The 72089-nt window shown below is 37.8% G+C and overlaps 2 protein-coding genes, 2 non-coding genes and 2 pseudogenes across 5 annotated transcripts; 5 read left to right on the top strand and 1 right to left on the bottom strand.

The window, feature by feature from the left end:
• Positions 1-30569: 30569 nt before the first annotated feature.
• LOC131356986 (U5 spliceosomal RNA) lies at positions 30570-30684 on the top strand. Its single transcript, XR_009205188.1, has one exon. It is a non-coding gene; the product is annotated as a U5 spliceosomal RNA (small nuclear RNA).
• Positions 30685-31036: 352 nt separating this feature from the next.
• Positions 31037-31206, top strand: LOC131357018 (U2 spliceosomal RNA; annotated as a pseudogene).
• Positions 31207-31458: 252 nt separating this feature from the next.
• Positions 31459-31574, top strand: LOC131356988 (U5 spliceosomal RNA). Its single transcript, XR_009205190.1, has one exon. It is a non-coding gene; the product is annotated as a U5 spliceosomal RNA (small nuclear RNA).
• A 352-nt stretch (positions 31575-31926) lies between these two features.
• On the top strand, positions 31927-32096 carry LOC131357016 (U2 spliceosomal RNA; annotated as a pseudogene).
• A 6466-nt stretch (positions 32097-38562) lies between these two features.
• On the bottom strand, positions 38563-47085 carry lg07h14orf119 (linkage group 07 C14orf119 homolog). 2 transcript variants are annotated; one of them, XM_058395492.1, is made up of 3 exons: positions 46923-47085; positions 39074-39493; positions 38563-38863 (listed from the first exon to the last, which is right to left on the bottom strand). In XM_058395492.1, the coding sequence occupies exons 2-3, from the start codon at positions 39488-39490 to the stop codon at positions 38690-38692; spliced, it is 591 nt and encodes a 196-aa protein (XP_058251475.1). In that variant the 5' UTR covers positions 39491-39493; positions 46923-47085; the 3' UTR covers positions 38563-38689. The 2 variants fall into 2 exon arrangements, with proteins under 2 accessions (XP_058251475.1, XP_058251476.1); XM_058395493.1 differs by lacking the exon at positions 46923-47085 and adding an exon at positions 39762-43863.
• Positions 47086-51965: 4880 nt separating this feature from the next.
• mmp14b (matrix metallopeptidase 14b (membrane-inserted)) lies at positions 51966-65833 on the top strand. Its single transcript, XM_058394530.1, has 10 exons — positions 51966-52414; positions 56305-56453; positions 56709-56831; positions 57145-57452; positions 60174-60335; positions 60436-60608; positions 60688-60826; positions 60946-61096; positions 61166-61281; positions 61663-65833. Exons 1-10 carry the CDS (start codon positions 52322-52324, stop codon positions 62064-62066), a joined length of 1818 nt encoding a protein of 605 aa, XP_058250513.1. The 5' UTR covers positions 51966-52321; the 3' UTR covers positions 62067-65833.
• The last annotated feature ends 6256 nt before the right edge of the window (positions 65834-72089 follow it).

Here is a 72089-nt window from a genome sequence, read left to right as displayed (position 1 = left end):
ACCGCTTTCCCTTGCTCGTAGAGCGCTGAGACTTGCGGAATCGCATTTTCAGCGCCAGAGAAGCACAATGCAGAGAGCACTCCGCACTATGGCAGGAAACATGTCTGTTCGATGAAAAATGATGAAAGTTGACTTTGTTAAGTGAATTTTCATGGATTATCACTGTTTCAATGTTTCTTTTGAATTTTTGCACTTTGATGAAAAAAATCATATTTCATATCAAAATTAATCTTTTTTATAACTTTCCTTTGTTTCTCTTGAATTTTGGCATTTTAATGTAAACAATCACATTTCATATCATAGTTTACTCCAAACATATGAAAAAAGTCCACGAAAACTGCTTCATTCAGCTGCAAACAAGCGTTTGCCTGAAAAACCGCTTTCCCTTGCTCGTAGAGCGCTGAGACTTGCGGAATCGCATTTTCAGCGCCAGAGAAGCACAATGCAGAGAGCACTCGGCGCTGTGACAGGAAACATGCCTGTTCGATGAAAAATGATGAAAGTTGACTTTGTTAAGTGAATTTTCATGGAATATCACTGTTTCAATGTTTCTTTTGAATTTTTGCACTTTGATGAAAAAAATCATATTTCATATCAAAATTAATCTTTTTTATAACTTTCCTTTGTTTCTCTTGAATTTTGGCATTTTAATGTAAACAATCACATTTCATATCATAGTTGACTCCAAACATATGAAAAAAGTCCACGAAAACTGCTTCATTCAGCTGCAAACAAGCGTTTGCCTGAAAAACCGCTTTCCCTTGCTCGTAGAGCGCTGAGACTTGCGGAATCGCATTTTCAGCGCCAGAGAAGCACAATGCAGAGAGCACTCCGCACTATGGCAGGAAACATGTCTGTTCGATGAAAAATGATGAAAGTTGACTTTGTTAAGTGAATTTTCATGGATTATCACTGTTTCAATGTTTCTTTTGAATTTTTGCACTTTGATGAAAAAAATCATATTTCATATCAAAATTCATATTTTTTATAACTTTCCTTTGTTTGTCTTGAATTTTGGCAGTTTAATGTAAACAATCACATTTCATATCATAGTTGACACCAAACATGTGAAAAAAGTCCACGAAAACTGCTTCATTCAGCTGCAAACAAGCGTTTGCCTGAAAAACCGCTTTCCCTTGCTCGTAGAGCGCTGAGACTTGCGGAATCGCATTTTCAGCGCCAGAGAAGCACAATGCAGAGAGCACTCGGCGCTGTGACAGGAAACATGCCTGTTCGATGAAAAATGATGAAAGTTGACTTTGTTAAGTGAATTTTCATGGAATATCACTGTTTCAATGTTTCTTTTGAATTTTTGCACTTTGATGAAAAAAATCATATTTCATATCAAAATTAATCTTTTTTATAACTTTCCTTTGTTTCTCTTGAATTTTGGCATTTTAATGTAAACAATCACATTTCATATCATAGTTTACTCCAAACATATGAAAAAAGTCCACGAAAACTGCTTCATTCAGCTGCAAACAAGCGTTTGCCTGAAAAACCGCTTTCCCTTGCTCGTAGAGCGCTGAGACTTGCGGAATCGCATTTTCAGCGCCAGAGAAGCACAATGCAGAGAGCACTCCGCACTATGGCAGGAAACATGTCTGTTCGATGAAAAATGATGAAAGTTGACTTTGTTAAGTGAATTTTCATGGATTATCACTGTTTCAATGTTTCTTTTGAATTTTTGCACTTTGATGAAAAAAATCATATTTCATATCAAAATTCATATTTTTTATAACTTTCCTTTGTTTGTGTTAAATTTTGGCATTTTAATGTAAACAATCACATTTCATATCATAGTTGACTCCAAACATGTGAAAAAAGTCCACGAAAACTGCTTCATTCAGCTGCAAACAAGCGTTTGCCTGAAAAACCGCTTTCCCTTGCTCGTAGAGCGCTGAGACTTGCGGAATCGCATTTTCAGCGCCAGAGAAGCACAATGCAGAGAGCACTCGGCGCTGTGACAGGAAACATGCCTGTTCGATGAAAAATGATGAAAGTTGACTTTGTTAAGTGAATTTTCATGGAATATCACTGTTTCAATGTTTCTTTTGAATTTTTGCACTTTGATGAAAAAAATCATATTTCATATCAAAATTCATATTTTTTATAACTTTCCTTTGTTTCTCTTGAATTTTGGCATTTTAATGTAAACAATCACATTTCATATCATAGTTTACTCCAAACATATGAAAAAAGTCCACGAAAACTGCTTCATTCAGCTGCAAACAAGCGTTTGCCTGAAAAACCGCTTTCCCTTGCTCGTAGAGCGCTGAGACTTGCGGAATCGCATTTTCAGCGCCAGAGAAGCACAATGCAGAGAGCACTCGGCGCTGTGACAGGAAACATGCCTGTTCGAAAAAAATGATGAAAGTTGACTTTGTTAAGTTAATTTTCATGGAATATCACTGTTTCAATGTTTCTTTTGAATTTGTGCACTTTGATGAAAAAAATCATATTTCATATCAAAAATAATCTTTTTTATAACTTTCCTTTGTTTCTCATGAATTTTGGCATTTTAATGTAAACAATCACATTTCATATCATAGTTGACTCCAAACATGTGAAAAAAGTCCACGAAAACTGCTTCATTCAGCTGCAAACAAGCGTTTGCCTGAAAAACCGCTTTCCCTTGCTCGTAGAGCGCTGAGACTTGCGGAATCGCATTTTCAGCGCCAGAGAAGCACAATGCAGAGAGCACTCGGCGCTGTGACAGGAAACATGCCTGTTCGATGAAAAATGATGAAAGTTGACTTTGTTAAGTGAATTTTCATGGAATATCACTGTTTCAATGTTTCTTTTGAATTTTTGCACTTTGATGAAAAAAATCATATTTCATATCAAAATTAATCTTTTTTATAACTTTCCTTTGTTTCTCTTGAATTTTGGCATTTTAATGTAAACAATCACATTTCATATCATAGTTTACTCCAAACATATGAAAAAAGTCCACGAAAACTGCTTCATTCAGCTGCAAACAAGCGTTTGCCTGAAAAACCGCTTTCCCTTGCTCGTTGAGCGCTGAGACTTGCGGAATCGCATTTTCAGCGCCAGAGAAGCACAATGCAGAGAGCACTCCGCACTATGGCAGGAAACATGTCTGTTCGATGAAAAATGATGAAAGTTGACTTTGTTAAGTGAATTTTCATGGATTATCACTGTTTCAATGTTTCTTTTGAATTTTTGCACTTTGATGAAAAAAATCATATTTCATATCAAAATTAATCTTTTTTATAACTTTCCTTTGTTTCTCTTGAATTTTGGCATTTTAATGTAAACAATCACATTTCATATCATAGTTGACTCCAAACATGTGAAAAAAGTCCACGAAAACTGCTTCATTCAGCTGCAAACAAGCGTTTGCCTGAAAAACCGCTTTCCCTTGCTCGTAGAGCGCTGAGACTTGCGGAATCGCATTTTCAGCGCCAGAGAAGCACAATGCAGAGAGCACTCGGCGCTGTGACAGGAAACATGCCTGTTCGATGAAAAATGATGAAAGTTGACTTTGTTAAGTGAATTTTCATGGAATATCACTGTTTCAATGTTTCTTTTGAATTTTTGCACTTTGATGAAAAAAATCATATTTCATATCAAAATTAATCTTTTTTATAACTTTCCTTTGTTTCTCTTGAATTTTGGCATTTTAATGTAAACAATCACATTTCATATCATAGTTGACTCCAAACATATGAAAAAAGTCCACGAAAACTGCTTCATTCAGCTGCAAACAAGCGTTTGCCTGAAAAACCGCTTTCCCTTGCTCGTAGAGCGCTGAGACTTGCGGAATCGCATTTTCAGCGCCAGAGAAGCACAATGCAGAGAGCACTCCGCACTATGGCAGGAAACATGTCTGTTCGATGAAAAATGATGAAAGTTGACTTTGTTAAGTGAATTTTCATGGATTATCACTGTTTCAATGTTTCTTTTGAATTTTTGCACTTTGATGAAAAAAATCATATTTCATATCAAAATTCATATTTTTTATAACTTTCCTTTGTTTCTCTTGAATTTTGGCATTTTAATGTAAACAATCACATTTCATATCATAGTTGACACCAAACATATGAAAAAAGTCCACGAAAACTGCTTCATTCAGCTGCAAACAAGCGTTTGCCTGAAAAACCGCTTTCCCTTGCTCGTAGAGCGCTGAGACTTGCGGAATCGCATTTTCAGCGCCAGAGAAGCACAATGCAGAGAGCACTCGGCGCTGTGACAGGAAACATGCCTGTTCGATGAAAAATGATGAAAGTTGACTTTGTTAAGTGAATTTTCATGGAATATCACTGTTTCAATGTTTCTTTTGAATTTTTGCACTTTGATGAAAAAAATCATATTTCATATCAAAATTAATCTTTTTTATAACTTTCCTTTGTTTCTCTTGAATTTTGGCATTTTAATGTAAACAATCACATTTCATATCATAGTTTACTCCAAACATATGAAAAAAGTCCACGAAAACTGCTTCATTCAGCTGCAAACAAGCGTTTGCCTGAAAAACCGCTTTCCCTTGCTCGTAGAGCGCTGAGACTTGCGGAATCGCATTTTCAGCGCCAGAGAAGCACAATGCAGAGAGCACTCCGCACTATGGCAGGAAACATGCCTGTTCGATGAAAAATGATGAAAGTTGACTTTGTTAAGTGAATTTTCATGGAATATCACTGTTTCAATGTTTCTTTTGAATTTTTGCACTTTGATGAAAAAAATCATATTTCATATCAAAATTAATCTTTTTTATAACTTTCCTTTGTTTCTCTTGAATTTTGGCATTTTAATGTAAACAATCACATTTCATATCATAGTTTACTCCAAACATATGAAAAAAGTCCACGAAAACTGCTTCATTCAGCTGCAAACAAGCGTTTGCCTGAAAAACCGCTTTCCCTTGCTCGTAGAGCGCTGAGACTTGCGGAATCGCATTTTCAGCGCCAGAGAAGCACAATGCAGAGAGCACTCGGCGCTGTGACAGGAAACATGCCTGTTCGATGAAAAATGATGAAAGTTGACTTTGTTAAGTGAATTTTCATGGATTATCACTGTTTCAATGTTTCTTTTGAATTTTTGCACTTTGATGAAAAAAATCATATTTCATATCAAAATTCATATTTTTTATAACTTTCCTTTGTTTCTCTTGAATTTTGGCATTTTAATGTAAACAATCACATTTCATATCATAGTTGACTCCAAACATGTGAAAAAAGTCCACGAAAACTGCTTCATTCAGCTGCAAACAAGCGTTTGCCTGAAAAACCGCTTTCCCTTGCTCGTAGAGCGCTGAGACTTGCGGAATCGCATTTTCAGCGCCAGAGAAGCACAATGCAGAGAGCACTCGGCGCTGTGACAGGAAACATGCCTGTTCGATGAAAAATGATGAAAGTTGACTTTGTTAAGTGAATTTTCATGGAATATCACTGTTTCAATGTTTCTTTTGAATTTTTGCACTTTGATGAAAAAAATCATATTTCATATCAAAATTCATATTTTTTATAACTTTCCTTTGTTTCTCTTGAATTTTGGCATTTTAATGTAAACAATCACATTTCATATCATAGTTTACTCCAAACATATGAAAAAAGTCCACGAAAACTGCTTCATTCAGCTGCAAACAAGCGTTTGCCTGAAAAACCGCTTTCCCTTGCTCGTTGAGCGCTGAGACTTGCGGAATCGCATTTTCAGCGCCAGAGAAGCACAATGCAGAGAGCACTCCGCACTATGGCAGGAAACATGTCTGTTCGATGAAAAATGATGAAAGTTGACTTTGTTAAGTGAATTTTCATGGATTATCACTGTTTCAATGTTTCTTTTGAATTTGTGCACTTTGATGAAAGAAATCATATTTCATATCAAAAATAATCTTTTTTATAACTTTCCTTTGTTTCTCATGAATTTTGGCATTTTAATGTAAACAATCACATTTCATATCATAGTTGACTCCAAACATGTGAAAAATGTCCACGAAAACTGCTTCATTCAGCTGCAAACAAGCGTTTGCCTGAAAAACCGCTTTCCCTTGCTCGTAGAGCGCTGAGACTTGCGGAATCGCATTTTCAGCGCCAGAGAAGCACAATGCAGAGAGCACTCGGCGCTGTGACAGGAAACATGCCTGTTCGATGAAAAATGATGAAAGTTGACTTTGTTAAGTGAATTTTCATGGAATATCACTGTTTCAATGTTTCTTTTGAATTTTTTCACTTTGATGAAAAAAATCATATCAAAATTAATCTTTTTTATAACTTTCCTTTGTTTCTCCGAATTTTGGCATTTTAATGTAAACAATCACATTTCATATCATAGTTTACTCCAAACATATGAAAAAAGTCCACGAAAACTGCTTCATTCAGCTGCAAACAAGCGTTTGCCTGAAAAACCGCTTTCCCTTGCTCGTAGAGCGCTGAGACTTGCGGAATCGCATTTTCAGCGCCAGAGAAGCACAATGCAGAGAGCACTCCGCACTATGGCAGGAAACATGTCTGTTCGATGAAAAATGATGAAAGTTGACTTTGTTAAGTGAATTTTCATGGATTATCACTGTTTCAATGTTTCTTTTGAATTTTTGCACTTTGATGAAAAAAATCATATTTCATATCAAAATTCATATTTTTTATAACTTTCCTTTGTTTGTGTTAAATTTTGGCATTTTAATGTAAACAATCACATTTCATATCATAGTTGACTCCAAACATGTGAAAAAAGTCCACGAAAACTGCTTCATTCAGCTGCAAACAAGCGTTTGCCTGAAAAACCGCTTTCCCTTGCTCGTAGAGCGCTGAGACTTGCGGAATCGCATTTTCAGCGCCAGAGAAGCACAATGCAGAGAGCACTCGGCGCTGTAACAGGAAACATGCCTGTTCGATGAAAAATGATGAAAGTTGACTTTGTTAAGTGAATTTTCATGGAATATCACTGTTTCAATGTTTCTTTTGAATTTTTGCACTTTGATGAAAAAAATCATATTTCATATCAAAATTCATATTTTTTATAACTTTCCTTTGTTTCTCTTGAATTTTGGCATTTTAATGTAAACAATCACATTTCATATCATAGTTTACTCCAAACATATGAAAAAAGTCCACGAAAACTGCTTCATTCAGCTGCAAACAAGCGTTTGCCTGAAAAACCGCTTTCCCTTGCTCGTAGAGCGCTGAGACTTGCGGAATCGCATTTTCAGCGCCAGAGAAGCACAATGCAGAGAGCACTCGGCGCTGTGACAGGAAACATGCCTGTTCGATGAAAAATGATGAAAGTTGACTTTGTTAAGTGAATTTTCATGGAATATCACTGTTTCAATGTTTCTTTTGAATTTTTGCACTTTGATGAAAAAAATCATATCAAAATTAATCTTTTTTATAACTTTCCTTTGTTTCTCTTGAATTTTGGCATTTTAATGTAAACAATCACATTTCATATCATAGTTTACTCCAAACATATGAAAAAAGTCCACGAAAACTGCTTCATTCAGCTGCAAACAAGCGTTTGCCTGAAAAACCGCTTTCCCTTGCTCGTAGAGCGCTGAGACTTGCGGAATCGCATTTTCAGCGCCAGAGAAGCACAATGCAGAGAGCACTCCGCACTATGGCAGGAAACATGTCTGTTCGATGAAAAATGATGAAAGTTGACTTTGTTAAGTGAATTTTCATGGATTATCACTGTTTCAATGTTTCTTTTGAATTTTTGCACTTTGATGAAAAAAATCATATTTCATATCAAAATTCATATTTTTTATAACTTTCCTTTGTTTGTGTTAAATTTTGGCATTTTAATGTAAACAATCACATTTCATATCATAGTTGACTCCAAACATGTGAAAAAAGTCCACGAAAACTGCTTCATTCAGCTGCAAACAAGCGTTTGCCTGAAAAACCGCTTTCCCTTGCTCGTAGAGCGCTGAGACTTGCGGAATCGCATTTTCAGCGCCAGAGAAGCACAATGCAGAGAGCACTCGGCGCTGTGACAGGAAACATGCCTGTTCGATGAAAAATGATGAAAGTTGACTTTGTTAAGTGAATTTTCATGGAATATCACTGTTTCAATGTTTCTTTTGAATTTTTGCACTTTGATGAAAAAAATCATATTTCATATCAAAATTAATCTTTTTTATAACTTTCCTTTGTTTCTCTTGAATTTTGGCATTTTAATGTAAACAATCACATTTCATATCATAGTTTACTCCAAACATATGAAAAAAGTCCACGAAAACTGCTTCATTCAGCTGCAAACAAGCGTTTGCCTGAAAAACCGCTTTCCCTTGCTCGTAGAGCGCTGAGACTTGCGGAATCGCATTTTCAGCGCCAGAGAAGCACAATGCAGAGAGCACTCCGCACTATGGCAGGAAACATGTCTGTTCGATGAAAAATGATGAAAGTTGACTTTGTTAAGTGAATTTTCATGGATTATCACTGTTTCAATGTTTCTTTTGAATTTTTGCACTTTGATGAAAAAAATCATATTTCATATCAAAATTCATATTTTTTATAACTTTCCTTTGTTTCTCTTGAATTTTGGCATTTTAATGTAAACAATCACATTTCATATCATAGTTGACTCCAAACATATGAAAAAAGTCCACGAAAACTGCTTCATTCAGCTGCAAACAAGCGTTTGCCTGAAAAACCGCTTTCCCTTGCTCGTAGAGCGCTGAGACTTGCGGAATCGCATTTTCAGCGCCAGAGAAGCACAATGCAGAGAGCACTCGGCGCTGTGACAGGAAACATGCCTGTTCGATGAAAAATGATGAAAGTTGACTTTGTTAAGTGAATTTTCATGGAATATCACTGTTTCAATGTTTCTTTTGAATTTTTGCACTTTGATGAAAAAAATCATATTTCATATCAAAATTCATATTTTTTATAACTTTCCTTTGTTTCTCTTGAATTTTGGCATTTTAATGTAAACAATCACATTTCATATCATAGTTTACTCCAAACATATGAAAAAAGTCCACGAAAACTGCTTCATTCAGCTGCAAACAAGCGTTTGCCTGAAAAACCGCTTTCCCTTGCTCGTAGAGCGCTGAGACTTGCGGAATCGCATTTTCAGCGCCAGAGAAGCACAATGCAGAGAGCACTCGGCGCTGTGACAGGAAACATGCCTGTTCGATGAAAAATGATGAAAGTTGACTTTGTTAAGTGAATTTTCATGGAATATCACTGTTTCAATGTTTCTTTTGAATTTTTTCACTTTGATGAAAAAAATCATATCAAAATTAATCTTTTTTATAACTTTCCTTTGTTTCTCTTGAATTTTGGCATTTTAATGTAAACAATCACATTTCATATCATAGTTTACTCCAAACATATGAAAAAAGTCCACGAAAACTGCTTCATTCAGCTGCAAACAAGCGTTTGCCTGAAAAACCGCTTTCCCTTGCTCGTAGAGCGCTGAGACTTGCGGAATCGCATTTTCAGCGCCAGAGAAGCACAATGCAGAGAGCACTCCGCACTATGGCAGGAAACATGTCTGTTCGATGAAAAAAGATGAAAGTTTACTTTGTTAAGTGAATTTTCATGGATTATCACTGTTTCAATGTTTCTTTTGAATTTTTGCACTTTGATGAAAAAAATCATATTTCATATCAAAATTAATCTTTTTTATAACTTTCCTTTGTTTCTCTTGAATTTTGGCATTTTAATGTAAACAATCACATTTCATATCATAGTTTACTCCAAACATATGAAAAAAGTCCACGAAAACTGCTTCATTCAGCTGCAAACAAGCGTTTGCCTGAAAAACCGCTTTCCCTTGCTCGTAGAGCGCTGAGACTTGCGGAATCGCATTTTCAGCGCCAGAGAAGCACAATGCAGAGAGCACTCCGCACTATGGCAGGAAACATGTCTGTTCGATGAAAAAAGATGAAAGTTTACTTTGTTAAGTGAATTTTCATGGATTATCACTGTTTCAATGTTTCTTTTGAATTTTTGCACTTTGATGAAAAAAATCATATTTCATATCAAAATTAATCTTTTTTATAACTTTCCTTTGTTTCTCTTGAATTTTGGCATTTTAATGTAAACAATCACATTTCATATCATAGTTTACTCCAAACATATGAAAAAAGTCCACGAAAACTGCTTCATTCAGCTGCAAACAAGCGTTTGCCTGAAAAACCGCTTTCCCTTGCTCGTAGAGCGCTGAGACTTGCGGAATCGCATTTTCAGCGCCAGAGAAGCACAATGCAGAGAGCACTCCGCACTATGGCAGGAAACATGTCTGTTCGATGAAAAAAGATGAAAGTTTACTTTGTTAAGTGAATTTTCATGGATTATCACTGTTTCAATGTTTCTTTTGAATTTTTGCACTTTGATGAAAAAAATCATATTTCATGTCAAAATTCATATTTTTTATAACTTTCCTTTGTTTGTCTTGAATTTTGGCATTTTAATGTAAACAATCACATTTCATATCATAGTTGACTCCAAACATGTGAAAAAAGTCCACGAAAACTGCTTCATTCAGCTGCAAACAAGCGTTTGCCTGAAAAACCGCTTTCCCTTGCTCGTATAGCGCTGAGACTTGCGGAATCGCATTTTCAGCGCCAGAGAAGCACAATGCAGAGAGCACTCCGCACCATGGCAGGAAACATGCCTGTTCGATGAAAAATGATGAAAGTTGACTTTGTTAAGTGAATTTTCATGGAATATCACTGTTTCAATGTTTCTTTTGAATTTTTGCACTTTGATGAAAAAAATCATATTTCATATCAAAATTCATATTTTTTATAACTTTCCTTTGTTTCTCTTGAATTTTGGCATTTTAATGTAAACAATCACATTTCATATCATAGTTTACTCCAAACATATGAAAAAAGTCCACGAAAACTGCTTCATTCAGCTGCAAACAAGCGTTTGCCTGAAAAACCGCTTTCCCTTGCTCGTTGAGCGCTGAGACTTGCGGAATCGCATTTTCAGCGCCAGAGAAGCACAATGCAGAGAGCACTCCGCACTATGGCAGGAAACATGTCTGTTCGATGAAAAATGATGAAAGTTGACTTTGTTAAGTGAATTTTCATGGATTATCACTGTTTCAATGTTTCTTTTGAATTTGTGCACTTTGATGAAAGAAATCATATTTCATATCAAAAATAATCTTTTTTATAACTTTCCTTTGTTTCTCATGAATTTTGGCATTTTAATGTAAACAATCACATTTCATATCATAGTTGACTCCAAACATGTGAAAAATGTCCACGAAAACTGCTTCATTCAGCTGCAAACAAGCGTTTGCCTGAAAAACCGCTTTCCCTTGCTCGTAGAGCGCTGAGACTTGCGGAATCGCATTTTCAGCGCCAGAGAAGCACAATGCAGAGAGCACTCGGCGCTGTGACAGGAAACATGCCTGTTCGATGAAAAATGATGAAAGTTGACTTTGTTAAGTGAATTTTCATGGAATATCACTGTTTCAATGTTTCTTTTGAATTTTTTCACTTTGATGAAAAAAATCATATCAAAATTAATCTTTTTTATAACTTTCCTTTGTTTCTCCGAATTTTGGCATTTTAATGTAAACAATCACATTTCATATCATAGTTTACTCCAAACATATGAAAAAAGTCCACGAAAACTGCTTCATTCAGCTGCAAACAAGCGTTTGCCTGAAAAACCGCTTTCCCTTGCTCGTAGAGCGCTGAGACTTGCGGAATCGCATTTTCAGCGCCAGAGAAGCACAATGCAGAGAGCACTCCGCACTATGGCAGGAAACATGTCTGTTCGATGAAAAATGATGAAAGTTGACTTTGTTAAGTGAATTTTCATGGATTATCACTGTTTCAATGTTTCTTTTGAATTTTTGCACTTTGATGAAAAAAATCATATTTCATATCAAAATTCATATTTTTTATAACTTTCCTTTGTTTGTCTTGAATTTTCGCAGTTTAATGGAAACAATCACATTTCATATCATAGTTGACTCCAAACATGTGAAAAAAGTCCACGAAAACTGCTTCATTCAGCTGCAAACAAGCGTTTGCCTGAAAAACCGCTTTCCCTTGCTCGTAGAGCGCTGAGACTTGCGGAATCGCATTTTCAGCGCCAGAGAAGCACAATGCAGAGAGCACTCGGCGCTGTAACAGGAAACATGCCTGTTCGATGAAAAATGATGAAAGTTGTCTTTGTTAAGTGAATTTTCATGGAATATCACTGTTTCAATGTTTCTTTTGAATTTTTGCACTTTGATGAAAAAAATCATATTTCATATCAAAATTCATATTTTTTATAACTTTCCTTTGTTTCTCTTGAATTTTGGCATTTTAATGTAAACAATCACATTTCATATCATAGTTTACTCCAAACATATGAAAAAAGTCCACGAAAACTGCTTCATTCAGCTGCAAACAAGCGTTTGCCTGAAAAACCGCTATCCCTTGCTCGTAGAGCGCTGAGACTTGCGGAATCGCATTTTCAGCGCCAGAGAAGCACAATGCAGAGAGCACTCGGCGCTGTGACAGGAAACATGCCTGTTCGATGAAAAATGATGAAAGTTGACTTTGTTAAGTGAATTTTCATGGAATATCACTGTTTCAATGTTTCTTTTGAATTTTTTCACTTTGATGAAAAAAATCATATCAAAATTAATCTTTTTTATAACTTTCCTTTGTTTCTCCGAATTTTGGCATTTTAATGTAAACAATCACATTTCATATCATAGTTTACTCCAAACATATGAAAAAAGTCCACGAAAACTGCTTCATTCAGCTGCAAACAAGCGTTTGCCTGAAAAACCGCTTTCCCTTGCTCGTAGAGCGCTGAGACTTGCGGAATCGCATTTTCAGCGCCAGAGAAGCACAATGCAGAGAGCACTCCGCACTATGGCAGGAAACATGTCTGTTCGATGAAAAAAGATGAAAGTTTACTTTGTTAAGTGAATTTTCATGGATTATCACTGTTTCAATGTTTCTTTTGAATTTTTGCACTTTGATGAAAAAAATCATATTTCATATCAAAATTAATCTTTTTTATAACTTTCCTTTGTTTCTCTTGAATTTTGGCATTTTAATGTAAACAATCACATTTCATATCATAGTTTACTCCAAACATATGAAAAAAGTCCACGAAAACTGCTTCATTCAGCTGCAAACAAGCGTTTGCCTGAAAAACCGCTTTCCCTTGCTCGTAGAGCGCTGAGACTTGCGGAATCGCATTTTCAGCGCCAGAGAAGCACAATGCAGAGAGCACTCCGCACTATGGCAGGAAACATGTCTGTTCGATGAAAAAAGATGAAAGTTTACTTTGTTAAGTGAATTTTCATGGATTATCACTGTTTCAATGTTTCTTTTGAATTTTTGCACTTTGATGAAAAAAATCATATTTCATATCAAAATTAATCTTTTTTATAACTTTCCTTTGTTTCTCTTGAATTTTGGCATTTTAATGTAAACAATCACATTTCATATCATAGTTTACTCCAAACATATGAAAAAAGTCCACGAAAACTGCTTCATTCAGCTGCAAACAAGCGTTTGCCTGAAAAACCGCTTTCCCTTGCTCGTAGAGCGCTGAGACTTGCGGAATCGCATTTTCAGCGCCAGAGAAGCACAATGCAGAGAGCACTCCGCACTATGGCAGGAAACATGTCTGTTCGATGAAAAAAGATGAAAGTTTACTTTGTTAAGTGAATTTTCATGGATTATCACTGTTTCAATGTTTCTTTTGAATTTTTGCACTTTGATGAAAAAAATCATATTTCATGTCAAAATTCATATTTTTTATAACTTTCCTTTGTTTGTCTTGAATTTTGGCATTTTAATGTAAACAATCACATTTCATATCATAGTTGACTCCAAACATGTGAAAAAAGTCCACGAAAACTGCTTCATTCAGCTGCAAACAAGCGTTTGCCTGAAAAACCGCTTTCCCTTGCTCGTATAGCGCTGAGACTTGCGGAATCGCATTTTCAGCGCCAGAGAAGCACAATGCAGAGAGCACTCCGCACCATGGCAGGAAACATGCCTGTTCGATGAAAAATGATGAAAGTTGACTTTGTTAAGTGAATTTTCATGGAATATCACTGTTTCAATGTTTCTTTTGAATTTTTGCACTTTGATGAAAAAAATCATATTTCATATCAAAATTCATATTTTTTATAACTTTCCTTTGTTTCTCTTGAATTTTGGCATTTTAATGTAAACAATCACATTTCATATCATAGTTTACTCCAAACATATGAAAAAAGTCCACGAAAACTGCTTCATTCAGCTGCAAACAAGCGTTTGCCTGAAAAACCGCTTTCCCTTGCTCGTTGAGCGCTGAGACTTGCGGAATCGCATTTTCAGCGCCAGAGAAGCACAATGCAGAGAGCACTCCGCACTATGGCAGGAAACATGTCTGTTCGATGAAAAATGATGAAAGTTGACTTTGTTAAGTGAATTTTCATGGATTATCACTGTTTCAATGTTTCTTTTGAATTTGTGCACTTTGATGAAAGAAATCATATTTCATATCAAAAATAATCTTTTTTATAACTTTCCTTTGTTTCTCATGAATTTTGGCATTTTAATGTAAACAATCACATTTCATATCATAGTTGACTCCAAACATGTGAAAAATGTCCACGAAAACTGCTTCATTCAGCTGCAAACAAGCGTTTGCCTGAAAAACCGCTTTCCCTTGCTCGTAGAGCGCTGAGACTTGCGGAATCGCATTTTCAGCGCCAGAGAAGCACAATGCAGAGAGCACTCGGCGCTGTGACAGGAAACATGCCTGTTCGATGAAAAATGATGAAAGTTGACTTTGTTAAGTGAATTTTCATGGAATATCACTGTTTCAATGTTTCTTTTGAATTTTTTCACTTTGATGAAAAAAATCATATCAAAATTAATCTTTTTTATAACTTTCCTTTGTTTCTCCGAATTTTGGCATTTTAATGTAAACAATCACATTTCATATCATAGTTTACTCCAAACATATGAAAAAAGTCCACGAAAACTGCTTCATTCAGCTGCAAACAAGCGTTTGCCTGAAAAACCGCTTTCCCTTGCTCGTAGAGCGCTGAGACTTGCGGAATCGCATTTTCAGCGCCAGAGAAGCACAATGCAGAGAGCACTCCGCACTATGGCAGGAAACATGTCTGTTCGATGAAAAATGATGAAAGTTGACTTTGTTAAGTGAATTTTCATGGATTATCACTGTTTCAATGTTTCTTTTGAATTTTTGCACTTTGATGAAAAAAATCATATTTCATATCAAAATTCATATTTTTTATAACTTTCCTTTGTTTGTCTTGAATTTTCGCAGTTTAATGGAAACAATCACATTTCATATCATAGTTGACTCCAAACATGTGAAAAAAGTCCACGAAAACTGCTTCATTCAGCTGCAAACAAGCGTTTGCCTGAAAAACCGCTTTCCCTTGCTCGTAGAGCGCTGAGACTTGCGGAATCGCATTTTCAGCGCCAGAGAAGCACAATGCAGAGAGCACTCGGCGCTGTGACAGGAAACATGCCTGTTCGATGAAAAATGATGAAAGTTGTCTTTGTTAAGTGAATTTTCATGGAATATCACTGTTTCAATGTTTCTTTTGAATTTTTGCACTTTGATGAAAAAAATCATATTTCATATCAAAATTCATATTTTTTATAACTTTCCTTTGTTTCTCTTGAATTTTGGCATTTTAATGTAAACAATCACATTTCATATCATAGTTTACTCCAAACATATGAAAAAAGTCCACGAAAACTGCTTCATTCAGCTGCAAACAAGCGTTTGCCTGAAAAACCGCTTTCCCTTGCTCGTAGAGCGCTGAGACTTGCGGAATCGCATTTTCAGCGCCAGAGAAGCACAATGCAGAGAGCACTCGGCGCTGTGACAGGAAACATGCCTGTTCGATGAAAAATGATGAAAGTTGACTTTGTTAAGTGAATTTTCATGGAATATCACTGTTTCAATGTTTCTTTTGAATTTTTGCACTTTGATGAAAAAAATCATATCAAAATTAATCTTTTTTATAACTTTCCTTTGTTTCTCTTGAATTTTGGCATTTTAATGTAAACAATCACATTTCATATCATAGTTTACTCCAAACATATGAAAAAAGTCCACGAAAACTGCTTCATTCAGCTGCAAACAAGCGTTTGCCTGAAAAACCGCTTTCCCTTGCTCGTAGAGCGCTGAGACTTGCGGAATCGCATTTTCAGCGCCAGAGAAGCACAATGCAGAGAGCACTCCGCACTATGGCAGGAAACATGTCTGTTCGATGAAAAATGATGAAAGTTGACTTTGTTAAGTGAATTTTCATGGATTATCACTGTTTCAATGTTTCTTTTGAATTTTTGCACTTTGATGAAAGAAATCATATTTCATATCAAAAATAATCTTTTTTATAACTTTCCTTTGTTTCTCATGAATTTTGGCATTTTAATGTAAACAATCACATTTCATATCATAGTTGACTCCAAACATGTGAAAAATGTCCACGAAAACTGCTTCATTCAGCTGCAAACAAGCGTTTGCCTGAAAAACCGCTTTCCCTTGCTCGTAGAGCGCTGAGACTTGCGGAATCGCATTTTCAGCGCCAGAGAAGCACAATGCAGAGAGCACTCGGCGCTGTGACAGGAAACATGCCTGTTCGATGAAAAATGATGAAAGTTGACTTTGTTAAGTGAATTTTCATGGAATATCACTGTTTCAATGTTTCTTTTGAATTTTTGCACTTTGATGAAAAAAATCATATTTCATATCAAAATTAATCTTTTTTATAACTTTCCTTTGTTTCTCTTGAATTTTGGCATTTTAATGTAAACAATCACATTTCATATCATAGTTTACTCCAAACATATGAAAAAAGTCCACGAAAACTGCTTCATTCAGCTGCAAACAAGCGTTTGCCTGAAAAACCGCTTTCCCTTGCTCGTAGAGCGCTGAGACTTGCGGAATCGCATTTTCAGCGCCAGAGAAGCACAATGCAGAGAGCACTCGGCGCTGTGACAGGAAACATGCCTGTTCGATGAAAAATGATGAAAGTTGACTTTGTTAAGTGAATTTTCATGGAATATCACTGTTTCAATGTTTCTTTTGAATTTTTGCACTTTGATGAAAAAAATCATATCAAAATTAATCTTTTTTATAACTTTCCTTTGTTTCTCTTGAATTTTGGCATTTTAATGTAAACAATCACATTTCATATCATAGTTTACTCCAAACATATGAAAAAAGTCCACGAAAACTGCTTCATTCAGCTGCAAACAAGCGTTTGCCTGAAAAACCGCTTTCCCTTGCTCGTAGAGCGCTGAGACTTGCGGAATCGCATTTTCAGCGCCAGAGAAGCACAATGCAGAGAGCACTCCGCACTATGGCAGGAAACATGTCTGTTCGATGAAAAATGATGAAAGTTGACTTTGTTAAGTGAATTTTCATGGAATATCACTGTTTCAATGTTTCTTTTGAATTTTTGCACTTTGATGAAAAAAATCATATTTCATATCAAAATTCATATTTTTTATAACTTTCCTTTGTTTCTCTTGAATTTTGGCATTTTAATGTAAACAATCACATTTCATATCATAGTTTACTCCAAACATATGAAAAAAGTCCACGAAAACTGCTTCATTCAGCTGCAAACAAGCGTTTGCCTGAAAAACCGCTTTCCCTTGCTCGTAGAGCGCTGAGACTTGCGGAATCGCATTTTCAGCGCCAGAGAAGCACAATGCAGAGAGCACTCCGCACTATGGCAGGAAACATGTCTGTTCGATGAAAAATGATGAAAGTTGACTTTGTTAAGTGAATTTTCATGGATTATCACTGTTTCAATGTTTCTTTTGAATTTGTGCACTTTGATGAAAGAAATCATATTTCATATCAAAAATAATCTTTTTTATAACTTTCCTTTGTTTCTCTTGAATTTTGGCATTTTAATGTAAACAATCACATTTCATATCATAGTTGACTCCAAACATGTGAAAAATGTCCACGAAAACTGCTTCATTCAGCTGCAAACAAGCGTTTGCCTGAAAAACCGCTTTCCCTTGCTCGTAGAGCGCTGAGACTTGCGGAATCGCATTTTCAGCGCCAGAGAAGCACAATGCAGAGAGCACTCGGCGCTGTGACAGGAAACATGCCTGTTCGATGAAAAATGATGAAAGTTGACTTTGTTAAGTGAATTTTCATGGAATATCACTGTTTCAATGTTTCTTTTGAATTTTTGCACTTTGATGAAAAAAATCATATCAAAATTAATCTTTTTTATAACTTTCCTTTGTTAATCTTGAATTTTGGCATTTTAATGTAAACAATCACATTTCATATCATAGTTTACTCCAAACATATGAAAAAAGTCCACGAAAACTGCTTCATTCAGCTGCAAACAAGCGTTTGCCTGAAAAACCGCTTTCCCTTGCTCGTAGAGCGCTGAGACTTGCGGAATCGCATTTTCAGCGCCAGAGAAGCACAATGCAGAGAGCACTCGGCGCTGTGACAGGAAACATGCCTGTTCGATGAAAAATGATGAAAGTTGACTTTGTTAAGTGAATTTTCATGGAATATCACTGTTTCAATGTTTCTTTTGAATTTTTGCACTTTGATGAAAAAAATCATATCAAAATTAATCTTTTTTATAACTTTCCTTTGTTTCTCTTGAATTTTGGCATTTTAATGTAAACAATCACATTTCATATCATAGTTGACTCCAAACATATGAAAAAAGTCCACGAAAACTGCTTCATTCAGCTGCAAACAAGCGTTTGCCTGAAAAACCGCTTTCCCTTGCTCGTAGAGCGCTGAGACTTGCGGAATCGCATTTTCAGCGCCAGAGAAGCACAATGCAGAGAGCACTCCGCACTATGGCAGGAAACATGTCTGTTCGATGAAAAATGATGAAAGTTGACTTTGTTAAGTGAATTTTCATGGATTATCACTGTTTCAATGTTTCTTTTGAATTTTTGCACTTTGATGAAAAAAATCATATTTCATATCAAAATTCATATTTTTTATAACTTTCCTTTGTTTGTCTTGAATTTTGGCAGTTTAATGTAAACAATCACATTTCATATCATAGTTGACTCCAAACATGTGAAAAAAGTCCACGAAAACTGCTTCATTCAGCTGCAAACAAGCGTTTGCCTGAAAAACCGCTTTCCCTTGCTCGTAGGGCGCTGAGACTTGCGGAATCGCATTTTTCAGCGCCAGAGAAGCACAATGCAGAGAGCACTCCGCACTATGGCAGGAAACATGTCTGTTCGATGAAAAATGATGAAAGTTGACTTTGTTAAGTGAATTTTCATGGATTATCACTGTTTCAATGTTTCTTTTGAATTTGTGCACTTTGATGAAAGAAATCATATTTCATATCAAAAATAATCTTTTTTATAACTTTCCTTTGTTTCTCATGAATTTTGGCATTTTAATGTAAACAATCACATTTCATATCATAGTTGACTCCAAACATGTGAAAAATGTCCACGAAAACTGCTTCATTCAGCTGCAAACAAGCGTTTGCCTGAAAAACCGCTTTCCCTTGCTCGTAGAGCGCTGAGACTTGCGGAATCGCATTTTCAGCGCCAGAGAAGCACAATGCAGAGAGCACTCCGCACTATGGCAGGAAACATGTCTGTTCGATGAAAAATGATGAAAGTTGACTTTGTTAAGTGAATTTTCATGGATTATCACTGTTTCAATGTTTCTTTTGAATTTGTGCACTTTGATGAAAGAAATCATATTTCATATCAAAAATAATCTTTTTTATAACTTTCCTTTGTTTCTCATGAATTTTGGCATTTTAATGTAAACAATCACATTTCATATCATAGTTGACTCCAAACATGTGAAAAATGTCCACGAAAACTGCTTCATTCAGCTGCAAACAAGCGTTTGCCTGAAAAACCGCTTTCCCTTGCTCGTAGAGCGCTGAGACTTGCGGAATCGCATTTTCAGCGCCAGAGAAGCACAATGCAGAGAGCACTCGGCGCTGTGACAGGAAACATGCCTGTTCGATGAAAAATGATGAAAGTTGACTTTGTTAAGTGAATTTTCATGGAATATCACTGTTTCAATGTTTCTTTTGAATTTTTGCACTTTGATGAAAAAAATCATATCAAAATTAATCTTTTTTATAACTTTCCTTTGTTTCTCTTGAATTTTGGCATTTTAATGTAAACAATCACATTTCATATCATAGTTTACTCCAAACATATGAAAAAAGTCCACGAAAACGGCTTCATTCAGCTGCAAACAAGCGTTTGCCTGAAAAACCGCTTTCCCTTGCTCGTAGAGCGCTGAGACTTGCGGAATCGCATTTTCAGCGCCAGAGAAGCACAATGCAGAGAGCACTCGGCGCTGTGACAGGAAACATGCCTGTTCGATGAAAAATGATGAAAGTTGACTTTGTTAAGTGAATTTTCATGGAATATCACTGTTTCAATGTTTCTTTTGAATTTTTGCACTTTGATGAAAAAAATCATATCAAAATTAATCTTTTTTATAACTTTCCTTTGTTTCTCTTGAATTTTGGCATTTTAATGTAAACAATCACATTTCATATCATAGTTTACTCCAAACATATGAAAAAAGTCCACGAAAACTGCTTCATTCAGCTGCAAACAAGCGTTTGCCTGAAAAACCGCTTTCCCTTGCTCGTAGAGCGCTGAGACTTGCGGAATCGCATTTTCAGCGCCAGAGAAGCACAATGCAGAGAGCACTCCGCACTATGGCAGGAAACATGTCTGTTCGATGAAAAATGATGAAAGTTGACTTTGTTAAGTGAATTTTCATGGATTATCACTGTTTCAATGTTTCTTTTGAATTTGTGCACTTTGATGAAAGAAATCATATTTCATATCAAAAATAATCTTTTTTATAACTTTCCTTTGTTTCTCATGAATTTTGGCATTTTAATGTAAACAATCACATTTCATATCATAGTTGACTCCAAACATGTGAAAAATGTCCACGAAAACTGCTTCATTCAGCTGCAAACAAGCGTTTGCCTGAAAAACCGCTTTCCCTTGCTCGTAGAGCGCTGAGACTTGCGGAATCGCATTTTCAGCGCCAGAGAAGCACAATGCAGAGAGCACTCGGCGCTGTGACAGGAAACATGCCTGTTCGATGAAAAATGATGAAAGTTGACTTTGTTAAGTGAATTTTCATGGAATATCACTGTTTCAATGTTTCTTTTGAATTTTTTCACTTTGATGAAAAAAATCATATCAAAATTAATCTTTTTTATAACTTTCCTTTGTTTCTCTTGAATTTTGGCATTTTAATGTAAACAATCACATTTCATATCATAGTTTACTCCAAACATATGAAAAAAGTCCACGAAAACTGCTTCATTCAGCTGCAAACAAGCGTTTGCCTGAAAAACCGCTTTCCCTTGCTCGTAGAGCGCTGAGACTTGCGGAATCGCATTTTCAGCGCCAGAGAAGCACAATGCAGAGAGCACTCCGCACTATGGCAGGAAACATGTCTGTTCGATGAAAAATGATGAAAGTTGACTTTGTTAAGTGAATTTTCATGGATTATCACTGTTTCAATGTTTCTTTTGAATTTTTGCACTTTGATGAAAAAAATCATATTTCATATCAAAATTCATATTTTTTATAACTTTCCTTTGTTTCTCTTGAATTTTGGCATTTTAATGTAAACAATCACATTTCATATCATAGTTTACTCCAAACATATGAAAAAAGTCCACGAAAACTGCTTCATTCAGCTGCAAACAAGCGTTTGCCTGAAAAACCGCTTTCCCTTGCTCGTAGAGCGCTGAGACTTGCGGAATCGCATTTTCAGCGCCAGAGAAGCACAATGCAGAGAGCACTCCGCACTATGGCAGGAAACATGTCTGTTCGATGAAAAATGATGAAAGTTGACTTTGTTAAGTGAATTTTCATGGATTATCACTGTTTCAATGTTTCTTTTGAATTTGTGCACTTTGATGAAAGAAATCATATTTCATATCAAAAATAATCTTTTTTATAACTTTCCTTTGTTTCTCATGAATTTTGGCATTTTAATGTAAACAATCACATTTCATATCATAGTTGACTCCAAACATGTGAAAAAAGTCCACGAAAACTGCTTCATTCAGCTGCAAACAAGCGTTTGCCTGAAAAACCGCTTTCCCTTGCTCGTAGAGCGCTGAGACTTGCGGAATCGCATTTTCAGCGCCAGAGAAGCACAATGCAGAGAGCACTCGGCGCTGTGACAGGAAACATGCCTGTTCGATGAAAAATGATGAAAGTTGACTTTGTTAAGTGAATTTTCATGGAATATCACTGTTTCAATGTTTCTTTTGAATTTTTTCACTTTGATGAAAAAAATCATATCAAAATTAATCTTTTTTATAACTTTCCTTTGTTTCTCTTGAATTTTGGCATTTTAATGTAAACAATCACATTTCATATCATAGTTTACTCCAAACATATGAAAAAAGTCCACGAAAACTGATTCATTCAGCTGCAAACAAGCGTTTGCCTGAAAAACCGCTTTCCCTTGCTCGTAGAGCGCTGAGACTTGCGGAATCGCATTTTCAGCGCCAGAGAAGCACAATGCAGAGAGCACTCCGCACTATGGCAGGAAACATGTCTGTTCGATGAAAAAAGATGAAAGTTTACTTTGTTAAGTGAATTTTCATGGATTATCACTGTTTCAATGTTTCTTTTGAATTTTTGCACTTTGATGAAAAAAATCATATTTCATATCAAAATTAATCTTTTTTATAACTTTCCTTTGTTTCTCTTGAATTTTGGCATTTTAATGTAAACAATCACATTTCATATCATAGTTTACTCCAAACATATGAAAAAAGTCCACGAAAACTGCTTCATTCAGCTGCAAACAAGCGTTTGCCTGAAAAACCGCTTTCCCTTGCTCGTAGAGCGCTGAGACTTGCGGAATCGCATTTTCAGCGCCAGAGAAGCACAATGCAGAGAGCACTCGGCGCTGTGACAGGAAACATGCCTGTTCGATGAAAAATGATGAAAGTTGATTTTGTTAAGTGAATTTTCATGGAATATCACTGTTTCAATGTTTCTTTTGAATTTTTTCACTTTGATGAAAAAAATCATATCAAAATTAATCTTTTTTATAACTTTCCTTTGTTTCTCCGAATTTTGGCATTTTAATGTAAACAATCACATTTCATATCATAGTTTACTCCAAACATATGAAAAAAGTCCACGAAAACTGCTTCATTCAGCTGCAAACAAGCGTTTGCCTGAAAAACCGCTTTCCCTTGCTCGTAGAGCGCTGAGACTTGCGGAATCGCATTTTCAGCGCCAGAGAAGCACAATGCAGAGAGCACTCCGCACTATGGCAGGAAACATGTCTGTTCGATGAAAAATGATGAAAGTTGACTTTGTTAAGTGAATTTTCATGGATTATCACTGTTTCAATGTTTCTTTTGAATTTTTGCACTTTGATGAAAAAAATCATATTTCATATCAAAATTCATATTTTTTATAACTTTCCTTTGTTTCTCTTGAATTTTGGCATTTTAATGTAAACAATCACATTTCATATCATAGTTTACTCCAAACATATGAAAAAAGTCCACGAAAACTGCTTCATTCAGCTGCAAACAAGCGTTTGCCTGAAAAACCGCTATCCCTTGCTCGTAGAGCGCTGAGACTTGCGGAATCGCATTTTCAGCGCCAGAGAAGCACAATGCAGAGAGCACTCGGCGCTGTGACAGGAAACATGCCTGTTCGATGAAAAATGATGAAAGTTGACTTTGTTAAGTGAATTTTCATGGAATATCACTGTTTCAATGTTTCTTTTGAATTTTTTCACTTTGATGAAAAAAATCATATTTCAAATCAAAATTCATATTTTTTATAACTTTCCTTTGTTTCTCCGAATTTTGGCATTTTAATGTAAACAATCACATTTCATATCATAGTTTACTCCAAACATATGAAAAAAGTCCACGAAAACTGCTTCATTCAGCTGCAAACAAGCGTTTGCCTGAAAAACCGCTTTCCCTTGCTCGTAGAGCGCTGAGACTTGCGGAATCGCATTTTCAGCGCCAGAGAAGCACAATGCAGAGAGCACTCCGCACTATGGCAGGAAACATGTCTGTTCGATGAAAAAAGATGAAAGTTTACTTTGTTAAGTGAATTTTCATGGATTATCACTGTTTCAATGTTTCTTTTGAATTTTTGCACTTTGATGAAAAAAATCATATTTCATATCAAAATTAATCTTTTTTATAACTTTCCTTTGTTTCTCTTGAATTTTGGCATTTTAATGTAAACAATCACATTTCATATCATAGTTGACTCCAAACATATGAAAAAAGTCCACGAAAACTGCTTCATTCAGCTGCAAACAAGCGTTTGCCTGAAAAACCGCTTTCCCTTGCTCGTAGAGCGCTGAGACTTGCGGAATCGCATTTTCAGCGCCAGAGAAGCACAATGCAGAGAGCACTCCGCACTATGGCAGGAAACATGTCTGTTCGATGAAAAATGATGAAAGTTGACTTTGTTAAGTGAATTTTCATGGATTATCACTGTTTCAATGTTTCTTTTGAATTTTTGCACTTTGATGAAAAAAATCATATTTCATATCAAAATTCATATTTTTTATAACTTTCCTTTGTTTGTCTTGAATTTTGGCAGTTTAATGTAAACAATCACATTTCATATCATAGTTGACTCCAAACATGTGAAAAAAGTCCACGAAAACTGCTTCATTCAGCTGCAAACAAGCGTTTGCCTGAAAAACCGCTTTCCCTTGCTCGTAGAGCGCTGAGACTTGCGGAATCGCATTTTCAGCGCCAGAGAAGCACAATGCAGAGAGCACTCGGCGCTGTGACAGGAAACATGCCTGTTCGATGAAAAATGATGAAAGTTGACTTTGTTAAGTGAATTTTCATGGAATATCACTGTTTCAATGTTTCTTTTGAATTTTTGCACTTTGATGAAAAAAATCATATTTCATGTCAAAATTCATATTTTTTATAACTTTCCTTTGTTTGTCTTGAATTTTGGCATTTTAATGTAAACAATCACATTTCATATCATAGTTGACTCCAAACATGTGAAAAAAGTCCACGAAAACTGCTTCATTCAGCTGCAAACAAGCGTTTGCCTGAAAAACCGCTTTCCCTTGCTCGTAGAGCGCTGAGACTTGCGGAATCGCATTTTCAGCGCCAGAGAAGCACAATGCAGAGAGCACTCCGCACTATGGCAGGAAACATGCCTGTTCGATGAAAAATGATGAAAGTTGACTTTGTTAAGTGAATTTTCATGGAATATCACTGTTTCAATGTTTCTTTTGAATTTTTGCACTTTGATGAAAAAAATCATATTTCATATCAAAATTCATATTTTTTATAACTTTCCTTTGTTTCTCTTGAATTTTGGCATTTTAATGTAAACAATCACATTTCATATCATAGTTGACTCCAAACATGTGAAAAAAGTCCACGAAAACTGCTTCATTCAGCTGCAAACAAGCGTTTGCCTGAAAAACCGCTTTCCCTTGCTCGTAGAGCGCTGAGACTTGCGGAATCGCATTTTCAGCGCCAGAGAAGCACAATGCAGAGAGCACTCCGCACCATGGCAGGAAACATGCCTGTTCGATGAAAAATGATGAAAGTTGACTTTGTTAAGTGAATTTTCATGGAATATCACTGTTTCAATGTTTCTTTTGAATTTTTGCACTTTGATGAAAAAAATCATATTTCATATCAAAACTCATATTTTTTATAACTTTCCTTTGTTTGTCTTGAATTTTGGCAGTTTAATGTAAACAATCACATTTCATATCATAGTTGACTCCAAACATGTGAAAAAAGTCCACGAAAACTGCTTCATTCAGCTGCAAACAAGCGTTTGCCTGAAAAACCGCTTTCCCTTGCTCGTAGAGCGCTGAGACTTGCGGAATCGCATTTTCAGCGCCAGAGAAGCACAATGCAGAGAGCACTCGGCGCTGTGACAGGAAACATGCCTGTTCGATGAAAAATGATGAAAGTTGACTTTGTTAAGTGAATTTTCATGGAATATCACTGTTTCAATGTTTCTTTTGAATTTTTGCACTTTGATGAAAAAAATCATATTTCATATCAAAATTCATATTTTTTATAACTTTCCTTTGTTTGTCTTGAATTTTGGCAGTTTAATGTAAACAATCACATTTCATATCATAGTTGACTCCAAACATGTGAAAAAAGTCCACGAAAACTGCTTCATTCAGCTGCAAACAAGCGTTTGCCTGAAAAACCGCTTTCCCTTGCTCGTAGAGCGCTGAGACTTGCGGAATCGCATTTTCAGCGCCAGAGAAGCACAATGCAGAGAGCACTCCGCACCATGGCAGGAAACATGTCTGTTCGATGAAAAATGATGAAAGTTGACTTTGTTAAGTGAATTTTCATGGAATATCACTGTTTCAATGTTTCTTTTGAATTTTTGCACTTTGATGAAAAAAATCATATTTCATATCAAAATTCATATTTTTTATAACTTTCCTTTGTTTGTCTTGAATTTTGGCAGTTTAATGTAAACAATCACATTTCATATCATAGTTGACTCCAAACATGTGAAAAAAGTCCACGAAAACTGCTTCATTCAGCTGCAAACAAGCGTTTGCCTGAAAAACCGCTTTCCCTTGCTCGTAGAGCGCTGAGACTTGCGGAATCGCATTTTCAGCGCCAGAGAAGCACAATGCAGAGAGCACTCGGCGATGTGACAGGAAACATGCCTGTTCGATGAAAAATGATGAAAGTTGACTTTGTTAAGTGAATTTTCATGGAATATCACTGTTTCAATGTTTCTTTTGAATTTTTGCACTTTGATGAAAAAAATCATATTTCATATCAAAATTCATATTTTTTATAACTTTCCTTTGTTTCTCTTGAATTTTGGCATTTTAATGTGAACAATCACATTTCATATCATAGTTGACTCCAAACATATGAAAAAAGTCCACGAAAACTGCTTCATTCAGCTGCAAACAAGCGTTTGCCTGAAAAACCGCTTTCCCTTGCTCGTAGAGCGCTGAGACTTGCGGAATCGCATTTTCAGCGCCAGAGAAGCACAATGCAGAGAGCACTCGGCACTGTGGCAGGAAACATGCCTGTTCGATGAAAAATGATGAAAATTGACTTTGTTAAGTGAATTTTCATGGAATATCACTGTTTCAATGTTTCTTTTGAATTTGTGCACTTTGATGAAAAAAATCATATTTCATATCAAAATTAATCTTTTTTATAGCTTTCCTTTGTTTCGCTTGAATTTTGGCATTTTAATGTAAACAATCACATTTCATATCATAGTTGACTCCAAACATGTGAAAAAAGTCCACGAAAACTGCTTCATTCAGCTGCAAACAAGCGTTTGCCTGAAAAACCGCTTTCCCTTGCTCGTAGAGCGCTGAGACTTGCGGAATCGCATTTTCAGCGCCAGAGAAGCACAATGCAGAGAGCACTCGGCGCTGTGACAGGAAACATGTCTGTTCGATGAAAAATGATGAAAGTTGACTTTGTTAAGTGAATTTTCATGGAATATCACTGTTTCAATGTTTCTTTTGAATTTTTGCACTTTGATGAAAAAAATCATATTTCATATCAAAATTCATATTTTTTATAACTTTCCTTTGTTTGTCTTGAATTTTGGCATTTTAATGTAAACAATCACATTTCATATCATAGTTGACTCCAAACATGTGAAAAAAGTCCACGAAAACTGCTTCATTCAGCTGCAAACAAGCGTTTGCCTGAAAAACCGCTTTCCCTTGCTCGTAGAGCGCTGAGACTTGCGGAATCGCATTTTCAGCGCCAGAGAAGCACAATGCAGAGAGCACTCGGCACTGTGGCAGGAAACATGCCTGTTCGATGAAAAATGATGAAAGTTGACTTTGTTAAGTGAATTTTCATGGAATATCACTGTTTCAATGTTTCTTTTGAATTTGTGCACTTTGATGAAAAAAATCATATTTCATATCAAAATTAATCTTTTTTATAGCTTTCCTTTGTTTCGCTTGAATTTTGGCATTTTAATGTAAACAATCACATTTCATATCATAGTTGACTCCAAACATGTGAAAAAAGTCCACGAAAACTGCTTCATTCAGCTGCAAACAAGCGTTTGCCTGAAAAACCGCTTTCCCTTGCTCGTAGAGCGCTGAGACTTGCGGAATCGCATTTTCAGCGCCAGAGAAGCACAATGCAGAGAGCACTCCGCACCATGGCAGGAAACATGTCTGTTCGATGAAAAATGATGAAAGTTGACTTTGTTAAGTGAATTTTCATGGAATATCACTGTTTCAATGTTTCTTTTGAATTTTTGCACTTTGATGAAAAAAATCATATTTCATATCAGAATTCATATTTTTTATAACTTTCCTTTGTTTGTCTTGAATTTTGGCAGTTTAATGTAAACAATCACATTTCATATCATAGTTGACTCCAAACATGTGAAAAAAATCCACGAAAACTGCTTCATTCAGCTGCAAACAAGCGTTTGCCTGAAAAACCGCTTTCCCTTGCTCGTAGAGCGCTGAGACTTGCGGAATCGCATTTTCAGCGGCAGAGAAGCACAATGCAGAGAGCACTCGGCACTGTGGCAGGAAACATGCCTGTTCGTTGAAAAATGATGAAAGTTGACTTTGTTAAGTGAATTTTCATGGAATATCACTGTTTCAATGTTTCTTTTGAATTTGTGCACTTTGATGAAAAAAATCATATTTCATATCAAAAATAATCTTTTTTATAACTTTCCTTTGTTTGTCTTGAATTTTGGCAGTTTAATGTAAACAATCACATTTCATATCATAGTTGACTCCAAACATGTGAAAAAAGTCCACGAAAACTGCTTCATTCAGCTGCAAACAAGCGTTTGCCTGAAAAACCGCTTTCCCTTGCTCGTAGAGCGCTGAGACTTGCGGAATCGCATTTTCAGCGCCAGAGAAGCACAATGCAGAGAGCACTCGGCGCTGTGACAGGAAACATGCCTGTTCGATGAAAAATGATGAAAGTTGACTTTGTTAAGTGAATTTTCATGGAATATCACTGTTTCAATGTTTCTTTTGAATTTTTGCACTTTGATGAAAAAAATCATATTTCATATCAAAATTCATATTTTTTATAACTTTCCTTTGTTTCTCTTGAATTTTGGCATTTTAATGTAAACAATCACATTTCATATCATAGTTGACTCCAAACATGTGAAAAAAGTCCACGAAAACTGCTTCATTCAGCTGCAATCAAGCGTTTGCCTGAAAAACCGCTTTCCCTTGCTCGTAGAGCGCTGAGACTTGCGGAATCGCATTTTCAGCGCCAGAGAAGCACAATGCAGAGAGCACTCCGCACCATGGCAGGAAACATGTCTGTTCGATGAAAAATGATGAAAGTTGACTTTGTTAAGTGAATTTTCATGGAATATCACTGTTTCAATGTTTCTTTTGAATTTTTGCACTTTGATGAAAAAAATCATATTTCATATCAGAATTCATATTTTTTATAACTTTCCTTTGTTTGTCTTGAATTTTGGCAGTTTAATGTAAACAATCACATTTCATATCATAGTTGACTCCAAACATGTGAAAAAAATCCACGAAAACTGCTTCATTCAGCTGCAAACAAGCGTTTGCCTGAAAAACCGCTTTCCCTTGCTCGTAGAGCGCTGAGACTTGCGGAATCGCATTTTCAGCGGCAGAGAAGCACAATGCAGAGAGCACTCCGCACCATGGCAGGAAACATGCCTGTTCGATGAAAAATGATGAAAGTTGACTTTGTTAAGTGAATTTTCATGGAATATCACTGTTTCAATGTTTCTTTTGAATTTTTGCACTTTGATGAAAAAAATTATATTTCTTATGAAAATTTATATTTTTCATCACATTCACATGTTTCTTATGAATTTTAACATTTTAAAGTGAACAATCACATTTCATAACATAGTTGACCCAAAACGTGTGAAAAAAGTCAAAGAAATCTTTGACTCTTTGATCTTTATTTGGTCATGTGATTTTCTGCATGCATGAATAGGTGTGACCAGAGGAGATAAATGGTTGCTGCTTCTTGGCCTTTTGGCTAATATAAAGTGTTCTCTGGTCTGGTTTTGGGCTTTGACTTGGTTTGAGAAGGAGAATAGATGGAATGGGGTTTGTGTAGGCTCGCTTCTCAGGCTTTTTTGCTAGGATCTATTGTGTTTCCTGGTCTGGCTTTTTGGCCTTGGTCTGGGTTCATGTTACAATCCTTAGTCTGGCCTTGAGAAGACGAATGGTTAGGTATGGATATGGGTAGGATTTGGATTGAAAAAAAAAATCTGTTCTGATCATGTTAATATCTGATACGTCCTCTATATTAAACATCTTTTTATAGCTGGGAGCCGGAAATGGGCCATGCTATGTCCGCTCTGCAGATCGGCATCTTATTGCAGTAGTTCCAGGCTTGGTGCACCGTTGTTTGATGTAAAATGAAGGAGAAAAATTTACTGACTTACTTACTTATCAAATTATGTCTGCATTCAACCCGCCCTGTTCCCTAGCCTATCTTCGCCTCTTTCTGCTCACCACTGTCAGTTGTTGCTCGTCAACCTTTCCCCACCCTTTTTCCACTCAACCAAAGCAAAGGGGCCGGCCTTACCCTCATCGAGCATGGCGTTTCTCCGACAAGGGTTTCCCGGTGCTGCTCAGCTTTTTTTTCTTTATAGCCTTGGTTTCTCTTCAGTCATGCTTAAATGTTTCGCCTTTTACTAAAAATTTCCATGGAGAGGAATATCAGTGAGTTTGATATATTTTTTGTGAGCTTTGCTCTGGCAAAGCTGAGTATGCTTCAATGTAAAATGGATAGTTTCCAGGAGTTGGGTCTTATTTGTTCATGTGACTTTATGCATGCCTGTATAGGTGTGGCCAGAGGCTGTCCATTAAGCAGAGGAGATAAAAGGTTATTGCTTCTTGGCCTTTTGGCTAATATCAAGTGTTCTCTGGTCTGGTTTTGGGCTTTGACTGGGTTTGAGAAGGAGAATAGATGGAATGGGGTTTGTGTAGGCTCGCTTCTCAGGCTTTATAGCTAGGATCTATTGTGTTCACTGGTCTGGCTTTTCGGCCTTGGTCTGGGATCATGTTACAATCCTTAGTCTGGCCTTGAGAAGGCGAAGGGTTACGTATGGATATGGGTAGGATTTGGATTGAAAAAAAAAAAAAAATCTGTTCTTATCAGTTTAATATCTGATATGTCCTCTATATTAAACATATTTCTGGAGCTGGGAGCCGGAAAAGGGCCTTGCTACGTCCCCTCTGCAGATCAGCCTGGAATTGCAGTAGTTCCAGACTTGGTGCACCGTTTTCTGATGTAAAATGAAGGAGAAAAATTTACTGACTTTCTGACTTACTTACTTATCAAATTATGTCTGCCTTCAACCCGCCCTGTTCCCTAGCCTATATTCACCTCTTTCTGCTCACCACTGTCAGTTGTTGCTCGTCAACCTTTCCTCACCCTTTTTCCACTCAACCAAAGCAAAGGGGCCGGCCTTACCCTCATCGAGCATTGTGTTTCTCCGACAAGGGTTTCCAGGTGCTGCTCGGCTTTTTTTCTTTATAGCCCTGGTTTCTCTTCAGTCATGCTTAAATGTTTCACCTTTTACTAAAAATTTCCATGGAGAGGAATATCAGTGAGTTTGATATATTTTTTGTGAGCTTTGCTCTGGCAAAGCTGAGTATGCTTCAATGTAAAATGGATAGTTTCCAGGAGTTGGGTCTTATTTGTTCATGTGACTTTATGCATGCCTGTATAGGTGTGGCCAGAGGCTGTCCATTAAGCAGAGGAGATAAAAGGTTATTGCTTCTTGGCCTTTTGGCTAATATCAAGTGTTCTCTGGTCTGGTTTTGGGCTTTGACTGGGTTTGAGAAGGAGAATAGATGGAATGGGGTTTGTGTAGGCTCGCTTCTCAGGCTTTATAGTTAGGATCTATTGTGTTCACTGGTCTGGCTTTTTGGCCTTGGTCTGGGATCACGTTACAATCCTTAGTCTGGCCTTGAGAAGGCGAAGGGTTACGTATGGATATGGGTAGGATTTGGATTGAAAAAAAAAAAAAAATCTGTTCTTATCAGTTTAATATCTGATATGTCCTCTATATTAAACATATTTCTGGAGCTGGGAGCCGGAAAAGGGCCTTGCTACGTCCCCTCTGCAGATCAGCCTGGAATTGCAGTAGTTCCAGGCTTGGTGCACCGTTTTCTGATGTAAAATGAAGGAGAAAAATTTACTGACTTTCTGACTTACTGACTTACTTACTTATCAAATTACGTCTGCATTCAACCCGCCCTGTTCCCTAGCCTATCTTCACCTCTTTCTGCTCACCACTGTCAGTTGTTGCTCGTCAACCTTTCCCCACCCTTTTTCCACTCAACCAAAGCAAAGGGGCCGGCCTTACCCTCATCGAGCATTGTGTTTCTCCGACAAGGGTTTCCCGGTGCTGCTCGGCTTTTTTTCTTTATAGCTCTGGTTTCTCTTCAGTAATGCATGAATCTTTCGCCTTTACTATTTCCAATTTCCGTGGCAATGAACTTCAATGGGCTATTGCTTTTCTGCTTTTTGGTTAGGATTAAGTCTATTATCTTAAACCCTGCATTGGGAGAGCGACACTCGGCCGGCCGGCCCCTGTGGTGCAGCTTCGACACTGTTAGTATCCAGCTTCAGTCGGATGCTTCTCTGGATGTCAAGAAACGCTTTGGATGGGATTGGGTCGTTCTGCATTTTCTGAGGGATTTTTGCAAAATCCAGCCGTCGAAGGTTTTATGCCTGCAGGATTTTTCTTCGGCCGGTTGTTTGGACATCACCTTCTTCGCCTTCTCGGACTGCACCTCCTTTTTTGACCAGTGCTCCCGACTGCCAGAGGGGGAGTCACTTCGTGGACTACGTCTTGTGCCCCTTTTTGCGATGGATGAGGTCCCGATCACCGTCCATCTCTACAACCCGTTCGTCAAGGATGAGGTTGTCAGGGCTTTCCTTGGGAGGTACTGCTCCTCCGTGTCAGCAGGGGAGAAGGTACGAGGATGATTCGGGATCTGGAATGGGAAGAGGAGCTTCCTTGCCAGGCTGAAGGTGGACCCGGGAGTTTTTTTCAGAGGGTTGGAAATTGGGGCCATCAGTTTGGGGGGTAGGGGATGGTAAGGGAGATGGAGTTGGGATTCTTTTTGGCTCCTTTGGGCAGAGGCGAGGTTTTTTTCGCCTCTTGGAGCCGCTCCTCTCCTCCAACAGGATACTGTTGGTGGGAGGGGATTTTAATGTAGATATAGAGGCAGAGAGGGGAGGGGAGCTGGCCCAGGTCATGGAGGGGGCAGGTCTGGTGGATGCTTTTAGGGTCGGCGAGCCGCTGGCCCCAGGCCATACCTGGAGGAACTCCAGGGGTGATGCTGCGTGGCTTGATTTCCTCTTTGTGGCGGAGACGGCTTGGGTGCAATCGTGCTTGTCGAGGCCCTTTTGGGGCTCCGATCACTGCATGGTGATTGGGTGCATTGAGGTCGAGGTGGGACAGAGAGGAAGGGGTCTATGGAGTTTAAATACGACTATATTGCAGGATCCCTCTTTCTGTACAGTGTTTCGCCACTTCTACGCCGGGTGGCAGCGTTTGCGAGGCCTGTACACCACCCAGATCGAGTGGTGGGAGGACCTCACGAGGAGGATCACCATCCTGTGCCGCTGGTGGGGACAGGAGATGGCGAGGAGGAGGAGGGAGAGGGCTGAGTTATGGTCCAGGGTTTTATACGAGGCCTGGCAAGACGGAGACCATGGGCGGCTCAGGGACGCTAGTGAACCCTTACGAGCCCACTACAAGGCTGAGGCCCGGAGTCACTTTGTCCAGGCTGGCAGGGAGTGCCCGACACGCTATTTTTTTAGTAGCTTGAGGAACCGCCAACGTAGGTCGTACATCGAGGGCCTGAAACAGGGCCCTCGTGTGGTTACCTCAACCAAAGAGATGCTAGAAGTGGCTAGATCTTTCTACTGGAGCGGATGGGTTTTGGTCCAGTCTTTGTTGCCATGGTCCGACTGTTGTATGCAGGGGCGGTCAGCCGTGTCATCGTGAACGGGCACTGCTCCGGGCTGATCGAGCAACGAGGAGGGGTGAGACAGAGTTGTCCGCTGTCGCCTTTGCTCTGTCTTGTACTTGGAGCCTTTGGCTGAGCGGCTGAGGAAGGAACCTGCATTCCAGGGGTTGCATGTCCCAGGTGCAGGAGGAACGAGGGCCAAGGTGTCAGTGTACGCTGACGACGCGACCTTGTCGAGGATTTTGCTGTGGTGTAACGGGTCCTGGGAGCCTTTTCTGAGGCTACCGGGGCTCGCATCAACCGTGCCAAGTCTGCGGTCCTCTGGCGTGGGCCAGAAGATCTGATGTCCTGGGGGGTTCCCCATGTGTCGGGATGGTCTCAAGATTTTGGGTGTTGTCTTCTGGAGAGTGGGTAGTGCCCAAAAGAACTGGGACATCGCCCTTGGCAGGTTACAGGCCAGGGCCAATAGCTGGCGCAAAAGGGACCTCTCCCTAACTGGAAGGGTAGTTGCGGCATGTTCCGACCTTCTCGCGGGCCTTAACCACCTGGCCCTTGTCTTCCCTGTCCCGTTTGTGATAGGAATGCTAATGCTAACATTAATGCTAACGCTAATGCTAATATTGATGCTAATGCTAACATTAATGCTAATGCTAACATTAATGCTAACGCTAAAGCTAATGCTAATGTTGATGGTAATGCTGATGTTAACATTGATGCTAATGTTACTGCAACATACATGTGACATTAAAACACTCAATCCAGTGAGGGGAATTGAGTGACGTGTGTCAAAATGACGTCACGTGACATCACGTGACACCCCCAGAAATTATGGGAAATCGCAAAATTAGGGCAATATACACGTGACATATCAAACCGTTCAGCACAATGAGGGGTAATGCGTCATGGACAAGTTTTGCCACGGCAAGCACCACTCACATTTTCTTCAGGAAATGTACTTGTCTAGTTAGTGGTGTTTGTTATGCAAAGCATCACTATTACTATTCCTCATACTTATTATTATTATTATTATTATTATTATTATTATTATTATAATTCTTCTTCTTCCGTACAAATTTTGTATGCTAACTAGTCCCGCACCGTTTGTCGTAGTCCCACGAATGAGGTGTTGACGCCACGGGAATTATGGGAAATTGCAAAATTACAGCTACATATACATGACATATTAAAACACTCAATGCAATGAGGGGAATTGAGTGACGTGTGTCAAACTGACATCACGTGACGTCAGTTGACACCCCCAGGAATTATGGGAAATCGCAAAATTAGGGCAATATACACGACATATCAAACCGTTCAGCACAATGAGGGGAAATGCATCATGGAGGAGTTTTGCCATGACATCACAAAAGTATTGGCACCCTATGTTAAATGCTCATGTTAAGGCTAATGATAAGGTTAATGCTCATGTTATCGCTAATGCTCATGGTAATGCTAAGGTTAATTCTGATGCTAATGTTGATGCTGATGCTAACGTTAACGCTAATGCTAACGCTAAACATAATGCTAGTGCTAATGCTAACATTAATGCTAACGACAAAGCTAATGCTAATGTTGTTGCTACTGCTAATGTTAATGCAAACGCTAATGCTAACATTAATGCTAATGTTCATGCTAATGCTAATGTTGATGCTAAAGGTAACGCTAACGCTAATGTTGATACTAATGCTAGCGCTGATGCTAATGCCGATGCTAACGATAATGCTAATGTTGATGCTAATGCTAACATTAATGCTAACGCTAATGTTGATGCTAATGCTAGCGCTAACGCTGATGCTAACGTTAATGCTAATGCTAACGATGATGCTAAAGACAATGCTAATGCTAACGATGATGCTAATGCTGATGCTAAAGACAATGCTAATGCTAACGCTATCGCTAATGCTATTGCTAACGTTCATGCTAATGTTACTGCAACATACACGTGACATATCAAACCACTCAGCACAATGAGGGGAAATGCGTCAGGGACGAGTTTTGCCACGGCAAGCACCACTCACATTTTCTTCAGGAAATGTACATGTCTAGTTAGTGGTGCTTGCTATGCAAAGCATCACTATTACTATTCCTCATACTTATTATTATTATTATTATTATTAGTGGTGCTTGCTATGCAAAGCATCACTATTATTATTCCTCATACTTATTAGTGGTGCTTGCTATGCAAAGCATCACTATTATTATTCCTCATACTTATTATTATTATTATTATTATTATTATTATTATTATAATAATTCTTCTTCTTCTTCCGTACAAATTTTGTCCACTAACTAGTCCCGCACCGTTTGTCATAGACCCACGAATGAGGTGTCAAATCGTGCGGCTTGTTCGGGAAAGATGTGCTATGACTTTTATAAGCGATTGGAATTCCGGTATTCCCGGTATGGAAGCTCAAAGTGGAATTTTGTCCCATAGACCTCCATTATAAATGGTGGAGAGTTCCAAAAGTTTTGACATCACAAAAGTATTGGCACCCTATGTTAAATGCTCACGTTAAGGCTAATGATAAGGTTAATGCTTATGCTATTGTTAATGCTCATGCTAATGCTAATGTTGATGCTAATGCTAGCGCTAACGCGAACATTAATGCCAATGCTAAAGGTAACGCTAATGCTAATGCTAGCGCTAATGCTAACATTAATGCTAATGTTGATGCTAATGCTAGCGCTAACGCGAACATTAATGCCAATGCTAAAGGTAACGCTAATGCTAATGTTGATGCTAATGCTAACATTAATGCTAACGTTGATGCTAATGTTGATGCCAATGCTAATGTCAATGCAAAAGCTAATGCTAACATTAATGCTAAAGCTAAGGTTAATGCTAATGCTAGCGCCAATGCTAATGCTAACATTAATGCTAACGTTGATGCTAATGCTAACATTAATGCTAACGCTTATGTTGATACTAATGCTAACGTTGATGCTAATGCTAACATTAATGCTAATGTTGATGCTAATGTTACTGCAACATACACATGTGATATATCAAACCGCTCAGCACAATGAGGGGAAGTGAGTGACGTGTGTCCGGTTGATGTCACATCACGTCACGTGACTCCCACCCACGGGAATTATGGGAAATTGCAAAATTACAGCTACATACACGTGACATATCAAAACACTCAATCCAATGAGGGGAATTGAGTGACGTGTGTCAAAATGACGTCACGTGACGTCAGATGACAACCCCAGGAATTATGGGAAATTGCAAAATTAGGGCAATATACACGTGACATATCAAACCGCTCAGCACAATGAGGGGAAATGCGTCAGGGACGAGTTTTGCCACGGCAAGCACCACTCACATTTTCTTCAGGAAATGTACATGTCTAGTATTATTATTACAATTCTTCTTTTACTTTGGTACCAAATTTTGTCCGCTAACTAGTCCCGCAATTTTTGTAGTAGACCCACGAATGAGGTGTCAAATCATGTGGCTTGTTTGGGAAAGATGTGCTATGACTTTTATAGGCGATCGGAATTACGGTATTCCCAGTATTCCCGATCGAATGCCGCAAAAAATTCCCATAGAAATGAATGGGCAGAATTTTGAATCCTCAATAAAACTCACAAAATTACTGCAACATAGTCATGTCACATATCACAACACTCAGGACGATGAGGGGAAGTGAGTGACATGTGTCCAGTTCACATCACGTCACATGACCCCCACCCCTGGGAATTATGGGTAATTGCAAAATTACTGCAACATACATATGTGACATATCAAACCACTCAGCACAATGAGGGGAAGTGCGTCATGCACGCGTTTTGCCACGGCAAGCACCACTCACATTTTCTTCAGGAAATGTACATGTCTAGTATTATTATTACAATTCTTTTTTTTCTCCTGTACAAAATTTTGTCCGCTAACTAGTCCCGCATTTTTTGCCTTAGACCCACGAATGAGGTGTCAAATTGTGCGGCTTGTTCGGGAAAGATGTGCTATGACTTTTTTAAGCGATCGGAATTCCGGTATTCCCGGAATAATTCTCATGCTATAGCTAGTGCTAACATTAATGCTAATGCTAACGATGACGCTCTTGCTAACATTAATGCTAATGCTAGCGCTATTGCTAACGCTAAGATTAATGCTAACGCTAATGCTAACATTAATGCTAGTGCTAATGTTGATGCTAATGCTAACATTAATGCTAATGCTAACGATAATGCTAATGTTACTGCAACATACACGTGATATATCAAACTGCTCAGCACAATGAGGGGTTTTGGCATGGCAAGCACCACTCACATTTTCTTCAGGAAATGTACATGTCTAGTTCATTTTATTATAAGTCATCTTCATAAGTAAACACAAGTTATTAGATATACAGATAAACTCATAAGTGACAACAGTTCTACAGTGTCATTCAATAAAAAAATGTAAAAAGAAAAAAAAATAATCAATTGACTTTATTACAGAAATGAATCTATAAACAAAAGGCTACCATACAGTTTATAAGGAGTGTGTTAAACATCATTCTAATTCAATGTAGACAGCTTGCTGGTCATACATTTGAGATGTAACACCATTAAGTTGCTGTTTTCATATATGAAACTTAACTGCTAATTACTGTAACACAAGGTCATTCTGGTTTCTCCTTTAAATGATTCCCCTGGCTGCTGATATTAATCTGACCAATATTAACTTACATTCCTTATTTCATTTGGAAGAGCAGGGTTGATTGTGCTGTTATTGATGATGGCATGAATGAAATGGGGAAAATATCCTATTTATTTATACAACAACAACAAAAAAATTAATTACTTCCTGCAGTACTAGCTAGACCTTTGTAGAACTGAGCAACAAAGATTGGATCCTTTTCTTCCAGGCTGGTCAAAAAGGCATTTCGTTCCTCTTCAGTCCATGTATCAAACCACTGCGTCCACAGCCTCAACTGACACTCAAAAATGTTGGGAGGGCAGTCCTTCACCTTAAGCACAGTGAGAGAAACAGAATTTCAAATGTGCAGTTGAAATTATCAGTGTCAAGGCATAGGAAAAATAGGAAAAACATATGCATTACATTTAAATATTATACATCAATGCACAAAATCTTAATCAAATATAAATATGTCTATTTGCAACAAGTCAATAAAATGTACTGTAAAGAAAGCACAGTGTGATAAATTAAATAAATTCACCTGAAGTTTATTAAGGTGCTCCAATAAGCTGCAAATCTTTCTTGGTACTGCCTTTGAAATCAGGTCTTGAAGAAAACATTCTCTTTGAGTGGGACCCCAGCCAAGAAACCAGCTAAGCACACAGTGCTGCTCCTGGAGAGTGACATATGACAGAGGCACTGGACCATCACTCTGATTGAGGGAAGAGTTTTGCAAGTGCTCTCCTATTCTTGGGCAAACAATTTCTTGTGATGCAGTAGGGCAGGATGTAATTGATGACTGGAGGAGCTGAGGCCAACCTTGGCCCTCAGATAAAGCTACTTTTGTAGCTGGATTCTGGTTTGATTCAAGGCATGCATGATTATTCGTTGGATGATTCTTCAGGGAAGGTGATTGTGGAAGGCTCTCTTCTTGGAAGGCATGATGAAACCAGGCCATTTTCTAAGATAAAGAAAAGTATACAATATAAAAACAGATTTATCAAGTTTTCTCTCAACTAGCATGGCATGTGAATGGCAGGTAAAAGAAATTTTACAATCAAGATGAGTGAGGTGAGGTTGGCTGCCGTCACGACTGCTCCGACCCCTCTTTCTTTGTTTTTGTCTTTTAAGTTAAACTACAGTACTTTTAAACCGGCAATTTCTTCCATATGGAGTGCATTGAGTACGACAGAGATACTCTTATTTCTATTGGTATACAATGTACTCACAATTCGACGTTTTTGACCCCGGATCCAAGCTGGCCGAGTGAGATCCTGAGGGAGAACAAAGGACGCGACCCGAAGCGCAGCCCCGGGGGAAACGAGCCAGCGTCAAGAACAGGCTGAGAGCCCGTGCACACCGCACACCTCTGCCTAGCATCCTGCTCGCCAACGTCCAGTCGCTGGAGAACAAGCTCGATGACCTCAGGGCCAGGGTAAAGTTCCAGAGAGACATTCGGGACTGCAATCTCCTCTGCTTCACTGAGACATGGCTGAACCCAGCGGTACCGGACCACGCCATCCAGCCAGCTGAGTTCTTCTCGGTTCACCGCATGGACAGAACATTGGAATTGAGGAAGTCAAGGGGAGGCGGCGTGTGTTTAATGGTGAACAGTAGCTGGTGCAACAGCGCTCACCCAACCTGGAACTATTGACCATCAAAATGTCGTCCTTTTTATCTTCCTCGGGAGTTTACATCGGTCATAGTCAGCGCCGTTTATATTCCACCTCAGGCAGACACGGACACTGCTTTATGCGAGCTGCATGAAGCACTCACACAACACCAGACTCAACACCAGGACGCTGTGCTTATTGTGGCGGGGGACTTTAACAGTGCCAACCTTAAACGCACAGCGCCAAACTTTTATCAGCACATCAGCTGCCCCACCAGGGGTGAAAGGACACTGGACCACTGCTACACTACAGTTAAAGATGGCTACAAGGCACAATCTCGCCCACTGTTTGGGACGTCTGACCACACCGCCATCTTCCTCATGCCAAAATATAAACAAAGGCTCAAGCAGGAAGTTCCGGCTCAGAGGGAGGTCTCATGCTGGACGGACCAATTGGTGGCCGCTCTACAGGACGCTCTGGATGACGCAGACTGGGACATGTTCTGGCGCAGCTCTGATGACATCAATGTGTTTACGGAAGTGGTTGTGGGATTCATCGGGAAACTAGCAGATGACACTCTGCAGAAAACCACCATAAGAACGTTTCCCAATCAGAAGCCGTGGGTGGATAAGACCATCCGCGACGCTCAGATCTCGCCCCGCTGCCTATAAGGCGGGACTTGCGTCGGGTGACATGACCTCTTTCAAGGCTGTGTCATACAACGTGCGGAAAGTGGTGAAGGAGGCGAAGCAGCGCTACGGGAGAAAACTAGAGTCAAAACTCCAACAGAGTGACTCTAGGAGCCTGTGGCAGGGATTAAGGACAATTATGGACTATAAAGCACCAACATCCGGTATGATGAATGCGGAAGTGACCCTGGCAGACGAGCTGAACACCTTCTACGCTCGCTTCGAGGCTGCAGCTAACGAAGCTAATGATACAGCTAATGCTAATGGTTGTAGACAGGAAGAGAATGCCAACACCAATGCGTTCATCATCTCTGAGCATGACGTGAGGAGAGCCTTCAGGAGAGTGAACACCAGGAAAGCAGCAGGACCAGACGGAATCTCAGGTCGAATCCTCAGAGCCTGCGCTGACCAGCTAGCACCTGTGTTCACAGACATATTCAACCTCTCCTTAACCCAGTCAGCAATCCCCACGTGCTTCAAAGAGTCCATCATTGTTCGTGTCCCGAAGAAACCCCATCCTGCTTCCCTCAACTATCGCCCTGTAGCCTTGACCTCAGTAGTGATGAAGTGCTTTGAACGGCTGGTCAGAGACTTCATCATCACTTCACTTCCAGACACACTGGATCCATTACAGTTCGCCTACCGCCCGAACCGCTCAACCGACGATGCCATTTCCCACCTCCGTCACACATCACTCACTCACCTGGACACTAGAAAGGGGAATTATGTTAGAATGCTGTTTGTTGACTACAGTTCAGCGTTTAACACTATAATCCCCTCCACACTCACCACCAAGCTGGAGCACCTGGGACTCAGCCCATGTCTTTGTCAGTGGATCTCCAATTTCCTAACTGGCAGACCACAGGCAGTAAGGATGGGCAGACATGTCTCAGCCTCACTCACCCTCAGCACTAGAGCCCCTCAGGGTTGTGTTCTGAGCCCCCTGCTGTACTCTTTGTACACGTATGACTGCATGGCCACTACCAACTCCACCAACATTATCAAGTTTGCTGACGACACCATTGTTGTCAGATTGATCTCCGACAACAATGAGACAGCCTACCTGGAGGAGATTAAGACTCTGGAGGACTGGTGCCGGCAGAACAATGTCCACCTTAACATCAGCAAGACTAAGGAGCTGATAGTGGACTTCAGCAGAAAGCAGGAGAGGAACTACCAGACCCCTGTGATCAACAGCAGCCCAGTGGAGAGAGTGGACAGCTTCAGATACCTCAGTGTTCACATCACGCAGGATCTGTCATGGTCCTGTCACATGAACACCGTGGTGAAGAAGGCCTGACAGCGTCTCTTACACCTCAGACGCTTGAGAGACTTTAGACTGCCTGCTAAGGTGCTAAGGAACTTTTATTCCTGCATAGAGAGCATCCTGACGGGAAACATCACCACCTGGTTCGGGAACAGCACCATGCAGGACAGACGAGCTCTTCAGAGGGTGGTGCGATCAGCTGAGCGCATCATCCGTACCGAGCTCCCTGACCTGCACTCAATCTACAACAAGCGGTGCTGGACCAAGGCCAGGAAGATTGTGAAGGACCTCAGCCATCCCAACAATGGACTTTTCTCTCTGCTGAGGTCTGGGAAGTGCTTCCGCTCCCTGAAGGCCAACACTGAGAGACTGAGAAGATTCTTCCCGCAGGCTATACGGTCTCTCAACCAGAACCTCACATAGGACTCATCTGATTAGATCTACTATGTTCCTATACTCGTGTTGGAACGCCAACCAACCACACCAGATATTGCACATTACAGGACTGTGGCACACAATAAACACACAATGTACATCTGCACATTTGCACATTCCAAGACTGTGCACACAATACAACACATGTTGCACAGTCTGCTCCTGTTTACATACAAAGAGGACTTTTGCACATCTGCACTTTAAAGATGGACAATACCACTGCTCTCATCACCTCATTCCACTTCGTGACCACCCAGTACTGCTGCTGTCTGCATCTGGTCACTATTGCACACTACACACTCCACTCTATATAATTTTTGCAATAATTTTGTACTGCTGCTGTCTGCACCTTGGACACTACTGCACTACACTCTATTCACTTTACACTTTATATAACTGTATATAAATGTATAATTTTTACATAACTTTGCATCACAGCTGTTGTATTTTATATTTCCTGTATGTACATTTTACACTTTTACACATGCATATTCTTATTTTATATACATATTATATATACATACCCTACTTTATTTATATTTATTATATTTTACTCTGTTTTTTATTCTATTATATTTTTTTGCTACTGTGAACTTGTTTTTATATTTTTATATTTCATATTTTAGTACAAGTTGTATTCTTATTTTTTATATTTCGTATTGTTGTATTTTATTTTTATATTTTTTTATCTTGTCTTTGTTCTGTCCTTATTCCTTTTCCTAGGGTCATAACAGTCGTGTAAGCATTTCACTGCATATCATACTGTGTACGATTTTGTATGTGACTAATAAAATTTGAATTTGAATTTAAAAAGGTTATATTTAATAAAGTAAAATGACAAGAGAAATCCATTGGACATGCTAACTGAAACTGTATTTGATACTTTGTTGGAAAAGCCTTTGTTTGCAATGACTGCTTCAGGATGCTTTCAATATGAACAGACTATTTTTCTTTGTGCTCAGGTGGGATTTTGGTCCATTCTTCTAAACACGGACTGTATTTAAACCTTGAACATTCCAAGGGGCCCTCTTGTGAATCTTGATCTTCAGTTCCTTCCACAAATGCTCTATTGGGTCTCCTTTGTAATACGTTTTGGATCACTGTCCTGCTGGAAAGTCCACCATGTCTCATCCTCATCATCCTGGTGGATGGCAACAGCTTCATCTGAGAAGCTAAGAACTTCCTAGTACATAGTTCATCTTCCATTCAATTATATGGATTCTGCTATAATCATGAGAAGAGAAACAGCCCCATACTAGAGCTGGGCGATTAATCGTTATTATCGAGTAATTCAAATTTATGGATTATGTCGATGTTGAAAAAACGAAAATTGATTTTCCAATTTTACTTTGGTTTGGCAGAGCGAGCTTCCGTAGTTCTGCGACGCAAAGAGCTTGTTTCTAAGAGAGACGCGGTTTCTTCAGTCAGATTGAAGAACGCGCTGAAAGACGGGGAGGAGCCGAAAGTCTGCCGCCCTTTTCAATTTAAAGGGGACTGAAGCGACCACAAATTTGTGTAGAGTTTACGTAGAATCGCAGAATTCTTAGGGTGGCTGAATAGAAATCTTAAAAATGGCCTAGCGACGAAAACGGTGGCAGACTTCGGCTCCTCCCTGTCTTTCAGCGTGTTCTTCAACCCGACTGAAGAAACCGCGGCGTCGCAGAGTGAGGATCAGAGGACAAGTGTGTGTGTGTGTGTGTGTGAGATCAGGAAGTTTACCATCCTAACCTGTGAGTCAAACGTTATTTTATTTCATTTATTTATATTTTTTACTATTATACCCTCATTGGGGGCTGAGCCCCCTTAAATGAGAATCCTAGACTCGCCCCTGATTGTGCCCATATACACAGATGTAAAATGCTGTCTGGCACCTGTTTGATTTTATTTAGCGTGTTAGTTGCATGTTGGTTTTATTTAGCGTGTTAGTTGCGTGTTGGTTTTATTTAGCGTGTTAGCTGCGTGTTGAACTGATTTACAAAACCTTTTTTCTTCAGGGATTTTTTTTCAGGTGACAGTTATTTATTTTATAAAAAGTTATTTAAGTTAAGTCTGCAGTTTGCACTTTACAAATCCCTCATATTTTGTTATATTACTTTATTTTACTAGAATAATTAGAATTTGCAAAGACTGGTGAAAGTTTGCATTTTATAAATCCCCAAAAAAGGTTTTTGTGTTATTATTGTGTTTTTAAAAAAAGTTCTATTTACACAGGTAAGGACCAATGTTAATTTCTTAAGTTAATACCAATGTCTGTGTAAAATTTCATGCTGTATTAGAACTGTTTTTTTATTTAAAAAAATGACACGTTGAATACTTCTTTTCCCCAGTGTAGATATAAAAACAAACAAACAAAAAAAAATAGAACAAAGTAAAGAGGTAATGAAACGCTGCATGAAGTGAAAAAACGGAAGACGGAGGAATGAGGAAATGAGAGCTCAAATATAGAAAGGGAGGAGCTTGACAATTTATGTCACCAGTACAGCTTCCAAGGCATGCTCAGTTCTTTGTGCGTATTCATTATTAATTTAGTGATGAATAAGAATTCTGCGATTCTCCATAAACTCTACACAAATTTGTGATTGCATCAGGCCCCTTTAAATTTCATATGAAAACGGCGGCAGACATTGGCTCTTTGCGTCGCAGAACTACGGAAGCTCGCTCTGCCAAACCAAAGTAAAATCGGAAAATCGATTTTCATTTTTTCAACATCGACATAAACCATAAAGTCAAATTAATCGATAATAACGATTAATCGCCCAGCTCTAGTCTGATCTTGTTCTGTAATAAAAGGTTAAACTTTAGATATATTTTTATATTTCAATACATGGTTAAGCTGATGGGATATGCCTAACTTATGAATATTTCATAAGATTAAATCACATATAGGATAATTTAAGTTCTTACCAGTTGTGAAGTCCATGGTTGGACTTTTGAAGGAGAGCTTAAAAGTTGATGGATTTCCGAATAAGTGAAACCTTGTGGTAAACACCTGAATGTCAAACTTTTCTAAGTATTAGCTTTTATTGTGTGTTTCCCCCCAAAAAAACACCAAAAAAGTATTGCTTGGGGGCATCATTGGATAATTGTTCACTGTTAAATTTATTGCTCTGATGCGGTATGTCTGTGTGGAGATGTACTGTTTTTCCATTTCCGTTTGTAGGCCTCTGGTGAAAAGCTTTAATTCAAGAGTTGGGGGTGTGTGCGCAAAGTTTGGTGATTATATGACCAATATACAAAAATTATTAAACACTCATTAGTCATTAAGCTTTGATATTTTTGATAATTACATTTCATTAATACTTGACCTTTGACCTGAGCTGTCAAAACCAATTAAAGTAACGACTTTCACCAGGTATTTCTCTCTATCAATTAAAACATTTATGAACATCTGCATTTTTACAGAAAAACAATACAGAATAATTATGCACTGGCGTTATTGTACTGCCATTATAATAAACAAATAGATATGTTCTTTTGTTTGTAGAGTGTCACTACCCTTTGGGGTAGAAAGCAAAAATGGCAGAGAAGGTGCTAGAAACCTCCTGCCATAAGACAAACCCTGACTGAGAACTGAAAACACAAGTATTCTGCCATGCCAGGTTACATTCCACTTTTTTTCTGACAACTAAACATTAGCTCCACGTTGGTGCTGGTGAAAGGTCTATGTCTTAATGGAAGTCACTTTGTACAGAGGGATACGGTCATGCTGGAGTAGGCTTTGGTTAAACCCCTTGGTTTCAATAATGTACAGCACAGAAAGACTATTTATCTGCATAGATCACTTAAACGACAATTGATGAATCAGGTTAACTGATTGCAGACCTAAGATTCTGAATGAACTGTAAATGTGTTTCTCTATGATAGCTGTAATGCAATCCTAAATCACACACATGCAGTGAGCAAGATATTCACAGTAAAATATTTCAGTATTATGAATTCAACTGTCTTTTATTTTCATTGTTAAGAAGGATTTTATTTATTCAAATCTGTCACTTTTTTGCTTCCATATTTTCATGAGTAAATTACTTGTTTATGTGCTTACTAATTGCTTGACCAAGTTAAAGACTAAGACATTAATATTTACTACACATTCAGTTAAATAACTGAACTGATAGGAATAATTAATCAGATGGATTTAGAACACACCAGAGATGACTCCCAAACAGTAGGAAATGAACACGGACCTAGCAACACTGCTAACCCTGTTACAGAAAGATACATGGTCCAATCTTATCACAATATGTGCTATTACAGTTCCTCAAATAAAAGTGAATTAAAATGAAATAAAATCGTGTTTTTCCCTCAGCTAATCGTCATGGCACATTTTATTTACATGTTACATGTTAAATGCAGAGCTTGTAAAAAATAAAATGAAATGAAACTTACACGCAAATGCTGCAGAACAGAAAAAAACCCAATTCCCTTCTGTTTCTCTGTCAGAGAGCTAATCTCTCTGTAACCCTCATAATCTCTTTAAAAAATACAAAATATTTAATAATGTCTGGCCCGGAACATAGCCGTGATGAACTTCTTCTTCTGCTCTAATTGGCGGCTGGCAAACCAACTTAAAGGTGCATTTCCGCCACCTACTGGACTGGAGTAACGTGTGGACAGAAGCTTAACAGACCAAAAAAAAAACAAAGAAAGACTAAATTCTGTCTATTGACTCAGTGTCTCTCGGATATTTTATTAGAAAACTGAGCACCGTCTCAGATGTTTTCCAAAAAAAGTTCTCTAGTGTCTTGTTTTCCTATTTAGAAAAAGACTTTATTTGTCACATACACATTACAGCACAGCAAAATTCTTTCTTCACATATCCCATACTTGGAGGTTGGGGGGCAGAGCTGAAGATCAGCCATGATACAGCAGCCCTGGAGCAGAAAGAGTCAAGAGCCTTGCTCAAAGGCCCAACACTTGCAAACTGACAGGGCTGGGACCCCTGATCTGCCGGTCAACCACCCAGAGCCTTAACCACTTCAGCCACCACCACCACCCTCTAACTCTGTCCTTTGTCCTTCATACATTTTGCAATGTGTTTAATGATTTCATTTGCATCACAGCAGCTGCACAGTCCAATGGGGTGTTCTCCTATTCTATGCATTGCTAGAGTTAGTCCAGCATGGCCTATCATAAGACATCTAATTATCATCTCTCTTTGAGTTCCTGCCCTGCTTAATACTCATGTCTACATGTTTTTGAATGCTGTATAGATGTCACCCTGTGTCAACTATAGTCAAAGTCTGCTCTTATAAGAGCCTGATAAGAGCGGTGCCCTACTGATAGACACCATAATACGTCATTAATCTTTTTACATTTGTTTTTACCATTACCTATATGTTGACACCAGGTCAACTTCTCATCAATGAGAAATTCTAGGAATCTCACAACCTTATCCTGTTCAAGATCTTGTCCATACAATTTTAGTGGTACTGTTTTATAGCTTTTAGAAAAGCATATACAGTAACTTGTGATTTTGAACTATGGAGTTTACATCCCCATTGTTCTACATTTCCTATTGCATTTTGAATTTTCGTTCTTAAATATTCTAGATTTTACCCCTAATCCAGAGTGCCCTGGCATCCTCATTAAGTGACTTACCGATATTTCCTCCAACCCAATACAAAATGTCATTTATCATAATATTAATTATTGGTCTACACACACTGCCTTGTGGGCTATCTTCTTCGTACACTACCAGTCAAAAGTTTGGACACACCTTTTAATTCAATGTTTTTTGTTTAGTGACTTATTTTCTACATTCTAGAACAATACTGGAGATTTCAAAACTATGAAATAACACACATGGACTTAAGTAATCAATATGTAATGACAACAAAAAACAGTCCGTTGTTATTTTAAGACACGGAGGTCAGGTGTTCTGGAATAGTTCTTGCAAGAACAATATTGTCAAGTGCATTTTCAAAACCCATCAAGCACCATGATGAAACTGGCTCACATGAAGACCATCCCAGTAAAGCAAGACCAAAACTTACCTCTGCTGCAGAGGAGAAGTTCATTTAGAGTTACCAGCCTCAGAAATCACCAATTAACAGCACCTCAGATTAGAGCCGTTATGAAGGCTTTACAGAGCATCAGTAGCAGACATATCTCAATATCAACTGTTCAAAGGACATTATTGTGTATTTCGGCCGCCTTCAGCATTGTTTTACAATGTAGAAAGAAATAAACATCAGGAAAGACCATGGGATTAGAAGATATATATATATATATATATATATATATATATATATATGCAGGCCATGCATTTCACACCTAGGCCTTCACTGGTGGTCTTCCTGAATTAATCCACCTGTATACCATCATTATAATGCCACAGCAACAGATACTAATCAACCATTAAATAGCAAAGTAAAAAAGAAATTAGTCTACAGTATTTCACACCTCACAAGGAATATTCTTGATGACGTATGCAGCAATCTCCAAACTGCAATCTCCAGAGGACGCAGTGAGAAGCAGCGAATATAGAAACAATGTATAACAATGTATAACACACACATATATATATATATATATATATATATATATATATATATATATATATATATATGTGTGTGTTATATATATATATATATATATATATATATATATATACCATATATATCCAACCCCTGTGTATATATATACATATATGTGTTATATATAACACACACACACACACACACACACACATATATATATATATATATATATATATATATATATACATACATATATATATACAGGGGTTGGAGGTTTCATGGCTAAATTTGACCAGCCTGGTGGACAATCTTCATTGATTGCACATTCCACCAGTAAGAGCAGAGTGTGAAGGTTTAATTAGCAGAGTAATAGCACAGTTTTGCCTAAAATATTGCAATACACACAACATTATGGGTGACATATCAGAGTTCAAAAGAGGACAAATTGTTGGTGCACGTCTCGCTGGCGCATCTGTGACTAAGACAGCAAGTCTTTGTGATGTATCAAGAGCCACGGTATCCAGGGTAATGTCAGCATACCACCAAGAAGGACGAACCACATCCAACAGGAGTAACTGTGGACGCAAGAGGAAGCTGTCTGAAAGGGATGTCCGGGTGCTAACCCGGATTGTATCCAAAAAACATAAAACCACAGCTGCCCAACTCACTGCAGAATTAAATGTGCACCTCAACTCTCCTGTTTCCACCAAAACTGTCCGTTGGGAGCTCCACAGGCTCAATGTACATGGCCGGGCTGCTATAGTCAAACCTTTGGTCACTCGTGCCAATGCCAAACGTCGTTTTCAATGGTGCCAGCAGCGAAAATCTTGGGCTGTGGACAATGTGAAACATGTATTGTTCTCTGATGAGTCCACCTTCACTGTCTTTCCCACATCCAGGAAAGTTACGGTGTGGAGAAGCCCCAAAGAAGCGTACCACCCAGACTGTTGCATGCCCAGAGTGAAGCATGGGGGTGGATCAGTGATGGTTTGGGCTGCAATATCATAGCATTCCCTAGGCCCAATACTTGTGCTAGATGGGCGCGTCACTGCCAAGGACTACCGAACCAGTCTGGAGGACCATGTGCACCCAATGGTTCAAACATTGTATCCTGAAGGCGGTGCCGTGTATCAGGATGATAATGCACCAATACACACAGCAAGACTGGTGACCGAGTGGTTTGATGAACATGAAAGTGAAGTTGAACATCTCCCATGGCCTGCACAGTCACCAGATCTAAATATTATTGAGCCACTTTGGGGTGTTTTGGAGGAGCTAGTCAGGAAACGTTTTCCTCCACCAGCATCACATAGTGACCTGGCCACTATTCTGCAAGAAGAATGGCTCAAAATCCCTCTGGTCACTGTGCATGACTTGTATCTGTCATTCCAAAGACGAATTGATGCTGTATTGGCCGCAAAAGGAGGCCCTACACCATACTAATGAATTATTGAGGTCTAAAACCAGGCATTTCAGTTTCATTGTCCAACCCCTGTATATATATATATATATATATATATATATATATATATATATATATATATATATATATATATACATATATACACTACCAGTCAAAAGTTTGGACACATCTTCTAATTCCATGGTCTTTCCTGATGTTTATTTCTTTCTACATTGTAAAACAATGCTGAAGGCGGCCGAAATACACAATAATGTCCTTTGAACAGTTGATATTGAGATATGTCTGCTACTGATGCTGATGATACATATGGATTACTTAAGTCCATGTGTGTTATTTCATAGTTTTGAAATATCCAGTATTGTTCTAGAATGTAGAAAATAAATCCCTAAACAAAAAACATTGAATTAAAAGGTGTGTCCAAACTTTTGACTGGTAGTGTGTGTGTGTATATATATATATATATATATATATATATATATATATTAATCTGATTAAAATCTGATTGGTTAATGTAACAGTTTCATTGCCTTATATTGACTTATTTTAAGGCCTTAAGGGGCAGATTTCTTTCACCCTGGCAACACATGATGTCAGCCACTGGCTGAAATATGATTGGATAAATACTATTATCATAAATATACACTACTGGAAGCAGCACAACAAAGAGAAAAGCTATGAAATGTAGAGAATAGACTATTGGGAATTATTTAATACACATTAATGGAAAAAAAATATATTAAATATATTAAAATGCAAGTCAGTGATTCAGATCACTGCTGTTTAGGCCAGCAGAGAAGGCCTTGCTGGCCCTGACGGCCCACCACTGATATATATATATATATATCTCGAAGCAAACCCATTCACCTAACACATAACTAACTTTATTAACAGAAAACACTTAACAGCAACATTCAGATATGAGACAAATATCTTAATATAAAACTTAGAAGTAATTATACAAACCTAAATAAATTTAAGTTGCAGTTTTGTTATAGTGTTTCATGTGTTTATATGTGCTTTATGTAAAGTATACTAAACACATGAAAAAATAAAAGACTATGTTAAAGTTGAAGTTGACTACTGAAACCAAATGCAGTGGACATGGAATAAACAATAAAAATACATCATGTTTCATCATTTTCCCTCCAGCCTTAATTGCTGTGAGTTTAAGTATAATACAGAAAAAACATCACTAACAAAAAAATGAATGTTTGTAATATCTGGGGTGGAAAAACAGTCTACATTCTACAGATTTGCACAAGTATAAAAATACCAATGTTGCTGCATGTAGCACATTTATATACACACTGATTTATTTTGTTTCTATTATTTTTACATGTCAAATGTAAAATGCATGTTGATAAATGCATGTTATTTATAAACATTTCTCTCCACACCATTATTTTCTTTACATGAGACAGACCAGAATGTATTTGTCAGCAGTTCTATAGCAGAGCATTAGAATGAAAGAAAGAGGGATGGGGGAATAGGAAGAGGAGGGCTTTGGGCTAGTTTGTGAAAGTTAGGACTCATCGAGCGACCACGTCAACAGCTGAGAGAAAATGGCTGCAGAGACTAGCATCATTTGCACATGACTAAGATGACGGTTTGAAGTTTGAAGAAACAAATTAGATGAAAGAAAAAAAGCGGTGGTTCATTGATATCGTCTTTCATTTTGCCTTTTAATATTCCAAAGATATTAAAAGCAGATCTAAGCCATATGGATATAGTTAATTAAAAAAATCCATATTTGCCGTTTTTTTATTCGGGTATTTAAAGAATTTCCCTGATCGGCATTTGTTTTTCACAAGGCGATGTTTTAGGCGGTTAGAAAAAAGCAGTAAAAAGAGTTTCTGGATCTGTTTAAAGATACGCTGCGAACAATGGCGAGTTGGCCCGATACACTCCTGATGCTTTTATTTGCATTCTGGCTGTGTGTTCGAGGTGGGATGGCAAAGGGAGACGTAAACGCGGAGGTAAGAAGGATTGTATAGAAAAATACAGCATGAATATATTGCCACGGAGATGTATTTCGTTACATTCATAAATTTGTGTGCATGAAAATATTGTATCATTCGATGCTCTGAAATTTGTCACTTAACTGCTCTGTAAGCGTATTACTGAAGCTGGCAACTTTGCGGAATAAATGAAAATAACTGCTGGAAAACGACTGAAGCGTTGTAAGGACAAGATCCAGGCTCCTGTAAACTGGGACTAACATTTTGCTTAAAGTGCTGGATGTAGATGTAATAACAGACATTTCATCAGGTGGTCGGAAGTGTGAGAATGGAGTTTCAAAAGAGTTTTTGTTTCTGACGTGTTTCTTACTGATTTACATCAGTAACAGAAAAGAATAAGAGCAGGGACCGAGTATGAGGATAAGCTCTCTGGCTCCTGATAACTATATATAATTCTAAACATAAAAGGCAGTAGATACATTATTAAGTATTAAAGTATTGGGACACCTGAAACATATATTATATTTTCCTCTGCTGGAAGTAAGCCGCCTAACCCAACCTATGAAAAACAGCCCTGTACCATTATCCTTCCTCCACCAAACTTTACAGTTGGCATAGTGCAGTCAGACGGGTACCAGTCAGTCTCACCCATTAGACTGACAAACAGAAAAGTGTGCTTTGTCACTTAGCTGTCCAACACTGGTACCAGTGGGCTGGTTTGAGATGTGCAGGGATTCTGATTCATGCCTTCGTATCCTCATATATTGTAACATTCCGTTTAAGGAAGTTCTTTAAAAAAAAAAAACCTGCATCTTCTACAATGCATTCAAAATGCTGCAGCTAAAATTGTCTCTTATTCTAAAAAAATCTGCTCATATTTCACCAGTCCTCTATCAGTCATGCTGGCTATCATATTTACTGAGTGTCCAGTTTAAAGTCCTTCTACTCACATATAAAGCCACTCTATTTAGCTCAGCTTCTACTCCTCAGCCAGCCATCTCATATCTGCTGGTACTGAACTTTTAGCCTTTTAGCAAAGAGGTAACTGCCATTTTGGAATTAACATACCATTGCGTTGAAGGAGTATGCTTGGTCTGCAACAATGTTTAGGTAGGTGGTATGTGTGAATGTCAGGATTTCATTGGATGTATATTATGAAGTGAATCATAAAGATGACTTTTCCAACACAGTTTAAATACAACAGTAAAAATCTTTTTTACAGGATTTGACAGAAATAACATAAAAAATCATGTTACACTTTGCACACATTTCAATATGACTACCAAGGCAAAGCATTCTATGACTGCATATGCAAATCTATAAATCTAAAAGGTGTTTCCTGGTTACAGCTTATTCAGCAAAAAAACTGGCTTTTTTACTGCAGAGGTGAGGCTTGCATAATATACACTCCCCTCTGATAATATTGGAAAAGAAAGCCAATTCTGTTGTTTTTACTATACACTGAATGCATTTGGGTTTGAAATCCCCAAAAAGGAAAATGTAACAATACATTACAATTTCAAGCTTCAGTTCCGGATAGTTACGTCTAGATGCATTTAACATGCTTGGGTTATGCCACCCAATATTTAAGTGAATATAAAAGTTGGAACAAATCACAGACTTAAATAACACTTAATATTTGGTTGCATATACATTTGCTTCCAAGAGCTGCATCAAGCTGATAGCCCACTGAAGTAAAGTAGCGCTAGGATCAAGTAAATTGGTAGAGTTAGATTTAGTTAATAGGTGAGTTGAAAGGCAGGTAGTGTCAGATGGGGTGGAGGGAAATATTCATAAATATGGCTAATTTAATCTTTTCTTGAAATCTAGTCTTGAAATGTATTCAAGACACTAACCTGTGTTGTACATAAACCATGGGAAGGAATGACCAGAAGTAAACTGTATAGTCTTGTATTAGTGGACCCACTTGATTAAATACATCAGACATGTCACCAGAACAAAAGAGCTCATAGAAAGGGCAGAGCAGAAAAGGCTTGGGAATCCACAGTCCTGATATTGTGGAAAGAGATAAGGCATTTATTGCTTGACCGAGAATCTAGAACAGGGGTGTCCAATCTTATCCGCAAAGGGCCTGTGTGGGTGCAGGTTTTCATTCCAACTGAACAGAAGCCACACCTGAGTCCACTGAAAGCCAAGATCAGTTGATTAGCCAGTTGGACTCAGGTGTAGCTTCTGCTTGGTTGGAATGAAAGCCTGAACCCACACTGGCCCTTTCTGGATAAGATTGGACACCCCTGATCTAGAATGTCAACTGTAGCTTTTGTGAGTTTCAACAGTTAGAGCCCAAGAAACAGAAGGGATGTGCAGACCAGTAGAGCAGATTAATCCTGTGGGTATGAGTGAGTGGAAAAAAACAGCATGTTGTGACAGACTAAAAAAATTGACCATAGACAAAAATTCAGTCGACAATGCAGATTTATTATATTCCACATGTAACTAAGTCCTGAAATGTGATCATGGTTGGACCTTCAGTAAGTAATTCACTGAGTGCAGAGATTTCTGGGAATGGTAGACTAACAGAAACAATAATGGGGTTGAATCAGCCAGTTTCAGGGCTTAAGAGTGTCTTACTGTAAACAGCAGCCAGGCCACCACCTTTATGCTTAGCTGTATAACATTTACATGCATGGCTTTTGGCAGATGACCAAAGCAACTTACAGAAGTGCTTGAGGTTTCTAACAGTAAATATATCCTGATACTGGTTAACTAAGTCACCACACCGTTTTTTTCTTTTTTAAATAAAGTGCTGATGAAGAGGAAAGTTTATGTGCCAGAACAGATTGATGCATTCCTTATATCCAGGGAGATGGTGGGACCAGTGCTAGAGGACTGGAGTGAGTGTGCAATGTAGAGATGTGATAAATAATTTAAGGTTGATATGTGCTTGTCCATTTTTGGCAGTGTTATATATATGATGAAGGGAGCTACAGGAATTTACTGGGATGCATCAAAATTAGATGGAGATCATTTTGTTGCCAAATGTCACTAAGGAAAATATGTTGAAGTCATTCTAGACAATATGATTGCTGAACAGCTTTGTGGATAAGGGAACACCAGATAACTAACAAGAATTTGAGTTGGTTAATAGGCAGTGTAAGCAAAGGGTAAAGTCTGCTAAATGCAGTAAATTCGAACGTAAATGTAAATGACATGGTAGTTAATTCAGCAGTTATTTGGAGAGGCAGGTATTTGGTAGAATTTGTATGGAGATGCCAACTGACTTTGTGAAGTCACACAGCTAAAATGGATGGTAGTGATATGTGCTCAGAAGTTGCTTTTCAGGACTAACTGGAATTCCATCAAGGATAATGTGGAGGGAGCAGAGTACAATTTCCAGTCCGCTAGAAATCAGTGTCTAGTGTGAAAATGTACATCCCAACAGGACAATGACAAAAGCACAGGGCAAACACTATAAAGGAATGGCTTGAAAAGAAGGTTTAATCTACTAAACTTTTTGCACTATAGAATGAAAGTATGGAGGCACTGTATATTGGTATTGGTATTTCAGTGCAATATCATGGAAACTGTGCTATGTGAAAATATCAGCATCTTCATACAATACAAATAACCTAATAAAACCTAATAAATAACATCTTATGCTCTTATAACAGCATCAATAAAAGTGTCTTCAGAGTGTGAAGCGTCTTTTTTCCAGAGTCTCCTCATTGCTTGTGACAAAGTTCAGTTCACATCAGTTTGTGTTCATTTTTAACCATGTATGCTGTTACTGCTAATGATACTGTGTAATCAGATTCACACTTCATTAATAATAATGTTTAAACACTATAACATTTTAAAAATAAATTCAAATGTTTAATGCATTTAACCTTAATTTGTGGAAAATGTATCTGCCTTTGTTTCCTTTGTCACGTGTCTGTGTCTTTTAGGCATGGCTCCAACAGTATGGGTACCTTCCTCCAGGTGATCTCCATATACAAGCACCCCGTTCAGCTCAATCCATTTCTTCTGCTGTTTCTGCAATGCAAAGATTCTATGGCTTAACTGTAACAGGAAACTTGGACTCTGACACACTGAAGTAAGTCAGCTTCACATGTAACAACTGTCTTTTAGTTTGATTAAATATTATAAATTTACAAAACATATGGAATGATTTGGGCGTCCCTCAATTCTGTGGTTGCTATTACAGGTGGAGAAATCCATCATTATATCAGTGATTTGCTGTTGCCCAGCAGCTCATACAGAAAATGTTCTAAAACTGTTATACAGAAACAGTAATAAAATGATGAATTTAAGTGTGGTGCATGATCTCATATGTTGAAATGTTTGCCAGAGCAATGAGGAGGCCTCGCTGTGGTGTTCCAGATAAGTTTGGAGCAGAGCTTAAGAGCAACTTAAGAAAGAAAAGATATGCTATCCAGGGACTGAAATGGAAAAAGAAGAAGATCACATTCTGGTAGGAAATATATTGCATATATCCACAAGTAACAAAAAAATGAAGTGTTTGTTAAAGATTCTGTTTTTTAAGGGGCATGACAAACTTTTTCCACACGTATGAAATTACTCTGTGGCATAGTGTTATCCATTCCATTTTCCGTCAGGTTTGGATCAGATTCTGGATGAGACTTGTCTGTGTGTTCAATTTCTCTTCTCTTTGCTCTTTTCCTACTTCTTAGCATATGTCTACATTTTCTTATTTCCACATGTAGCCTTTTCTTCTGATTGTCTTTCCAAATCTGCTTTTTCTTCTCCTCTGTTTTATTTTTCAGCATACAGAACTACACTCCTAAGATTGGGGAGTACGAGACCTATGAGGCGATCAGAAAAGCTTTCAAAGTGTGGGAGAGTGTCACCCCTTTACGATTTCAAGAGATCCCTTACAGTTACATTAGGGACAAGACGACTGACTTTGCAGACATTATGATCTTCTTTGCTGAGGGTTTTCATGATGATGCAAGTCCATTTGATGGTGAAGGTGGATTCTTAGCACATGCCTACTTTCCTGGAAATGGCATAGGAGGAGACACACACTTTGATGCTGCAGAACCCTGGACAATTGGAAACAGAGACTTGTGGGGTAAGAGAGGTGAATGGTTAAAAATAGATGCTGAGAAATACATAGGTTCTTCATAGGGTCATACATAGGGTCATACATGTATTTCTTCATAGAAATACATAGGGTCATCATTTAGATTTAAGAAGGGTCTTCCAGAGCAAATACTGTTTGGACAACCCCATTCAATGGAAGACTATATACTTACAGTAATTGATAGAAGTTTACTCATATGATCTACCTAGAGAATAAAATAATTGCTTTGTACTTGATATTAATCCATAAAAATATAGCTGAAAAACAGAGCTGATTCTAACATGGAAACAGTTTATTTTTACCCAAGTTATCACAATTAAAAGCCACTATATATTATCTCGATACATAAAGCTATGCATTCTAAACCGCACTTGGGATCAAGATGTAATTTCACCTAAAACTGGGTGCAGAGATGAGCCTCTTTCTTTTCTGGTGAACGTTTTTGTCTAACAACAATATCCCAGTAGATCTTTATGGTAGAACACAGTATTTAATACTTTACACTTTCCACCCTTTCCACCAATAATTTTAATATAATCTGACTCTAAAATAATTTGGAGGGTGAGTTGGGGGATAACATGTTTGTACTCTTGATTTTTTATAAACATAATCAAACTATTCTAATATTAAATGTGATTAATTAAATGTGAATTACAATATGTTAGCTATTACAGCAATAGAGTTATTAATTTTTAAACTTTTAACTGATAGAACATATATACATACAAGTTTACTTAATGGTCAAAGCATGACAAATTTTTACAAGTTTTACAAATTTAGAAACCCACCTTCTTCCAAATGATCACAATGGGATTATTATATAAATTAGTATAGCTGGTGTAGAAGAACAAAGACAAACAATACTAAGTGGGTTGAAAAGATATTGAATATGATGTTATTTGAACTACATGCATTTAATTTAAAAGACCAGCCAAAGAGACCATTTAACAACAAGGACTCAATAATATATGTACTATATGGCTAGAAGTATGAGGACATTTATCTAAAATATTTGATCATTATAACTGCATTATGGGAAAAAAGCACACTCTTCATAAGTTTTTACATGTTTTTATTTATCAGTGCCTAAATAACAATTGGTTGGTCCTCAGCAACTTCTATAAGAACAAAGCAGATTTCAATATACGTATTTCATTTTTCTCAAACCTAAACCAACAGAAATCACATGGGAAAAAATGAGTACACCTTTCCTATTTCCGCAATCATTAAGTGCGTAATTAGAAGCTAGGTGTTACTAAATACTAGTTAATCTTGTGACTACCTCTATGAAAGCTGGATCTTACAGCTTGGTGTTCTGGCGCACCCAAGTAAGGATAAGCAGTCATGACCTCAGAGAAGCAATTGCTTTTGCTCATCATTCTTGGAAGGGATGTAATTTATCGTACGCATTTATTTGCCATCGGCAAACAATTTAAAATTTGCCATTCTATAGTGAGAAAGGCCATTTTTAAAATAGATATTGTTTATGATAGCTGACATTCTTCCCAGGATTGCTAGTCTCAACAAATTCTGTCCAAGGTTTAAATCAGTTCATTTTAATTATATTTGTATATTTTAACAAAGGACAATGTCTCAAAGCAGCTTTACAGAAACATAAAAATATTTAATAATAATTTAATAATTTTATTGTTAATTTTTTATGTTCATGACACCACCGTCAATTAAAGTATGGTTCTCATGGAAGGGTGGCTAGGAAACAGCCCCTTCTCTCAAAAACAATTAAAAAAAAATATGGCAGCATGACTTAGGTTTGCAAAATTCCATATGAACAAACCACAAAAGATCTGAAACAAAAGATCTGACGAGACCAGGGTGAAGACATTTGGTCATCATGCCCAGTGCCATGTTTGGCAAAATCCAAACACATTTTTCACAACAAACATCTGAAAACCAACTGTTATTCGTGGTGGTGGAGGTGTGATGATTGGAGCTTGTTTTGCAGCCACAGGACCTGGGAAACTTTCAGTCATTGAGACAATGTTGAACTACAATTTATAGCATAGTATTCTTGAAACAAATATGATCCATCCAATAGCTTAAGCTGGATCAAAATTGGGTACTGCAGCAGGACAATGATCCCAAGCACACGAGCTTATAGTCATCTGGATGTCCAGACTTCAACCCAATCAAGATTCTGTGGCAGCATCTTAACAGAGCTATGCATAAATAAATGCCCTCAAACATCAATGAACTTAAGCAATGTTGTAAAAAAAGATCAAACTCTTACAGAAATACCTTCTTTTAAGTTATTGTTGCTTAAGGTTGTTCTACATGTTATGTAAATTATAGGGCATATAGGTATTTTACTCGACCACGTTTCTGAATGTTGCAATCTGTTTTGTGATTTTTCTTGTCACCTTTTGTTAATGATTTATAGTTGGTGAAGACAACAAAATTGTTATTTAGTGTATGATAACTGAACGCATAAAATTTAAGAAGGGTGTAGTTTCTTTTTCCCATGACTGTATGAGCTATGACCTTGTTTGACTGCTTGTTAAAAATGTATCTAAACTTATATGGAGTTCTCCCCATACACCCAACACCATGACTCTTGACTGTGCATCTATAAAAGACTTCAAATCTTGAAAGGCTTTCTACAAGATAGTAAAGTGGGAATGTGGAAATTTGTGCTTAAGGTTCAGTGCTGGTATTTGTATAAGTATTGGAAAAGAATGTCATCTTCTTTAGGTAATGATGTTTTCCTGGTGGCTGTGCATGAGCTGGGTCATGCATTGGGTATGGAGCATTCAAATGACCCCTCTGCCATCATGGCACCTTTTTATCAATGGATGGACACAGAAAACTTTGAGCTTCCTGAGGATGATCGTCGTGGCATTCAGCAGCTTTATGGTAAGCTAGAGAAATAGCTGAAATGAGTAACAAAAGACAACCCAGTAAAAATGTGTCCTAAGAACACTGTCAGCATTTTTAACACATTTCTACCCTGTAGGACCCGACCCTAACAGCCATCCTCAACCTTCAGCTAGCCCCCACACTCCTTTCCATATCCCTCATCCCACTGACACTCCACGCAAGCCAGAAGTACCTCACTTTGGCCCAGATATCTGTGAAGGTCACTTTGACACCATTGCGATTCTAAGAGGAGAAATGTTTATTTTCAAGGTATTTAAAATAATCTATGTGCTTATATATACAATTCCTGAAATGTTAAAATTTAATGCTATTTGATTCTGGGTGGCAGAATAAATGGTTTTGGCGTATTCGTAATCACCGGGTTATGGAAAATTATCCACTGCCAATTGGACATGTCTGGAGAGGTCTACCTACCTCAATTGATGCTGCCTATGAGAGAGAGGATGGCAAATTTGTCTTTTTCAAAGGTAAGAGCTAGTTTCATTGTGTAACTTTATTCTAAAATCTGTTGCAGAAGACTTAAAATCATTTCAAATTATTGTTTTATTTGTTTCAAATTATAAGTTTATAATTACCTGTTCCTCAGGTGACCGACATTGGGTGTTCAATGAAGCAAATTTGGAGCCAGGCTACCCAAAGCCACTGAGAGCAATGGGCAGAGGCCTCCCACAGGACAGAATTGATGCTGCCCTTTTTTATACACCTACAGGCAACACCTACTTCTTTAGAGGAAATAAGTAGGTGACTGTTTTTTAGTTTGTTAAGATAGCATTTCTTGATTATCACAAAGGACACTGTTCCCGCAGATATTATCGATATAATGAAGAGTTACGGTCAGTGGATCCGGGCTACCCTAAACCTTGTAATAAGTGGCAGGGTGTCCCTGATGACATCAAAGCCGCTTTCATGAGCCGAGACCAAAGTAAGAATCCTTTTTTAATTCAGTACCTCAGTTGTTTAAAAAGATGTATATTTTGAAGTATATATAAGTGTATATAGATATAGAAATATATATAAGTGGGATTGTAGTTCTTATAGAGCTAAGCTTAGCTAGTTATATAATATTTATAAATAAATGAACTAGTTATTATTGATCACATAAATCAGTGTAATGGCATATTAGTGAACAAACAGATGTATACTATAGATGTATGTAGTAGAAGTAGATATAATGCATTTCTTAGTTCTGGGTGGAGGGAAAGACTTCCCAATACTATTGTCAATTATTTGATAGGTCCAATTTCTTAGTAATGAATTGAAAATCATTGTTACATGTACTACAGATATAATCTCTGACTTTCAGGTTTCACATATTTCTACAAAGCCAATAAATATTGGAAGTTCAACAACCAGTTGATGAGAGTAGAGCCTGGATACCCCAAATTTGCCTTAAGTGAATGGATTGACTGTCCAGATGAGGAACTTAAGACAGGCAAAGATCGAGCAAGTGGTGGTAGTGATGACAAAGGTGGCAGTAACCATGACAAAGAGAATAACGAAGATGAGGACAAATCTGAGAAAACAGAAGTCATTATCATTGAGGTGGACAACACTCCTGGTGATGGAAGTGGAATGGCACCAGTAGTGGTGCCGCTTATGCTGCTAGTTTGTTTAATTTGCACGCTAGGAGCCTTGCTCTTTTTCCGCAAGTATGGCACTCCACGTCATCTACTCTACTGTCAGCGTTCCCTACTAGACAAGGTGTAGAGAGGTGAAGATATATGAAGAGGAGAGGAGGATGAAGATAAAGCTACCGGAAGTATGGTATATATTATTTCCATGCTTTGGTTGTATCGCAAAATATGATAAAGAAAATGGGGTTGGGATATTTATCTGCATATAAGAATTAGATAGACCATAGCCCTTCTTGTTTCTGGCCACAAGAACCACACTACTTAATATCCTATGTAGACCTATGATAGAGTGCAAGTATAGCACTTTTGAAGACACAGAGCAGTACATGTTTATTATAGTACAGTCCAAGTTGCCATAAATTCTATGCACAGAAATGTACTATTAAATAGTGTAAGAGTGTAGAGATTGTGCAGGGATCTTCTGCATGTAAATTGACTTCAATTTTGCAACTACTAAGCACTGAAAAAAACCCCAGAATATCAAAAAAATTGTGGAAGTGACATTCCACTTTATCAAGGGGAAAGGTCCATATTCAAAAAATCTTACTTATGTTTGACTTACACTATATTGCCAAAACTTTTCATGGTTTGGCAATATAGTGTATATAAGTTAAAATAAATGTCTCTGCCATCTTGGGAATACTTCTATGAATCAGAACAATTTCTGTGATTGAGAGTGACTAGTCCTATAAATGGACTTATCGCTCTTGTCCCCACTACAAAGTCTCAAAAAAAAAAAAAACCAGCCATAATTTTGAGGAAAGCTTGGACCAAATGGGGTATATTGAAGAGTGTAAGTGTCTGTGTTTAATGATGTTATCTCACATACAATGCTTCTCAGCATGTGTCACTGCTTCATGCTCATGAAATTTTCTTTGTACGTTCTCATTTAACAGCCATGGTTGACCATATGCTCTGTATTAAAGATATTATTTAATCGCAATTCAATGGACGCAAGAAAAACTGATGTAAAGTACTAGATTTGAAATTCTAATCTAGTTAGTTAAAAACCTAATTCATTGTTTTTATTACTTTTTATTTTTATTGACTGACAACCTTGCTCACAGTACATGAAGGTTTTTTATACTAATGGGAGATGCACTGTGCAATTTTAGCCTTAAACGCAGCTTTACTGAGCTCCAAAATAAAAATATTTTACAAAATTTCCGTAGAAGCAAAAGAAATATGCTTTTCTAAGCTGATGCTTAATAGATCCCATTATGACCATGCTTTGCAAAGGGAAGAACACCTCTGCTGGGACGCAAATGATTTAATTTATTTAAAATTTTTTAAAACTCATACATTCATTGCATGTGTTTTTTAACTGATTGTTCTCATTATTAAAAGTCCAGCACATTTTCAGCTTTATAGATGATAGATATCCAATATATGAGTGGACAGCATTGCACCGTTCTCCCGCATTTTGCCTTTTTGTTCAAAATGTGAGGTGCCATCTTGCAAAAAATTGGAACCAGAGTATTTACAGTAATAAACCTTGGATCTAGAGCATGCTCATTAGATATGGCCAGATACGCAGTGGGTCTGCTTATATGTATGTGCACATCCACAGTTAATTACCCAAAGTGCAACAGCTAACTAAAATGGCAACCACAGCAGTATTAATATACTGTATACACTGCTTAAAAAATTATGGGAACACTTAAATTATACATTGTATTTTGATGAATGAAATCTTTAAGTTTACTTATATAGATAATGTCATTTGTTGAGAACAAATTTATGTGACAGTGGTCAATGGAATGCAAAATAATCAACCCATTGAGGGAAGGATTCAAAATTAAAACAAAAAACCAAAGTAAAAAATTTAAATGACAGGCTGATCCAACTTGCGTGAATGTTATCATAATTTAAAACAGCAACTCATAATGTAATGTCAGTAGTGCGTATGGTCCCCATATGCCTGCATGCGATCCCAACAATGCAGATGGTGCTCCTCCCAGACCTGTATCACAGCATCAGTGAGTGTCTGTGGCTGCTACTTGAAGGCTTCAGATGCTCCGATACATAATGTACTAGAGGTTATTAATTGGATTCAGGACTAGGGAACGAGCATTATCCAGAACATCATTCAGTGAGCTCCTGGACAATCTCTGCTGCTACTTGGTGGCTTTAGTTGTGCCGAACCATAATGCCCCAGAGGTTCTTAGTTAGATTCAGGTCTGGGGAACCAGCATCATCCCTACACATTACACACAATGGCTCTGAGGATTTCATCCTGGTATCTTACAGCAGTAAAGGTACCATTGGCTAGCACACGGAGGTCTGTGTGACTCTCTAAGGCTATTCCTCCCCAGACCATCGGCGACCCACCACTAAACCATGCTGGATGCTGTGGCATCTTCAGACATTTTCATGTCTGTCACATCCAGCTGCTGGGTTGTTGCCCTTCTATGGCCCTGTTAAGCTCTCCTCATGTGACAGCCCATCTCCTGGTATCTCCTCAATGCACTTGAAACTGTGCTGGGAGACACCAGATGTCCTTGCGACTGCATATATGGATGTGCATCCTGGGGGCAGTGCAACCTAAAAGTAATGAAAAGCACCTTAACAAAACTAGAGACAAATCTTGAAAGATAAGAAAAAACTAATTATCTGTAGCCATCACTTGCAAAACCATTCCCTTTTTGGTGGTTTTCTTGTTGTTGCCTCTCAAGTATACCTGTTTCATTTACCTCAAAGCAAGTGAAACTGATTCATAAGTATTCTCTTATGCTTCAGGACAGATTGAAATACTTTGATGGTCAAGTGTTCACTTAATTCTTTTGATATAAAGTATTTATCATTTTAAAATAAGTGAAGATACACATAATTGTATTCAGTAATGCATGTGTCTTTAGACAAAAAAAAAAAAAGCCTACTTAAATATTTACTGCATGCAAAGAAATTATAATTCAACAGTATTTTTACCTGATGGTATTAGTCCCAAAATCTCAGCAATTTGTCCCCAATTTTTGCAGCACTAATAATTAACACAGACTTGCACCAAACCGAAAATTTTAGTTTTGCAGTTTCTAGGTGGAAATTTGCTTGCAGTTATTTTCAAGCCAGTACTATTACCCGACATAGTCAAAACTTGATTATGATAAATAATTTCTCATTGCCAATAATCAAGTTCAATATAGATGTTATATTTATGAGACATGATAATTGCAATGTTTTTGTCATATTTACTGCATAAATAAAACCACTAACATTTAAGAAGTTATTGTATGTTGTAATAAATGGCCTACAATTTGTTTAGTTGATCATCTTTTTTTTTCTTTAACTTTCTTACCCTTGTAAAAGGTAAAGGTCTGACATATCTTCTCCTGGTATATTCATTGATGCCACCCAGTCCTTTTTTCCTTTTTTTATGCCCTAATGTAATTGTCATTATTTCTCTGTCTTATTATTAGTTCTAGATCTACTATATTTTGTACATGTGGAATGTTGAGATGCTTACTGTTTACAGGATGGCTTTCTTACCGCTACATCTCTTGATAATTGATTTAATTTTCATTGATTTTCTAACAAACATAGCTTAAACTCTCACATATACATAGCATTCAGGGTTAACTTGACCTAAATGAGTATACTGTGTGAGTAAACTATCTTTTTACTAATAGTCTTTAATATTGTATAATGTCTTATAATAATACGATTATTGTTGATTATAATGATGTCATTATTTCTTGTACTAACATTCTTCTAATTGAAATTAATGTGTTTTACTAACATTGACAATAGTATGTCCTGCTGGGCAGGCAAAACACATGCAGTGACCTTCATTTTTGAATTTCTGAATGTAAGAAAATAAATAAATTAAAGACAAATGAAATAGCTTGTTGTACTGTAAACATAACCATGTGGTGCTGTTTGACTTTGCCATATTTTCATTTTGGCACTATTAGGCCTATAATTATAATACCCACAGTGTATGGAATGTGTTGTTATATGGACTGATGTATAGTGGTCAGTCATAAGCACTCCAAAGTAAGCGAGTTTCTAGATAGGTATGATAGATGTTAGTAACCTTTCAATTCATTAAGCTTGTGGGAATTACACAGTCACACTCAAAAGTATTGGAACAGCAAGGCAAAATCTGTTGTTTTTGCTATACACTATTAACTTTTGGGTTTGTGAACAAGAGATAAAGATGATAAATTCGACATTAATCTTTAATTTGCTGATACTTATGTCTAGATAATAAAAAAGGACACCTTTTGTTGAAATCCAAACATTTTTTAAATGATCAACAAAAAAAAAAATACATTTTTAACATGACTGACAGGTATTTCTTATTGCCCATGTGTGCCCTGTTAGATGGACTGTTTAAAGAATTAATAGTTTGTCCAAAACTGAACCTAATTAGCTCATTAGGCTCATTAATAAGCATTGCTCATTACAAACCCCTGTTAATTACCTGTAATTAATGTTTTACAATGAATGCATTAATAGCTAGATACAACTTCACTGTCATTGCAAAGTACAGGTACATATCAACGAAATGCCGTTTAGCGTCTACCAGAAGAACAAATAGTAGAAATTGTGCAAATGTACAGATAAGTGCAGATAAATATGTAAATATATACATCAGTAAATAAGGCTATGTCTGTTAGTATGTGCATAGAGAAGTATGTGAAAGTTGTATTTACAGCATATGATGTGTAAAGAAAAATATAATTATATATTCATGCAATATGTGTGCATTATATTACATGCATGTTTCAAAAGGTATAAACTGTGTTCATGAATTGTAATGAACGAATTCAAGTGAAACAGTGGACAATCTTTTTGTTCTGTTTTTGTTTTGGATGCATCAACTTTTTGTGTTTGCATTTGTTGCATTTGCATAGAAGACAGGATTGTTGTGTTGTCCCCTTAAATGATATATAATAGTATACAGTGGGTTGGAGAAATTCTTCATGGACCTTGTTTTGCCCATGGGGCATTATCCTGCCAAAACACTTTTCAAATAGGCTTTTTTATTTTTAGTTAAGCAAAATTGTACAATACAAAGATACCCTATATAAGAGTACATCTTCAATTTTGTAGTAAAAGTTTAGGGAAGGTGCACATACAGCTGTGATGTTTAGGTATGTGCAAATATTTGGCCATATAGTGCATCCTATGGCACTGAGTATGTCCACATGCTTACTGACAAAACCATGAGGTTGAAATAGCTGTGTGCTCAGGTGTCGCGTGTCAGGTTACATGCATTTGGACTAGGTATGTATTCACTTTTAAAGTCTTTTAAAATGATGTCAATATCAGAGATCCCCAACCTTTTTCCACCCAAGGCCTAGCTATTTAATTTAATTCAATTCAATTCAATTTCATAACCAATCAAAATGAAAATGATAACGTTTAGTTAAAAGTTAAAATAGAGATATAAATATATCCCTAATGAGCAAGCCAGATCCAACAGTGGCAAGGAAAGAGCTAAAAACTCCCTTAGATGATATGAGGAAGAACCCTTCATAGGAACCAGACACAAATGGGAACCCATCCTCATGTGGATGGCACTGGATAGTGTGATTGTTAATAATTTCCTTTCTATAACCGTATAATATAAAACCAATGCAAATGTGTAACCAGGAGCTTTTGTCCAACCTATGAGCATACGCATCAGCAAAATATTTGAATTCATTAGTTTTAACATGAATCATTCCTGTCCAAAGCTATCATTGACTGTGGGGGAGTCAGTGGGGTTAGCGTTACAGCACTTAATTGAATTAACTGTGTCACTGCCTCAAAGAATTTTGTGCATGTTTGGCCCATGACAGAAAGTGGCCGAATGCTCCTGCGAGATTTCCTGATTTGTCCTTACCATTTATTATTAGTCTGCAGGTAGTTCTGCTGTGCAAAGGCTGTGGGTAACCCAGGCAGGGGATGAGGCAAAGTGATTTGGAGAATTGGTGTGTGTTAACAAGGATGACAATGTTGTTGTGGAATTCTGGAAGGTTAGTGATAAAGTTCACTGCCAACTGGGACCAGGGCTGTTGTGGTGTAAGCAGTGGCACAAGTTGTTAGAATCAAAATCAGAATCAGCTTTATTGGCCAAGTATGTCTAAGCATACAAGGAACTTGTTTCTGGTTTAGAGCAAAACAAACAGTGCACATTTAACATATAGGCACTGCACATCTGGACAAGACAAGACATAGACTAATACATACATTATACGCATAAGAGAACTAGATGACCAAACATGTTACACAGTACACAGTGACCTGTGATATTTTAGTGCAGTGATTGTCCAGTTAGAAAAGTATTGCACATGGGTAAAATATTGCACATAGAGAACATAAACAAATAGAGTTGCTGTAGTATTTAAGAAGTTCAGTATAGATTACAGTATGGGATGGTGTAGAAAATCTTAGTCAGCCTTTGTGCTCTTGGGACCTGGTAGAAGAGGGTGAAAGTGACCTGGGCAAAGTACAGTGCCCAGTGGGCTTGGACTGGGTTGAGGAAATGCTCCATGAAAATGGTAGTCCAAAGCCATAAGTGGCCCTGGATCCACACACACAGGGACCGTTCATGCACTAAAACCAGAAATCTTTTAAAAATTGCACCAGAAGATCTAATCAAAGGATGAAGCTACACAAATGTAGATTAAATTGTCACACAATAGTGAAAATCTGCCAGGGTCAAGACTCCCCTGACCAGCTGTTTTTTCAAACCACATTGACTGACAGTTGAATGAGGTTCCCAAGTCTCCCTATCCTGTTTCTCATCTGTAAAAGGCCATCCACAAGATTCATTAAAACTCGTGATATAAAACAAGTCGGGAGAAATGCCGACTCCCTTTAGAATGAGAACTTCAAACTCTCCAATAGAACAGAACTATTCATCGCACTCTGTGTCTAGACCTGAGAATAATCTGATTATGACTTGTAATTGCATGTCATCTATGTCTATAACCAACAAAGTACTTATGCTTTTACTCATTTAATATTCATGCTATTATGACTATGACTATGAAGTTAAACATACAACAAGATATATAATGTTCACTATCTATGAATTGAATTTTGCATTTTCAGAATGCTGGTGCATAGTACATTTTGATAACTTGCATTAAATTCTCAGTATAAAATTCATGACCTAAGTCATACCGAGAAAGTGTAGTAACTGTAAGACCATGTGACCGACAAGCAGCATATTGTTTGATGTGAGGACAGGATACCGTATTTACACCCCAAACTAAAAATGGTCAACCTTATTGCTGTTTGACCTATCATAAGTTATAAAATCCCATGACATGAAGAATCACCAGTGTAGCCTGGTCAAGCTAGCCTCAGTTCTTTTCTTTCCTTTTATAAACTTATCTTCTCCTTCCCTCCTTCAGATACCATGGCTTCTGCCTGGATCTCAGTGTTTCTGGCGTACATATTATCATGGATGACAGCTCATTAGCTGAAACTCGATCCCAGCAAAACTAAACTGCTGGTTACCCCAGGTGATTCATCCCCAGGCCAGGATCTTGCAATATTCTTGCACAAGTCTCTGATTTCCCCTTTGGCCACTGCTCGCAACCTCAGAGTATAGACAATCAACTGTCCTTTCCTTCCCATGCTGCTAATGTGACACGCTCATGTAGGTTTCTTCTGTATAATATCAGAAGGATTTGGCCATTCTTATCCACACAGGCTGCTCAGGTGCTTGTTTAGTCCCTGGAAATTTCGAGACTGGACTACTGCAACTCTGCAAGTCCTCTGCAAATTATCCAAAATGCAGCTGTGTGACTTGTTTTCAACCTGCTTAAGTTTTCACACAACATCCCAGTTCTGCATTCCCACCACCGGCTTCCGGTAGCTGCATGCATCAGATTCAACACCCTGATGCTTGCCTACAAAGCTAAGAATGGACCAGCACCATCTTACCTCAATGCTCTTATTACTCCTCACACTGCACTGTGCTCCATCTGACCTACTAGCACTGCTCAACTGGTCCCACCTTCTCTTAGGTTAAGAGGTAGATATATGTCAAGACTGTTCTGGCACCGAGGTGGTGGAATGAACGTCCCTTAGATGTCTGAACAGCCGACACAGTCACCGGCTGTCTTTAAACGACCTACCCCTTCCTGAAACACTTAAACTAGCTCTTATTTTATAGTCTAACCTGGTGCAGTTTTTTTTTTTAATTTTCATTATCTTTAAAGTTTAGTTCTGTAAGTCTTGTTAAATTAAGTGTTCTTCTATAATCTATATGTGAGACTCCATCTGGTCATTTCAGACTCCAGACACAACAAAATAACCTAGCAATCAAGCAATCAGGGAATTTGCATCTAAAGAGGCAAACATATTACCTCCAGATTCTTGCTGTCCTGGTGCATTAAGATAAAGTTTCAGAACCCATATTTAAGAAATGATATAAGAGTTAAATTAATTATTAATCTTTAGGGTATGTCATGTTCAAAGTAACTGCATACATTACATACATTGCTAGAGGCATTTCATTCACTTTATTTCAAAGCCATTTTATATTTGTGTGTGTGTTTACAGTAAGTATTTATTCTCCTACTTTCCTTTTCCTCAGGTTACTGGTTGACAACCTGATGGAGCAACTCAATAAACTGTTCTCCCTCTTCATACCACACCAATATTGTGCCTTGTCAGTGAGGAGGATGAGAAATACACCATATTGCCAAAAGTTTTGGGACACCTGCCTTGAAATTTAATAAGGGTTTAATATGGAGTTGGCCCACCCTCTGCAGCTATAACAGCTTCCTTCTGGGAAGGCTTTCCACAAGGTTTAGGAGTGTGTTTATGAGAATTTTTGACTATTCCTCTGGAAGCGCGTTTGCCAGGTCAGGCACTGATGTTGGACAAGGAGGCCTGGCTCGCAGTCTCCACTCTAATTCATCCCAAAGGTATTCTATCAGGTTGAGGCAGGCCAGTCAAGTTCCTCCACACCAAACTGGCTCATCCATGTCTTTATGGACCTTGTTTTGTGCACTGGTGTGCAGTCATGTTAGAACAGGAAGGGGTCATCCCCAAACTGTTCCCACAAAGTTGGGAGCATGCAATTGTCCAAAATGTCTTGGTATGCTGAAGCATTAAGAGTTCCTTACACTTGGACTAAGGGTGCAGCAGAAGACCCTTGAATTGTGAAGGCTGACTCACATATTTATTAATCATGCTATTAGGGAGCAGACCACTGCAGTGGATGGGGCAGGGGTGGAAAGCACTTGTGGCATTAAGTTTACTTTTGCTTACATGTTTGTGGTGCTCTCCCACCAGCTGTCCTTGTGATGTCATGGCATTTTGCCAATCCTGCACTCCTGCACCTCCACTTTATAAACAAATAGCACTCACAGACCATCACAATTCTCATTTTTCACAAATCAATAGAGCATGATGGAGCTGTTGTCCAGATAGAATGGTCAAATATTATGCACCTAAATGTTTGATTTCTTTTATTACACAGGTAAGATGTGCATATTTATATTTTATGTTTTCTAATCCCATTTCCTTTCATTGTAGCCAAATATTTCATTGGAATACACTGGAAGACTCCAGTTGTCCCAGTGCTTTAAAATGTGCTTAATCCTATATTCCAACTTAGTGCCCACAACTGCAATTACATATTAATTACTCTTACTTTTTTGGAACCCATAACATAAACAGGCATAAACATTAAACATACATACATAAACTTTTTTATTACAATGTGGTGAAATGAAAATGAAATACTAAAAACACAATATATTAAAAGTGGTAGCTTAGTGGTAAAGACATTGGCCTTCTGGTTGGAAAATTATGAGTTAAAATCCCAGAATTTCAAAGCTGCTGCTGTTGTGCTGGGCTCCTGAGCAAGGCCCTTAACCCTCAGCTGCATATAGATTATATAAATGTAAGTTGTTCTGGATAAGGATGTCTGCAAAATGCCATAAATGTAAATATCATTTTAGAAAAATTCTTAATTTTTAGGATAGGAGGGTATGCATGCCACTTGGGAAGGTGCCACGCTCATTTTTGTAGCATAACTTAGACCTAGTTAACTGGTGACAATCCACCCTTGCTCTTTCAAAGTTTTTTACAACAGTTTTTCTTCCATTTTCTTATTTATTTATTTATTGCTCTTTCAGATATC

Source organism: Hemibagrus wyckioides, linkage group LG07 (assembly GCF_019097595.1).
Source record: "Hemibagrus wyckioides isolate EC202008001 linkage group LG07, SWU_Hwy_1.0, whole genome shotgun sequence".
NCBI lineage: Eukaryota > Metazoa > Chordata > Actinopteri > Siluriformes > Bagridae > Hemibagrus > Hemibagrus wyckioides.
This window is presented reverse-complemented; position numbering and strand designations above follow the sequence as displayed.

Coding starts and splice junctions, on each gene's coding strand:
- mmp14b (XM_058394530.1), top strand. CDS start 52,322: ATGGCGAGTTGGCCCGATACACTCCTGATGCTTTTATTTGCATTCTGG. Junction 60,827..60,945: donor CAAATTTGTCTTTTTCAAAG/GTAAGAGCTAGT, acceptor CCTGTTCCTCAG/GTGACCGACATTGGGTGTTC. Junction 61,097..61,165: donor TACTTCTTTAGAGGAAATAA/GTAGGTGACTGT, acceptor CTGTTCCCGCAG/ATATTATCGATATAATGAAG.
- lg07h14orf119 (XM_058395492.1), bottom strand. CDS start 39,490: ATGGCCTGGTTTCATCATGCCTTCCAAGAAGAGAGCCTTCCACAATCA. Junction 38,864..39,073: donor AGCACCTTAATAAACTTCAG/GTGAATTTATTT, acceptor ACTGTGCTTAAG/GTGAAGGACTGCCCTCCCAA.